The sequence below is a fragment of the Oryctolagus cuniculus genome, chromosome 12 (assembly GCF_051225735.1).
Source record: "Oryctolagus cuniculus isolate XC-2025 breed Fujian yellow rabbit chromosome 12, ASM5122573v1, whole genome shotgun sequence".
Lineage (NCBI taxonomy): Eukaryota > Metazoa > Chordata > Mammalia > Lagomorpha > Leporidae > Oryctolagus > Oryctolagus cuniculus.
In genome coordinates this window covers 116478357-116550445 of record NC_142878.1, presented here as the reverse complement: position 1 = coordinate 116550445, position 72089 = coordinate 116478357, and the positions used below count along the sequence as shown (strand labels likewise).

Sequence of the window (72089 nt, the reverse complement as noted above, 5' to 3'; positions counted from 1 at the left end):
ACTCCACCTGCCTGAGACTGCCGACAGCTGGGAACACAAGTCTGAGACCCTCTGCTTTGGCCATTTCCTGTCAGGGTGACAAACATGCCAGAGCGATCACAACCACAACCCAAAATAACTCATTTTTGAAAAGATGCTGGTATTGATGCATTTGAAATGTAAAATCACTTAAGGAATTACTCATTTCATTGTGTTCTACAGTGTTCAAGCCAAACAGTTACTAACTTATCATAAATCAACAATTTCTTCCCTATTAAGTGCCTTTTCATCCAAGCTTCCTTAGATTTGGCTCAAAAACTGAATTTGTTTACTTTAAGACTTCTTATTAAATCACAACAGGTCAACAATTTCCCTCATCTGAGCATAATTTTGCCAAATAGAAATACTATTTCAAACATTTCATCTTATTACATGTGTTGCTGTGAAGATTTGAAAGCAGGTAGTTTACATGAAGCCCATGTGGGACAAGCCCTGCTTTGACCTCAGTTTCAATTTAGTGACAGGTGATAAGCAGTGGTTCTTTTTCTTTGAACAGCTGTAAGGGGCTGTCTACATCATGCACTATTTACAGAACATTATGCATTCTAATTTGTGTATTACTACTTTTAACCATCCTTTAAAAAATCTCTACTGTTGTAACTACTCTACTTGTATCACAACAACAAAACAAAGGTCTCAAAAACAACAAATGTAGCAAAACACACTGGCATAGGACTTTTTGAAATGAAATATTTTACCTTACCTGTGTTTTTCAATCACTGAATGTTGTCTCCCTTTATCAAACACATTTTCGTTGGCAACATAATACTCAATAACCTCTGTAAAGTAATGAGGAAAAAAATTTTAGTTAAGCTTAATTGAAGGTTAAAAAAATCACCAATTGGTAATATCCAATGTAAATGTTTCCAGATGAAGAAAATGTCAGCTGCTATAAAAATCAGTAATATGTAATTTTAGAGGTAAACTGTTGCACTCATTTCTTTTTTTTCCCCAGAAACCTTTAAGAAACACAAACTTCATGTGTTTCATAAGTACAACTTGAGGAACATAGTGATTCTTCCCACCAGATCCACCCTCCCAAATAATATGTATTTTTAAAGTCAGACACAGATTCATAAATTCTAAGGGTTTGGTGGTCACAAAATTATGCTGCCCCAGCATTGGATGCTAGGCTTCTGAATCTTACACCAAATGTCGAGTGTTCCACTTCTAGCAACGGGGCACACTAGATAGTTAAAGACCTATCTCAAACATCTCAGAAATCCTAGGTAGATAGCTGGCGGTATGGTGCAGGTTAAAGCCACCGCTTGCAACACAGGAATCTTGTATTGGGTCCCCTATTTGAGTCCTGGCTACTGAACTTACGTTCAGCTCCCTGACAATGTGTCTGAGAAGGCAGCAGTAGATATTTCAAGTACCCGGGCTCCTGTCACACATGTGGGAAACTTGGATGGAGATCTAGGCTCCTGGATTCTATCTAACCCAGCCCAGCTCATTGCAGCCATTTGAGTAGCAAATCAGTGGATGAAATCGCTCTCTCCTTTCCCTCCCCCATCACTCTGCTTTTCAAAGAAATAATTTTTTAAAAACAGTAAGTTGGGCAAGTGATTGGAATAGTGGTTAAGACACCACTGGGGATGCCCACATCCCACATGGGAGTGCCAGGGATCAAATCTCAACTCTACTTCTGATTTCAGGTTCCTACTAATGTGGACTCTAGAAGGTAGCAGGTGATTGCTCAAATAGTTGTCCTTGCTACCCATGTTGGAGTCCCAGATTGGTTTCCAGGGTCCTGGCATCAGCCTGGCCCAGACCCAGCTGTGGCAGGCACTTGGGGAGTGAACCAATAGATAGAGATCTGTCTCTATTTCAGAAAAATTCTGCAATTTTCCTTGAAAGGCTATTAACATCTATGAATGAAACAGCAAACCTGCTTAATTTTCTGTGCCAGTGCTGACCTGCCCTTTGTGTAGGGTTGCAGAGACCAACCCACAGTCCAGTGTCCTGATTTCTCTTCTTCCTCTCATTATTCATGTCCACACAAGCCAGTCACAGGGATTGCACTGTATAAAATGGCTACCACTTAGGCTACTCCCTTCTCCTGTTTCAGAATTCTTGTGTGATGTAGCTTCCTTTGTCACAATTTATTCTTGGGTATCATCTGCTCTGCTTTCCAAATCTAATTTCTGAGTTGTTCTCAAATCCTTTTATCTTGTATGTGTCCCTCTCCTGTTTTCCTGCTTTAAATTTTTTCTGTTTCTTAAATTTTTGTTAATTCAATGGGATTTTATTTGACAGAGGGGAGGAAAATGTTGAATTCATGCCACCATCTTAAACTAAATTGTTGCATTACCTTTTTCACATCCAAAGTTTGGAGTCTTAAAACTCAAAATCCAATACATAGTAATGAGGGCATAAAACATTCACTAATATCTTCATAATTGGCTGCATAGGAGGTACCTGTTTAGAAAGAGTTTTCTCACATTTAAGTAGTGTTTTTTTTTTTAAGAAACTACCTGGCAGGGATGTGGAGAAAGGGGAACCCTTATATACTTTTGGTAGGAATGTAAGTTAGCACAGCCATTATGGAGAACATATGGTGGTTCCTCACAAAACTGAAGACAGGTCTGCTATATGACTCAACTATCCCATTTCTGGGCATAAATCCCAAGGAAATGGAATCAGTGTATCACAGAGATGCCTGCACTCCCATGTTCATTGCATGTCCATGGCAGGACTACTCAGAAACAGCCACAGTGTGGAAGCAACCCAAGTGCTCATCAATGGATGAACAGATAAAGATATTGGTGTATAAATACAGTATGGAATATGATGCAGTCATAAAGAATGAAACCCTGCTAGTTGTGGAAAGAATGGATGGATCTGGAGCTCACTCTGTTCAGTAAAATAAGCCAGACACAAAGACAAATATTGTAGGTTCTCGTGTGCACATTTCAAAAGACTGCCTGGGATTAGATTAAGATGTTGGAGTAGGGAGGGAGCTTACAGCCCTAGTCTAGGAGAAGACAGTTTAAAAAAAAAGTGGAGAGAGTGCAGTCTCAGGGAAGAGTTAGGGAGAAAATGGCAGGGGAAACTCCCAACACATTGGAAGGAACAGCAGACCTACATGGAGGGCGTGGGCACTCACAATCAGGAACCCAGAAGCCAAGAGCCTCCACAGCAGCTTGGGAGAGAGGTGACACCAGACCGTAGCAGCCCAAGCCACTGGCGATGAAGCTGCAGGAAAACAGGGAGGGAATATGGATTGGAGCCTGTGGGGGACAGTGTGCCTGCTGAACTGCAGGAGGGAGAAAACGTGGGGAGGCATTTCTCTCTCCCGATGACCCTGCATGGGCATCCTGCTACAAGCTGATACAGAGCAGGCACCATTTTGGACATATGGAACAGCTGATCCAGCTCTTGTCCATGCCTAGCACCCATCTGAGTGGAGATTCCTGAGTGGTGGGGAGAACTGACAGGGTGCTGTGTGCTTGTGACTCTGGGAGGCTTGTGTACTGGGACTGTGAAAGCGTGGAAACTGTGGGGCTTTGGAAACCTGAGACTGAGTGGGAAGACTCAGGATGTGGCTGGGACTTTGGGTAGTCACCGTGGGAAGCTCCATACACTCAGGGCACCCTCATTCAATGGTGAGGGGCATTGATGGGAAATCTGAGCTTAACTGAGGACTGCACAGGTCCTTTGTGGAAGTGTGGATGGATATTATATTCACTGGGGCTAGCACCTAGACACTGGTCTCCTTTGAGGAGAGGAATTGAGCTGAGTCCATGCCAACAGAAGGAAAACCTCTCTGATTGAAAAAAAAAATTACCATGCCCAACCTGGGTGTCACCTGAACACTCCCTTCACATGGGAGCACTAAACAGAGCTCCCTGGCCACACCCACCACACACCTCTAGGTATTCCCTGAAAGCAGACACCCTACTAATCCACACAGACATTGTCCAAGATAAAAGCTCCACAAAAAAAGAAACCAAGGAGTATCTCCACAAATGTCAGATACTAAATGCACCAGTTCAAGGTTCCTGCACTCTAAACTCAAGCATGGCTCCAAAGGCCACCTGCTTATCTCTAGATATGGAATAAAAGTTTCCTTGTAGAGGGAGGCAGGGATGCTGTAACACTCTTCAGAGAGAGGTATATCTTCCTTTGATGGCCCTTCTTTCCACTGGGGTCTCACTCAGAGATCCTTCATGTGTATCATTTTTTGCCACAGTGTCTTGGCTTTCCATGCCTGAAATGCTCTCATGGGCTTTGCAGCCAGATCCAAATGCCTTAAGGGCTAATTCTGAGGTCAGAGGGCTATTTAGGGTGTTTGTCATTCTATGAGTCTACTGTATGGACTGCTTCCTGTGTTGGAACATTCTCTCCTTTTTAATCCTATCTATTGTTATTACCAGATACTTGATCTTATTTATGTGAGCCCTTTGACAGTTAATCTTATTTATATGATCAATTACACATAATATGATCACTTTAACACAAAAGGTGGCATTGGTACCTGCCAATTTAATGGAATTTGGAGTCCCATGGCAAGCTTCTAGTTTTACCCTTAGGGGTAAGTCCGTGGGAATGTGTGCTGAATTGTGCAGCTCCTCCCTCTTATTCCAACTCTTATTTTTTACTGGGATCTATTTTCAACTGGATTTATACACCTATGAATAATTCCATGTTAAGTAAAGAGTTCAACCAATGGTATTAAGTAGAAAAAGAAAATAATAATAATAAAAAACATTCCTCTACAGTCAAGACAAGGGCTGTGCTAGTCATCGCTTCTCATAGTGTCCATTTCACTTCTTCAGGTTGCTTTCAGGTTCTCTGCTAGCTGTCACAGTTCAGGTGAACATATGGTAACTGTCCCTTTGGGACTTGCTTATTTCACTAAGTATGATGTTTTCCTGATTCATCCATTTTGTTGCAAATGAAATCAGCAAATAAAAATTATCTACACCTCCATGTTTATTTCAACTCAATTCAAAAGAGCTAAGACATGGAGTCAACCTAAATGCCCATCATCAGAAGACTGGATAAAGAAATTTCTCAGGTATTGGAAGAGAGGTTGCCATCAGATATAAAAAGCTCAAAGGACCTGAGGCAGACTGAACTTGAAAAGATGTTCTCCAAGGAATATTGAATTTAAACTGTCAAAAGCTAAGGGCAAAAAAGAATCCTGAAGGAAAAAGTAAGAGAAAAGTGGCAAGTTAAACTCAGAAGTATTCTGAGCAGAAACTCTGCAGGCCGGAAGAGAGTGGGATGCTGTCCCCAAGTTCTTTAAACAAAGCAACATCTTCAAATCAGGAACATTATGCACAGTGTCAGACTGCTTTAGCTACTCGAGGTCTCCTGTTCCTTATAGTTCTGCAAACAGTCCTACAGACTTACTTCTAAGGAAACAGCCTAAAAAAACTTGTCATGGGACTCCAATCCCACTAAAATCGGTGGTATAAATGCCATCTTAATTGTTCAAGTGATCCCATTAAATGTGAAAGTCAACAGATAGGTTTAAATGTAAACATGACCATATAAATAACATCAAGTGCCTGGTAATAACAGAATTAAAAAGGAGGGAATGTCCAATATGGGAAGCAGCCACACAGCAGACCCTAGAATGACATTTGCTGCAAGTAACACTCTGAATCAACCCTTAATCAACCCTCGCTGAAAGGCCTGTGAGAGCATTTCAGGAATGAAAACCCAAGACTCTGTGGCAAAAAATACCCTACATGAGGGATCTCTGTGAGACCTCATTGGAAAGAAGGGGCCATCACAGAAGGATGTACTTTTCCCTGAAGGGAGGAGAGAACTTCCACTTTGTTCATGGCTATGTCCAAACACTGATGGAGTCTATGGTCACAAAGGCTTCCATAGCCTTGGCGGCCCATGGCAAGAGCCTTGGGTGATCACTGATATTGTATAGTAAGAGCTTTAATGGTTAAAAGTAAATTGAAATTTATATTAAATAAAAGTTGAAAAAATTAGCTAAGAACAAATTAAATTGAGATAAAATGAAATCATAACTTATCAACATCTATGGGATACAGCCAAAGCAGTTTTAAAGGGAAGTTGATAGCATTAACTTACATTAAAATACAGAATGGTCTCAAAGATCCAGTGATGCATCTCAAAGACACAGAAACACAGGAGGAAACCAAATGCAAAACCAGAAAGAGGTGAGAAATTGTGATGTCCAAAGCAGAAACAAATGAAATTGAAACTTAAAGCAAATGATCAATAAAACAAAAAGATATTTGAGCTGATTAATGTAATAGATTTTCCTTTAGCCAGACTTGCAAAGAAAAAAAAAGAAACATTCAAATAAAATTAGAGATGAAAAAGCAGACATTTGAACTGAAACAAAGGATGCTAAGAAACTACTATGAACAAGCATGTGCACATAAACTGGCAAACCTCGAGAAAGTGGATAAATGAAGATTCTTAGAGCCTATCAAGATTAAATCAAGATGATATAAATCTAAATACAAGAATAAAAAGAAACAAGATTGCAGCAGTAATTAAACATCTTCCTTCCAGTAAAAATCCAAAACATGATGGATTTGCTACTGAATTGTATTAAACATTTGAAGAGGAACTTATTCCAGTAATATTCAAACCATTTCAAAATATTAAATGGGATGGAACCCTGCTAAACTGACTTTAAAAGGCCAGTGTCACTCTTATCAAAAACAAAAAAGACAAAACACAATAAGAAAACAGACCTATATCCTTTTTGAACAAAGATGCAGAGATTCTCAAAAAACTCAATTAAAAACCACATAAAAAATCAGACATCATGATCAACTTCAATTTATCCCAAGAATCAAGAGTGTTTCAACAATACCAAGTCAATAAACAACATAAATCACAAGAACAAACTAAAAAATAAAAAAGCATATGGCCACCTCAATAGAGGCAAAGACAATATTGGATAAGATTCAACACCCCTTCATGTTTAAGAAAATACACAAATTAGATATAGAAGAAAAATAGGGGCTGCGCAAGTCCTTGGGCCCCTGACCAGGTGGGAGATCTGAAAGAAGCTCTTGGCTCCCGACTTTGGATCGGCACAGCTCCGGCCGTTGCAGCCATCTGGGGAGTGAGCCAGCGGATGGAAGACCTCTCTCTCTGTCTCTACCTCTCTGTAACTCTGTTTTTCAAATAAATAAAATAAATCTTTTTTAAAAAAAGAGGAAACATAACTCATCATTATGAAGGCTGTATATGACATCCTGAATGAGAAAAAGTTGAAAACACTTCTCATCAGATCTGGACCAAGATAATAATGTCCACTTACACCACACTTCTTCAATAGGGTACAGGAAGTATTAGCAAGACCATTTAGGGAGGAAAAAGAAATTAGCTTTTTTATACACTAAGGATGAACTCCTTGAAAGAGAATTCAAGAAAAAAGATCATTCACAATATCTACAAAAATCAAATGGATAAGAATAAATTTAACCAAAGAAGTGAAAGATTTCTACAATGCAAACTGCAGATCACTCATGAAGGCAATCAACAAGGAAACAAAAACCTGGGAAGTTACCTCTGCTTATGGATCAGAAGAGTCAATATCATTAAAATACTTACACTACATAAAGCAGTCTACAAATTCAACACAGTAACTATCAAAATATCAAGAACATTATTTACAGAATTAGAAAAGTGATCCTGAAATTCATGAGTTAAAAAAAAGACCCAGATTAGCCAAAGGTGTATATGGGGATTTGGTGGGCAGGGTCAGTCAACCTGCAGGCATCACAAGACCTGCCTACAAAACATATTACAAAGCCATATATATTAAAATTACACAGTATTGGTAAAGAAAATATATATAGCTCAATGGAGTGGAATACAGATCCCAGAAATTAATTGATGAATATATAGCATTTGCTTTTAGACTAAGATGACCAGCATCCCAAGTCACTGACGATAAAGCTACATGAAGAGCCTAGAGGGAACCCTTCTTGGAGTTCCATGGGGAATAGTATACCTGCAAAACTAGAGGAGAGGAAGAAAAAGGGAGGGAACGTTTTTCTCTCCCCACCACACTGCAACTGTGTCCTGTACAAGATGATAGAGCAGGCACCATTTCAGACATACCCAACAGCTGTACCAGCTTTTCAGTGCCAGAACCAACCAAGTAGAGACTCCTGAGTCTGGTGGGGAGAGCTAACAGGGAGCTGGGTGTTTGTGACTGTGGGAGGCTTGTGTGCTGAGATGTGTGCATGAGAGGGCTCAGGGTGTGGCTGGGACTTTGGGATGTCACTGTGGGAGAACCCACAGGCTTAGGACTCCCTGGTTACCTGGTGAGGGACATGCTGCAGAATCTGAGCTTACTCTGAGGACTGCACAGATCCTTTGTGTGGTCACTGTGGCAGAGTGGATGAATGTAATACTCCCAGGGGCTAGTGCTCACACACCAGTCTCCTTTGAGGAGAGGAGTTCAGCTGAGTAGAATAAACCTCTCTTCTGATAAAGAGCAAATTTACCATGCCAAATCTAGGTGTGTCACCATAGACATGCCTTTCACCATGGAGAACTGACAGAGTTCCCTGGCCACACCTACCACATACCTCTAGCTATTCATTGAAAGCAGATACTCCACTAATCTACAGAGGCATAATACAAAGACAAAAGCCACCACAGTGAAAAAGAAAAAAAGAAACCACTGGGTATCTCCACAAATGCCATTTAACAAATGCACCAAAGGAAACAGTAAGGAAGAAAACAACACCTAAATGAAACAACACTTGAATACTAGATTGTGAAGATGATAATACTGAAGAAATGCCAGAAATGGAATTCAAAAATTGATGATTACTCTGAAATAATCAGAAGCAAATGCATAAACTACTGAAATTCATACATGACATGACAGAAAATTTCTCCCATGAAATTGATACCTTAAAAGAGAAATCAAAATGAAATTAAGAATTCAATAGAGCCAGTGCCATGGCTCACTAGGCTAATCCTCTGCCTGCAGTGCCGGCACTCTGGGTTCTAGTCTTGGTTGCTCCTCTTCCAGTCCAGCTCTCTGCTGTGGCCTGGGAAGGCAGTGGAGGATGGCCCAAGTGCTTGGGCACTGCACCTGCATGGGAGACCAGGAGGAAGCACCTGGCTCCTGGCTTTGGATCAGTGCAGTGCACCGGCCATAGTGACCATTTAGGGGGTGAACCAACAGAAGGAAGACCTTTCTCTCTCTCACTGTCTAGCTCTGCAGTGGAGAGCTTTAACAGAATTGGAAAAGCAGAAGTAACAATAGCCAACTTAGAAGACAAATCACAAGAAATTATACAGTCAGACAAAAAAAAAAAAAACAAGAGGAAGTTAGAAAACTAAAAGACACTGTTGGAAATCTACAGGATACTATCAAGTGACCCAAAATATGAGTTCTGGGAGTTCCAGAAGGCATAGAAAGAAAAAGGATTGGAAGACCTGTTTAGTGAAATAGTAACAGAAAACGTCCCTAATTTGGAGAAAGAAAGGGACTTCCAAGTACAGGAAGCACACAGAACTAATGTACATGACCAGAAAAGATCTTCACCATGGCATTGTAATCAAACTCTCCACAGTAAAATAAAGAAAATGTACTAAAATGTGCAAGAGAAATGCCAATATTACTTTCAGAGGATCTCTAGTTAGACTCACAGTGGACTTCTCATCAGAAACCCCAAAGGATAAGAGAGAATGACAAGATATATTCCAAGTAATAAGAAAACTGTCAACCCAGAACACTATACCCAGCAAAACTCTCTCATTTATGAATGAAGGTGCAATAAAGACCTTCCATAACTAGCAGAAACTTCAAGAAGTTGTCACCAACCATCCAGCCCTGCAAAAGATAGTTAACAATGCGCTGCACACAGAAACATGGTCATCACTACAAGAGAAAATATCCCAGTAAATGTACAAAAAAATCCAAAGTAAAAAGCAGGAATATTTTTGGAAAAATGGCAGGGCAAAATTGTTACCTATCCATAATCACCTTGAATGTTAATGGCCTCAACTCTCCAGTTAAAAGACACACACTGGCTGAATGGATTAAAAAAACAAAACTCATCTATTTGCAGCCTACAAGAAATACATCTCACCAAAGAGGCATGCAGACTGAAAATGAAAGGATAGAAAAAGATATACCATGCTAACAGAAACCAAAAAAGAGCTTGTATAGGCATCCTAATATCAGACAAAATAGACCTTAACAAAAAAACTAAAGAGACAAAGAAGGGCACTGTGTAATGATCAAGGGATCAATTCAATAGGAAGATGTGACTATTATAAACGTATATGCACCTAATTTCAGGGTACCTGGCTATTTAAAGAAATGTTAAGGAATTTAAATGGAGACATAGATTCAAATGCAATATTAATGGGGCACTTCACACCACACTTAAGCAATGGATAGATGAACCAGACAGAAAATCCGCAAGGAAACAGCAGAGGTTATTGATACTATAGACCAATGGACCTAACAGATCTCTCTCTCCAGTGTATGGAATTTTCTCTAGTATCAGCCACATGCTAGGCAATAAAGCAAGTCTCACCAGTTCTAAAAAGTCATCATCATACCATGCATCTTCTCGGACCATCATGGAATGAAACTAGAATTCAGCAACTCGGTAATCTCTAGAACATATGCAATCACGTTGAGACTGAACACCATGCTCCTGAATGAGCAGTGGATCACAGAAGAAATCAAAAGAGATTTTGACTGAGCACCAAAAAGGAAACCTGTTGAAGTGAAATGGACACTGTCCTGACTGTAGGGGAACAACTTAATACTTTATCCCTTTTAGTATTTTTTTTGTTCTACTTAATACTATTGGTTGAACTCTGTAATTAACACACAATTATTCTGAAGTTTTGAAACTTAACTGAAAAGTCATCCCTGTAAAATATAAGAGTGGGAATAAGAGAGGGAGGAGATGTACAGTTTGTCACATGCTCAATTGGACTTGCCCCAAATGGAAGAGTTATAAACGTGCCAAGGGATTCCAATTCAATCCCATCAAGGTGGCATGTACCAATGCCATCTCACTAGTCAAAGTGATCAGTTTCAGTTCACAATCGATCATAATGATAGGATTAAGAGTCAAAATGATCACATAAACAAGACTAGTGTCTGCTAATACTAACTGATAGAATAAAAAAGGGAGAGAATGATCCAACATGGGAAGCGGGATACACAGCAGACTCATAGAATGGCAGATGTTCTAAACAGCACTCTGGCCTCATAATCAGCCCTAAAGCGTTTGGATCTGGCTAAAAAGCCCATGAGAGTATTTCAGGCATGTCAAAAAAAAAAAAACACACTAAATGAAAGATCTCTGTGAGTGAGATCCCAGTGGAAAGAACAGGTCATCAAAGAAGGAGGTACCTTTCTCTGAAGGGGGGAGAGAACTTCCACTTTGACTATGACCTTGTCTAAATAAGATCGGAGTCGGTGAACTCAAAAGGCTTCCATAGCCTTGGCAGCTCATGACAAGAGCCTCGGGTGATTACTGATGCCATAAACAAGAGTGTCAATTTGTTAAGTCAACAACAGAAGTCACTGTGCACTTACTCCCCATGTAGGATCTCTGTCCTTCATGTGTTGTACAATGTGAATTAATGCTATAACTAGTACTCAAACAGTACTTTACACTTTGTGTTTCTGTGTGGGTACAAACTGTTTAAATCTTTACTTAGTATATACTAAATTGATCTTCTGTATATAAAGAGAATCGAAAATGAATCTTGATGTGAATGGAATGGGAGAGGGAGCAGGAGATGGGAGGGTTGCGGGTGGGAGGGAAGTTATGGGGGGGAAAAGCCACTGTAATCCAAAAGCTGTACTTTGTAAATTTATATCTGTTACATGAAAGTTAAAAAAATAAGTAAAAAAAATTCTGAAAGCAAATAATGATGACAATACAATATACCAAAACTTATGGGATATAGCAAAAGAAGTGTTAAGAGGAAAGTTTATAGCAATTGGTGTATACACCAAATAAATGAGCTATCAATGCATCTCAAGTACCTAGAAAAACAGCAGGAAACCAAACTCAAAACTAGTAGGAAAAAAATAATTAAAGTGAGAGGAAATCAATAAAATTCAAACAAAAAATACAAAAGATAAGCAAAACGAAGAGCTGTTTTTTCATGCAATAAACAAAATTGGCAAAACATTTTTCCCACTAGCCATCAAGAGAGAGAGAAGACCCAAATCAATAAAATTAGAAGTGAAAAAGTGCAACAACAGACACCACAGGAAAAAAAATCAAATTACTCCAGAGAGCTCTATGCCAACAAACTGGGAAACCTATAAGAAATGGACAGATTCCAGGACGTATACAACCACCTGAATTGAGCCATGAAGACATAGGAAACCTAAACAAACCAATTACCCAGTCAGAAATTGAATCAATAATAAAGAGCCTCGCGAAAAAATAACAGCCTGGGACCAGATGGCCTCACTGCTGAATTCTACCAGACATTTAAAGGACTAACTGCAATTCTTCTCATGTTATTCAAAACAATTGAAAGGGAGGGAATCCTCCCAAATTCTATGAAGCCAGCTATCACCTTAATCTCTAAACCTGAAAAAGATGCAACTGAAACAACGAATTACAGATCAATTCCCTTGATGAACATAGATGCAACAATACTGAACAAAATTCTGTGGGGAGCAACCCGGACTAGACTAAGTTACTGGAATTAAGATTTATTCTATGCATCTGCTCTCCCACAATATGGCGCTGGGAGAGAAGAAAACAGCTTCTACACAGCTGCCTCCAGTTCAGCCAATAAGCTGTAGGACTTGCTCCTGATTGGAGGAGAGCAGCGTACTCGGCGTGTGGGCAGCCGAGTTAGGATTGGCGGAGGAGGACTATAAAGGAGGAGAGAGACGGCATGCACCAGGAACATCTAAGGGGAACATCTAAGGGGAACACCTGTGCAGCCCCTGAGAGAGCCGGCCGGCGGTGTGCCGCTCCCCTGCGGAAGTGGGGAATGTGGCCAGGGGGAACTGCCCTTCCACGGAGGTGGAAGGGTCAGTAGCCAACCCGGGAAGAACCAGCAGCAAACCCGGGGAAGGCCGAGCAGACGAAAGAACAGCGCAGGGTCCTGTGTCGTTCCTCCACGAAGAGGGGGAGCGACAAATTCTAGCCAATCAAATTCAACAATATATTAGAAAGATCATCCACCCAGATGGACCAAGTGGAATTTATCCCTGGTAAGCAGGGATGGTTCAACATTTGCAAATCAGTCAATATGATATGCCACATTAACAAACTGCAGAACAAAAACCATGTGATTGTCTCAATAGATGCAGAGAAAAATTTGATAAAATACAACACCCTTTCATGATGAAAACCCTAAGCAAACTGGGTATAGAAGGAACACTCCTCAACATAATCAAGGCAATTTATGACACAACCACGGCCAGCATCCTATTGAATGGGGAAGACTTGGAAGCATTCCCACTGAGATCCAGAACCAGACTAGGATGCCCACTTTCACCATTGCTGTTTAATATATTCCTGGATGTTTTAGCCAGAGCCATTAGGCAAGAAAAAGAAATCAAATGGATACAAACTGGGAAGAAGGAATTCAAACTATCCTTATTAGCAGAAAATATTTCTATATAGGGGATCCAAAAGTCTCTGCCAAGAGACTATTAGAACTCATAGAAGAGCGTGGGAAAGTAGCAGGAAATAAAATTAATACAAAAAATAGCCTTTGTATACACAGAGAATGCCAATACTGAGAAACAACCTCAAAATTGAATCTGATTCACAATAACTACAAAAAAATCAAATACCTTGGAATAAATGTAACCAAGGTAGTCAAAGATCTGCACAATGAGAATTAACAAATATTAAAGAAATAAAAGCAGATACCAAAAAAATGGAAAAATCTTCCATGTTCATGGATTGGAATTATCAATATCATCAAATGTCCATTCTCCCGAAAGCAATTTTCAGATTCATTGCAATACCAATCAAAATACCAAGGACTTTTTTTCAGATATAGAAAATATGATGCTGAAATTCATATGGAATCACAGGGGACTTTGAATAGCTAAAGCAATCTTTATAATAGAGTCAGAGGCATCACAATAAAAGATTAAGACATACTACAAGGCAGTTATAAACAAAATAGCCTGGTACTGATACAAAAACAGATGAATAGACCAATACAAAAGAAAAAAAATCCAGAAATCAACCCAAGCATCTACATCCACCTTGTATTTGAGAAAGGAGTTAAAACAAATCTTTGGAGCAAGGACAGTCTCTACAACAAATGGTGCTTGGAAAACTGGATTTCCACATGCAGAATTATGAAGACCCATACGTTTCACATTACGCAAAGATCGACTCAACATGAATTAAAGATCTAAATCTATGACCCAGCACCAAATTATTAGAGAACATTTTGTAAAACACTGCAAGACATTGGCACAGGCAAAATGTTTTTGGAAAAGACCCCAGAGGCACATGCAATCAAAGCCAAAATTAACAAATGGGGTTAGATCAAATCAAGAAGTTTCTATACCACAAAAGAAACACTCAGGAGTGAAGAGGCAACTGACAGAGTGGGAGAAATTATTTGCAAACTATGCGACCAATTAAGGATTAATAACCAGAATATAGAAATACATCAAGGGACTCAACAGCAGGAAAACAAACACCCACATTAAGAAATGGGCAAAGGACTTAGACATTTTTCAAAAGAGGAAACCCAAATGGCCAATAGACACATGAAAAAATATTTAGGCTCACTAGCCACCATGGAAATGCAGATCAAAACCACAATGAGGTTTTACCTCACCCCAGTTAGAATGGCTTTCATACAGAAATCAACAAACCACAAATGCTGGTGAGGGTGTGGGGAAAAAGGTATCCTAATTCATTGTTGGTGGGAGTGTAAATTGGTAAAACCACTATGGAATACCTTATGGAAATACCTCAAAAATCTGAATTGAGACCTGCCATATGGCCCGGCCACCCCACTCCTGGGAATGTAGCCAAGGTAAATGAAATCAGTAAATTAAAGAATTATCTGCACCCCCATGTTTATTGCAGCTCAATTCTCAATAGCTACAACATGGAGTCAACCTCAATGCCTGTCAACCAAAGACTGGATAAAGAAATCATGGGATATGTACACTATGGAATACTTTTTTTCTTTTTTATTTAATGAACATAAATTTCCAAAGTATAGCTTATGGATTACAATAGCTTCCCACTCCCCATAATTTCCCTCCCACCCACAACACTCCCCTCTCCCACTCCCTCTCCGCTTCCATTCACATCAAGATTAATTTTCAATTATCTTTATATACAGAAGATCAATTTAGCATATATTAAGTAAAGATTTCAACAGTTTGCACCCACACAGAAACACAAAGTGTAAAATACTATTTGAGTACTAGTTATAGCATTAATTAAACACCTAAGAGTAATTGTGTATTAATTACAGAGTTCAACCAATAGTTTTAAGTAGAACATAAAAAATACTAAAAGGGTAAAGTATTAAGCTTTTTTGTTATATAGTTATTTTTTTATTTAATAAATGTGAATTTACAAAGTGCAACTTTTGTATTGTTGTGGCTTCCCCCGCCCCACCTCCCTCCCTCCCTTGGCCCTCCCCTCTCCCACTCCCTCTCCCATCCCGCCCTTCATCTAGTTTCTTTTTCAATTACCTTCATATACTGAAGATCAACTTAGTATATACTAAGCAAGGATTTCAACAGGCTGTACTCACACAACCGCACAAGGTATAGGGTATTGTTCGACTAGTAGTGTTGTTTTTAAGTTTCATAGTAAAACACATTAAGGACAGAGATCCTATGTGGGGAGCATGTACCCAGTGACTCCCGTTGTTGATTTAACAATTGGCACTCTTATTTATGACGTCAGCAATCACCCGAGACTCTTGCTATGAGCTGTCTATTCTATGGAAGCCCCTTGAGTTCACCGACTCTGAACTTGTTTAGTCAAGGCCATATCACAGTGGAGGTTCCTTCCTCCCTTCAGAGAAAGGCGCCTCTCTCCTTGATGAGGTCTCCTTCTGCTGGGGTCTTGTTCACCAGGATCTTTCATTTAGATTGTTTTTTGCCACGGTGTCATGGCTTTCCATGCCTGTGAGACTCTCATGGACCTTTTAGCCAGATCTGAATGTCCCAAGGGTTGATTCTGAGGCAGGAGTGCTGCCATTCTATGAGTCTGCTTACACTATGGCATACTACACACCAGTAAAAAATGAAATCCGGTCATTTTCAACACAATGGATGAATCTAGAAAACATCACACTTAGTGAAACAAACCAGTACCAAATGGGCCAATACCATATGTTCTCCCTGATTTGCGAGAATAGAGCACCTAAAACCAAATCTGTAGAAGTGATATTGACACTTCAAGAAGTCGCAAATTGAGCTGCCTTTGTCTTGACTGTTGAGGAATAGTTTTGTTTGTTTTTTTATTTGGTTTTCTTCATAGTATTTGTTGAAACTTTTTATTTAACATAGCACTAGTCATGTGTGTATAAAGTCACTGGAGGGTGGATCTCAGTAAAAAGCAAGAGTGGTAATAAAGAAAGGGAGGAGGAAGTTTGTAGTTTTAAAGCTGTAGTTATGCATACATTCCTATAGACTTACTTACAAGGGTACAGTTTAAAAACTTGCCATGGGACCCCAAATCCCATTAGACTGGGTGGTAAAAATGCCACCTTAAGTGTTAAAATGAACATATATATAGGATTAAGTGTTAAAGTGATCCTAAAAATAGGGCTGTGTCTCTGGTAACAGTGATAGTTATCTCCGTGGATGTCTTCATGAAGTTTTCCCAGTAGATCACATTCAAATGCCCTACATCTTATTTCCTCAGGGCTCAAAATAATCTGACAGCTACTAAAATGATATTTGACCTAAGAGCTGATTTTTGAGTGGTACTTGCAGCAATTTAACCATGAGCCTTGAATATTATCTCTTTGCAGCCAAGTCTTCTGGCAACTATGTAGGGATTTTCAAATAAGTTCTGAGCAGACAATGTTATCCAGTAGAAGAAGTTAACAAAGGTAATGCTGCAGTCTATAGCTAAGATTGGCCCTTCTGAGGCCATTGATACATTCCATTTTATGAATATCAAAAATCTTATCAAAATGAAAAATACTTTAAAATTTAATTCTAAATGCTTTTTAAAATACATTGATACATTGAGTGTCTACCAGATGCCAGCTGCTACAAGAAGAACTACAGATAAGGTATACAAAAAGGAGGGGCATAATCTCTGTCCCTAAATTCTGCTACCATAGTCTGCAATCTGGACATGATCCAGAAGCAACAGAAATTGTTTTTCTTTTTTTATTTAATAAATATAAATTTACAAAGTACAACTTTTGCATTGTTGTGGCTTTCTCCCCCATAACCTCCCTCCCACTTGCAACCATCCCATCTCCCACTCCCTCTCCCATCCCATTCTTCGAGATTAATTTTCAATTATCTTTATATGAAGATGATCAACTTAGTATATACTAAGTAAAGATTTCAACAGACTGCACCCACACAGCCACACAAAATAGAGTATTGTTCGACTAGTAGTTTTACCGTTAATTCTCATAGTACAACATATTAAGGACAGAGATCCTACATGGGGAGCAGGTGCACAGTGACTCCCATTATTGATTTAACAATTGACACTCTTATTTATGATGTCAATAATCACGAACTGTCGAGGCTATGGAAGCCTCTTGAGTTCACCAACTCTGATCTTATGTAGTCAAGGCCGTATCACAGTGGAGGTTCCTTCCTCCCTTCAGAGAAGGTGCCTCCTTCTTTGAGGGCCCGTTCTTTCTGCTGGGATCTCACTCACCGAGATCTTTCATTCAGGTCATTTTTGCCACAGTGTCTTTGCTTTCCATGCCTGCGAGACTCTCATGGGCCTTTTAGCCAGATCCAAATGCCCCAAGGGTGGATTCTGAGGCTGGAGTGCTGTTTAGAGCATTTGCCATTCCATGAATCTGCTGTGCATCCTGCTTGCCCCGTAGGATCATTCTCTCCCTTTTAATTCTATCCTTCATTATTCCAGAAGCAACAGAAATTGCATTTATCTTTTGCAAAGATGGGGCTTGGGCTGTAAGGGTTTTGCTCTGACTCCATTGTAACTGTTTAATCAATTTACTTTATGTAAATTACTTTACTTCATTGTTTAATAGAGTAAACTTGATTATATTGTCTATTATTTGACATTACTGTGATTCTCTTGAGAGAGTTATAATATACATATAATATACATTATATTTCTTATAATATTTATTTAAATATTTAATATTTATTTATATATTTAATATTTAAATATTTGATGTTTATTTAAATATTAAATATTCAAAGTGTGTACTGTTCCAATATTCACTTTGTGGAAGTATTTAAAATAGATGTTTAAAAATTAAATATTGGCTGGTACACCTGAGCATTCAACCACTCACCCTATTCCCAACTCCCACTACAAATGCTCCTCAAACTATTCCAAACAATTGAAAGGAAGGGCTACTCCCAAACTCCTTCTTTGAGGACAGTATCACCTTAATTCCAAAACCAGAAAAAGATACAGGAGAAAGAACTACAGACCAATATCCTGATTAACACAGATGCAAAAATCTTCAAAAAAAATTTCTAGCTAATCCAATTGAACAACACATCAGAAAGCTTATTCACATAAACCACTTGTGATTTTTCCCTGGTATGCAGGTTTGTTTCAGCACATGCAAATGAATAAATGTGATGTGTCACATGGACAGACTGAAGAATAAATACCATATAATTATATCAGCAGGTGTGATAAAGCACTTGATGAAGTATAACATCTTTTCATGACAAAAATCTTAAGCAATTTGGTTGTAGAAGGAACATACCTCAACTCAATCAAGGCAATATATGACAAACACACAACCATCATCATATTGAGTGGGAAATGTTGCAAGTATCTCCACTAAGATTTGGAAGCAGACAAAGATGCCCACTCTTACATCTGCTATTCTGTATACTTCTGGAGGTGTTAGCCACAGCCATAGGCAAGAAAATCAATTCAAATAGATAGAGATTAGAATTGGAGGAAATCAAATCATCCCTGTTTGCAGACATCATGATTCTGTATACAGGATCAATGGACTCCAACTTGGTATAGTTCCAGCATATAAAGTCAACACATGACAATCAATAGCCTTAATAAACAAATGCAATGTCATGGCTGAGAAAGACGTTCTAAGATCAATTCAATTAGCAGTAGCTCCAGAAATATTTTAAATATCTTATAAAATTAACCAAGAATGTGAAACATCTCTACAGTGGAAACAAAAAGGCAACCAACAGATTGGCAGAAAATGTTTGCAAATTATGCAACTGATAAGTGATTAAAAACCAAGATATGTAAAGAGTTCAAGAAACTCCAAAACAATAAAAACAATACAGTGAAGAAATCTGACATGACATGAACAGTCAGTTTTCAATGCATGAAATACAAATGATCAATAGACACATGAACAATTCCTCAGGATCACCAGCCAACAGGAAAATACAAATAATCACAATGAGGTTTCACATCACCCCAGTTAAAATGTGTACAATCCAAAAATAAAAAATAATAATGCTGGCAAAGATGTGGGGGGAACAGGTACCCTAATACACTATTGGTGGGAATGTAAACCCATACAATAATTATTGAACACAGTATGAAAATTCCTTGGAAATATGAAAATATATCAAATGTATGACCCAGCCATTCCACTCCTGGTAAGTGACCAAATGAGATGAAATTGGTACGTGAGACATATTTCCACCACCACGTTCATTACAGCTCAATTCACAATAGCTAAGCTATGGAATCAGTTCAGATGTCCATCAGATGATGACTGCATAGAGCGAATGTGGCATATATACACGACAGAACACTACAAATAGAAAAAAGGGGTGACATCTTGTCTTTTCTAAAAAAGTTAATGCAACTGGAAACCATTATGTGTATTGAAATAATCCAGTTCTTGAAACACAAACATCATAGATTTTCTTTTATATGTAGTAAGTTAGAGTACAAAAGTCTATTGAAATGACATGGTCCTCTGTCGCTCCCCCTCTTCGTGGAGGAACGACACTAAACCCTGCGCTGTTCTTTTGTCTACTCGGCCCTCCCCGGGTTTGCTGCTGGTTCTTCCCGGCTACTGTCCCTCCACCTCCGTGGAAGGGTGGTTCCCCCTGGCCACTTTCCCCACTTCCGCAGGGGAGCGGCACACCGCCGGCCGGCTCTCTCGGGGGCTGCACAGGTGCTCCTTCAGATGTTCCCCTTAGATGTTCCTGGTGCATGCCATCTCTCTCCTCTTTTATAGTCCTCCTCCGCCAATCCTAACTCGGCTGCCCACACGCCGAGTACGCTGCTCTCCAATCAGGAGCAAGTCCTACAGTTTATTGGCTGAACTGGAGGCAGCTGCGTAGAAGCTGTTTTCTCCTCTCCCAGCGCCACACTGTGGGAGAGCAGATGCATAGAATAAGTCCTAATTCCAGTAACTTAGTCTAGTCCGAGTTGCTCCCCACAGTCCTCTTGTGATTGCACTGTTGTTTTTAGCCCTTGTTTGTACTGCTGTGGGCCTGTGGTCTTTCTGCTTTTTACTTGTTGACTATTATGGTTCATGGTGCACTAAGCCCGTGATTACATACTGAAATTGTTTTTATAAAAATTAAAGGAAAAAAAGATGAAAGAGGAGGGTTGTGGGAGGAGAGATGGGGGATGAACTACAGTTATCAGAACTGCACCTACAAACACATGAAATCTGATATTTTGTTAATAAAAACTAAAAAAAAAAGAATACTACTGAATCTCTTGAAAGAAAATACGTGAAGGGGCTGATCAGATTACATGAATGATCAATTTTCATGTTGCCTGACAAAAGACAAAGTTAGAAAACCTTATATAGACTCATTGTGAAGGGATGGAAAAAAAAGCTACCTTCATATGTCCTAAGTTCAGACACAGGTGGTTTTATCTTTAACAAAATAGAAAATCATGACTGTACTTTAAATAAAAAATAGTAGAAAGTTATTTAGAATGTTACTGAGCCATGATAAATATGTAATTCATCAACAGGATATGAAAATTCTAAGTACATATTCCTGAGTATGAGGCAAATATCAAGAGGACAGAGGTGAAAGACAGTAATATACTGGTAATAGCGGGTTCTCATATGTCACATTGAACACAGGACCCATGTTCAAGACAATAAAGCAATAAGATAGTGGACTTGGACTACTGTTTAGACAAAATGGACCTAATAGAGAGCTGAGCACATTTCACTCAGCAGCACAGAATACACATCTTTCTCAGACACACAGTGTGCAGTACTCAGGACATCCTATGTTATGCCCAACTGGAACAATTCATCTTTTTCCAGACACACATCCAGGTTGCACATGGCATCCTTCAGCTCTCCAACAGAGATGTGTCCGAGATCCTCTCAGTACCAGACAAGGTCTGAGCTTGACCGTGACTCGTTACACTTCACCCTTCTCATCCTGTGGGTAACAGTCGTTCTCCTGAGTGCCTCCTATTTTTTTTTTTTTTGACAGGCAGAGTTAGTGAGAGAGAGAGAGACAGAGAGAAAGGTCTTCCTTTACCGTTGGTTCACCCCCTAAATGGCTGCTATGGCCAGCACGCTGTGCCAGGAAGCCAGGAGCCAGATGCTTCCTCCTGGTCTCTCAATCGGGTGCAGGGCCCAAGCACTTGGGCCATCCTCCACTGCCTTCCCTGGGCCACAGCAGAGTGCTAGACTGGAAGAGGAGCAACTGGGACAGAACCGGTGCCCCAACCGAGACTAGAACCCAGAGTACTGGTGCCACAGGCAAAGGATATGCCTAGAGAGCTATGGCACCAGCCAATCTCCTATTCTTTCACTCCCTTTAAGTACATGCCCTTCCACACTGGCACTTAAACAGTAGTTTGTCTCCAAAACTGACAATATTTACCAAAGGATGACTTGGGAATTCAGAGCAGAGCTGGACTGGAAGAGGAGCAACTGGGACTAGAAACCGGTGCCCATATGGGATGCTGGCGTTGTAGGTGGAGGATTAACCAAGTGAGCCACAGTGCCAACCCCTAGCAGAGATAGTTTTTAAAAAGTGGAGGGAGTGCAGTCTCAGGGAAGAGTTAGGGAGAAAATGGCAGAGAAATCTCTACACAAATTAGAGGGACACAGTGGACCTATGTGGAGGGCGGAGAAGCCCACAACTCAGGACCCCAACAGCCGGGAGTTCTGCACCAGCATTGGAGAGTGAGGCGAGACCAGACTACAGCCGACCAAGCCACTGGCGATAAAGCTGCAGGGAAAGCCTAGAGAGAACCAGGCTTGGAGACTTGTGGGGGATGGTGCACCTGCGAAACTAGAGGAATAACCAGGACATATAAAGAGATCTAGAAACTCCACAACAAAACAACCCAGTTAAGAAATTGGCAAAGGACTGAAATATTTTTTCAAAAGACAAAATCCAAATGGCCGACAGACTCATGGAAAAATGCTAAGGATCGCCGGCGCCATGGCTCACTAGGCTAATCCTCCGCCTTGCGGCGCCGGCACACCGGGTTCTAGTCCCGGTCAGGTCGCTGGATTCTGTCCCGGTTGCCCCTCTTCCAGGCCAGCTCTCTGCTGTGGCCCGGGAGTGCAGTGGAGGATGGCCCAAGTGCTTGGGCCCTGCACCCCATGGGAGACTAGGATAGGTACCTGGCTCTTGCCATCAGATCAGCGCGGTGTGCTGGCTGCAGCGCGTGGCCGCGGTGGCCATTGGAGGGTGAACCAACAGCAAAGGAAGACCTTACTCTGTCTCTCTCTCACTGTCCACTCTGCCTGTCAAAAAAAAAAAAAAATGCTCAGGATCACTAGCCATGAGGGAAATGAAAATCAAAACCACAATGAAGTTTCACCTCACCCCAGCTAGAATCTTGATTTCTGAATAAAATCCACGTGGGAGGCCTGAATGAAGCCCCTGTCTCTGGGCTTCAGTCCCTCAGTCCGAGCCAGCCTGGGCTATTGGAGCCACCTGGGGAGTGAGCTGGCTACCGGAAAATCTCTGTGCGATTCTGCCTTTCAATCAAAATCAAAGTTTAAGAACCAAAATCATCACAGTGAGATGAGGGGCACATTGTGAATGTTTTAGACCAAATGGGAAACATGTTGATAGAGGAAATGCCCTTATGAATTTTCTAGGGAACTCACAGAATTCCACAGATAATGAAGTAAAAGAAGAGGTTATTCCTTACAGTTCTGGAGGAAGGGTTACAGAGAGCACACTAAGGGCTACTATCATGTCTTCTGGCCTCTCTCCTGGTTTGCAGATGGCTGCCTCCTCACACTGTCCTCACCTGGCTTGCCGTCAGTGCACAAAGCTCCCTGCTGATTCTGTGTATGTCCTAATATTCCCTTCTTCAATGAACACTCCAGCTGGATTATGGCCCACCTGAATGATCTCATTTTAATTCAACAGCTCTACTAATGCCTAATATCTTTACATTTGAAATCCTGGGAAGTTGAGCTTCAACATGAATTTGTGTCTGAGGAGAAATGCAATTCAGTTTAACATGCTTTGGAAATTCCGAGAAGACTTTGGAAATAGAGTGATAGAATTTTTGGAATGGAAGGCCTGAATTCATCTGACAGGCTGATCTTCTCAAAATAGTTTGTTTTCTAAACAAAAATGTTTTGCCCAATAGCCACAGAGCCTCTGGGTCACCTGGCCAGGCATTCTCATTGCGGAACGCCCATCTTTTACTAATGATGCATTTCTAGGGGTTAAGGAGAAAGCAGACATCAGATTGCACTCATCTGAATGACCTCAGCCACACGTGTTAGACCCAGTTTCGTAATCAAAAGTACATTCATGGTAACATCACTAAAAATTCCCAAGCAGGGAGATCTAGTGCTCCATTGTGCCCCAGCAGCAACAAAACCTAGAAAATCCACAGGAATCAAGTTTCCGGAACCTGGGATGGATTTACCACCTTACAGCAGTCAGGGGAAGGGTTCACACAGAAAGCTGCAGCTTTAAGAAAGTGCTGCTGCAGTTTAAATCCCTGCCCCATGTTCCATTCTCAGGTGAGCAGCAGTGCTAATGGCAGCAATACAAACTCCTGATGCAAGCTTCCGAGACCAGAAGGGGCAATGCTGACATCAGTCTCAAAGACCACGCTTCTCCACTGGACTGTGAGAAGGTCTCTGAGGTGTGGCACGGAGGCTGCTTGCCTCTGGTGTGCCCAGCTTGAAGCCTTTCCAAGGATGTGATAGCTTCTCAGGCAACATTTGCAGAAAGTCCATAAAGGCACAAGCATTGGCCCCAGAAGGCCGAGGGACCAGAGATCAGATGGGATGAGCCACAGATACTCTGAAGAGGGGTAAGTGAGGGGACGGGTCAGGAGCTACTTGGGATAACAGGACATTTAAACTTCTTGTGTATGCCTTGTAATCATGGACATCATCACATCCGCGAGGTGGGCTGTGTGCACAGGAGATGAGAGAAGTGTCCCAAGATTTTAGCTCTGGCTGATGTGCAGGATGCACACAGGAGGTGTTGAGTGTGGCACAGAGGACAAGTTGCTGAAAAGCACTTGGAGTGGAGTGGAGTGGAGTGGAGTGGAGCAACATGGAGTCAATCTGCAGGACTGGAAAAGGATTTTCTTTTCCTCAGTTTCCTTTGACTTAAAGAATTTTAGGAACAGAAACTGAACACTTCAGTAGACACAGAAAACATAAGACAGACATTCCAAAAGAGATGATAGAAGAAAATGAACACATAGGCCACACAAAAAACGGGAACAATGAACCTGAGGTGGGGTTGGGGCAGAGATGACAAGAGCTGTATGTCTTGGATAAGAAATTGTGTGCCATACAAAGAAACATGAAAGCAAGTCTCTCTTGCAAGAAGAAAATGAAAACATAGAAATATTCTACAAGGACAAAAACAAGTCAATTTTATTTTGTGCAAAAAAATCAAATCATAAAGATCTAGAGCAAATGAGCAAATTGGGAAAACCACACATGAACAAAATGAGAATGTCTTCAAAGAAGCAAATTTTAAACAGGAAGCAAACAATTTATAGAGCTGCAAACATGGCTGGAATGAAAAAAAATCACAATAAATGCTTAAAAGTTGATTTGAATGTGATGAAGAATAGTGAGCCTGAATGCCAGATAATTGAGATGTCCCAGTGCAAGGAACAGAGGAAAAATAATGAAGAACAGAGTTTAAAAACAGTGAAACTGTATCAAATATACCATGACTTGTACAAGATAAGCTGCATAAGAAAAGGAGACTTTAAGAAGCAGAAACAGGCCGGTGCCACAGCTCACTAAGCTAATCCTCCACCTGCGGTGCCAGCACCCCGGTTCTAGTCCCAGTTGGGGCACTAGATTCTGTCCCGGTTGCTCCTCTTCCAGTCCAGCTCTCTGCTGTGGCCTGGGATGGCAGTGGAGGATGGCCCAAGTGCTTGGGCCCTGCACCTGCATGGGAGACCAGGAGGAAGCACCTGGCTCCTGGCTTCGAATCGGCGCAGTGCACTGGCCATAGCAGCCATTTGAGGGGTGAACCAATGGAAGGAAGACCTTTCTCTCTGTCTCTAACTCTGCCTGTCAAAAAAAAAAAAAAAAAAGCAGAAACAATAATGACATGACATAAACACTATCTGAGGAAAAGCTTGAGCCTATACCTCCAAGATGCACAAGAAATCCATGGCAGAATAAACCTCAAAGACATCCAAATTGAGATAAAAAAAAAAAAGATTTGGGAAACAAATCTGCCCATCTCCATAAGATGCCAATGAGCACACCCCCATCCCACATCAGAGTATGTCTTCAGCTCTAACACTTCGTCTTTTTTTTTTTTTTTAACAGGCAGAGTGGATAGTGAGAGAGAGAGAGACAGAGAGAAAGGTCTTCTTTTGCCATTGGTTCACCCTCCAATGGCCGCCGCAGCCAGCGCACTGTGGCCGGCGCACCGTGCTGATCCGATGGCAGGAGCCAGGTACTTATCCTGGTCTCCCATGGGGTGCAGGGCCCAAGCACTTGGGCCATCCTCCACTGCACTCCCTGGCCACAGCAGAGAGCTGGCCTGGAAGAGGGGCAACCGGGACAGAATCCGGCGCCCAGACCGGGACTAGAACCCGGTGTGCCGGCGCCGCTAGGTGGAGGATTAGCCTAGTGAGCCGCGGCGCCAGCCCTCTAACACTTAGTCTTTGACCTTGTTGCTTCTAGGTAGATTCCTGGAATTCACAAATGTTGACATTCTCAATTGGGAGCAATTCAGAACGTCAACATGAAGTAGGGGAGAGATAGTAATTCCCTTACATGCTTTGTTTTACCCAGGACTAAACAACCAGAATCAAACAGTAGGAAGTGCTCCAGATGACACCCCTGAGGCAATCTGCTTTCTAGTGGGGACCTTAGATCAACACTCAGAAGGATGCCCTTCTGTCCCTTAAGGATGTCCCATTTTAGCATGAAGCCATCAGTATGGTAGCAGTCCCCATATCCCTAACACTGCTGTTAGGGTCCATTCTTCTGGAGGGGGGTGGTAATGTGAGGAGGTATTTGAAAGAACAGGCAGTTAGGTCAGTTCCCCACTGAAATGGGGAAAGAGGATGTCCCTTTAAGCATGGACAAGATGCATTATTCTGCTGAGAAGCTGCCGTTAGCAAGACAAAAGTGCCAATTCCATGCTTCTGGGTCTCTAGCTTTATCATGAGAATATAAATAAGTTTACTATCATACACTTCTGACGGCTTTTGTATTTTATCATGAGCAGTCTATAGGGGACTGCATTTCCAGGATTTTGTTGAGTTGGGCCCTTACCATCTGTTACCTGAAATCCTGTACCTCAACTCAATTGTATTTAAAGGACCCCGTCTGTCATTTCCAGAATTTTTTCCTCTCTTGAAGGCCCCTTCTGATCTCTGTGGAAAGAGCATCCTGACTTAAATACATCTTGCTTGCCATAGGTATGGAAGCGCACACACACACACATACACACAGTAGGTTAACAAAGATGTCAAAAAGAGGTTGCAAAACACTTAGAATTTTAATTGCAATGAGAACAAAATACAATCACCTGTGAAATCAGGGCCTAGAAGAAAATTTATACCTATAAGCAACTACAATAAAAACAAATATCTGAACTCAATTCAATGTACATAGTTAAGAACAAGCAAAAAAGAACCTAAATCCAACAAAAACTAGCAGAAAAAAACAAAAGTAGAGACACATAAAGTGCCACACAGTAAAACAACATTAAGAAATCATTACCAAGACAGAAACTGAATCAGTAATAAAGACCCTTCCAACAAAGAATAGCCCATGACTGGATGGCTTTACTGCTGAATTCTAACAGGAATTTGATGAAGGTCCAATCCTTCTCAAGCTATTCAAAAACTATTTAAAGGGAGAGAATCCTCCCAAATTCATTTTGTGAAGCGAGCATCACCTTAATTCATAAACCTGAAAAAGATGCAACAGAAAAAGAACTACAGACCAATTTCTCTGATGAACATAGACACAAAAATCCTCAAAAAACTTCTAGCCAATTGAATCCAACAACACATCAGAAAGATCACTCAGCTGGACCAAGTGGGATTTATCCCTGGTATGCAGGAATAGGTCAACATTCACAAAGCAAACAATGTCAAACATCACATTATCAACCTGAATAACAAAAACCATGTGATTATCTCAATAGCTGCAGAGAAGCCATTGGTTAAAATACAACACCCTTTCATGATGAATACTCTAAGAAAATTGGGTAAAGAATCAACATTCCTCAATACAATCAAGGCAATTTATGCAAACCCACAGCCAGCATCCTATTGAATGAGAAAAGTTGGAACCATTCCCACTGAGATATGGAACCAGACAAGGATGCCCACTCTCAACATTTCTATTTAAAACATTCATGGAAGTTTTAGCCAGAGCCATTATGCAAGAAAAATAAGTCAAAGGGATACAAAATGGGAAGAAGGAAGTCAAATTAATCCTATTTGCACAACACATTATTCTATATAGAGAATCCAAAAGACTCCACTAAAAGACTATTGGACCTCATAGAAAAATTTGGTAAAGTAGCAGGATATAAAGTCAATTCAGAAAAATCAACAGCCTTTGAATACACAAAGCCATGGCTGAGAAAGAACTTTTAAGATCAATTCCATTCATAATAGCTGCAAAAAAATCATACCTTGGAATAAATTTAACCAAGGATGTCAAGGATCTCTATGAGAATTACAAATTATTAAAGAAATAGAAGATACCAAAAATGGAAAAATCTGCAATGTTCATGGATTAGAAGAATCATCAAAATGTCCATTCTTCCAAAGACAATTTACAGATTCAATGCAATTCCTATCAAATACCAAGGATAAAAAATGATGCTGAACTTCATATGGAAACACTGGAGACCTCAAATAGCTAAAGCAATATTATACAAAGAAAGCTGACGGCATCACAATACCAGATCAAGACATACTACAAGGCAGTTGTAAGCAAAATAGCCTGGTTCTAGTACAAAAACAGATGGATAGACCAATGGAACAGAGAATTGCCAGAATTCATTTCAAGCATCTACAACCAACTTATATTTGACCCAGGATCTAAAACCAATCCCTGGAGCAAGGACAATCTCTCCAACAAATGGTGTTAGGAAAATTGGATTTCCATATTCAGAAGTATGAAGCAGGACCCCTACTTTACATCTTAACCATGCACTCATCATAGATTAAGGACTTAAATCTGTGACCCGATACCATCAAATTATTAGAGAACATTGGGGAAATCCTATAACACTTTGGAACAGGCAAACAATTCTTGGAAAAGACCCCAGAGGCACAAACAATCATAGCTAAATTAACAAATTAGATTATATTAAATTGAGAAGTTGTGCAGTGCAAAAGAAACATTCAGCTATTTGTAGAGGCAAATGACTGCATGGGAGAAATTATTTGCAAACTATACAATCTATAAAGGTTTAATAACCAGAATATATAGAAAGATCAAGAAGCTCCACAACAGAGCAAACAACCTAATGAAGAAATGGGCAAAGGACCTAGGCATTTTTCAAAAGAGGAAATCCAAATGGCCAACAGACACAGAAAAAAAGGCTCAGGATCACTAGCCACCAGAGAAATGCAAATCAAAACCACAATGAGGTTTCACCTCACCCCAGTAAGAATGGCTTCCATACAGAAATCAACAAATGCTGGGAAGGATGTGAGGATAAAGGTACCCTAACCTACTGTTGGTGAGAATGTAAACTGATAAAACCACTGTGGAGGACAGTATGGAGATAGCTCAGAAATCTGAATATAGATGTACCATATGTCCCAGCCATCCGTTCCTGGGGATTTACCCATGGGAAATGAAATCAGCACATGAAAGAGTTATCTGCACCCTCCTGCCCCCATATTTATTGCAGCTCAGTTTACACTAGCTAAGTCATGGAAGCAACTCAAATGCCCATCAACTGAAGACTGGATAAAGAATTTATGGGATATGTACACCATGGAATACTACACAGTGGTTATAAAAATGAAATCTGATCATTTGCAATAAAATGAATGAATGTGGAAAACATCATACTTACTGCAATAAGCCAGTTCCAAAGGGATAACTCCATATGTTCTCCCTGATCTGTGATAACTAATAGAACACCTAAAAAGAAATCTGTGGAAGAGACGCAATGACTAACAGTCTTTGTCTTGATTGTTGAGGAACAGAGTTTTTTTTTTTTTTTTTTAAATACTATTTGTCAAACTCTTAACAGAGTTAACATATGTGTATATAGTCAATTGAAAATAGATCTCAGTAAAAAGAGTAGGAATAAGAGGAGGAGGAAGAGGGGTGGGAGTATGGGCATGAGGGCGGGCACAGTGGGAAGAATCACCATGTTTCTAAAGTTGTAATTATGAAGCATGTGGAGTTTCTAACTCTAAACCTGTATAGTTCTGCATACTTTCCTATGGACTTAGTTACAGTTTAAATACTTGCCATGGGACCTCAAATACCATTAAACTGTTGGTAAATATATCATCTTCAGTGTTAAGTTGATCATATGGATAGGATTAAGGGTCTGGTAATAGAATTAAAAAGGAATGGATGTTCCAACATGATTAGCAGTTCACACAGCAGACTCAGAATCTGAGTAGATTATGATAGACAATCCCTTTAAGTAGCACTCTGACCTCAGAATCAGCCCTTTAAGTCTTCCTGGTCTGTCTGAAAAGTCCATGAGAGCATTTCAGGCATGGAAAGCCAGACACTGTGCAAAAAATATCTGACAAGAAGGACCTTTGTGGGCGAGACCTCAGTGGAAAGAAGTAGTCGTCAAAGAAGGAGGTACTTTTCTCTGAAGGCAAGAGAGGACTTCCATTTTACTTATGGCCTTGTCTAAATACTGATGGAGTTTGTGGATTCAAAAAGCTTCCATAGCCTAGGAAGCTCATGTCAAGAGCCTCGGGTGGTCATTGACATTACACATAAGAGTTACAACTGTTAAATTAACAAAGGAGTCGCTGTGCACTAACTTCTCATGCAGTACCTCTAAGATTTGTATTATAATTATGTCTAGGTGCTCACAAAAAGATGTATCATTCTTCAGTGCTTCTTTAAAGTTAATCAAGTTTCTAAAAAAATGAAGTGAAATTAACTTCAAGATGAAAGGACTTTGAACAGTCCTTGTCTCAACTGTTGAGGAACAGTTTTTTGGTGCAAATTGTGGAACTCTTAACTTAGTAAAGAGCTGGTCTTCTGTGTATAAAGTTAATTGAAAATGGACCTTAGTGGAAAATGGGACTGGGAATGGGTCAGGGAGCAGGAGGTGGGATGAGAGAGTGGGTGGGAGGGTGGGTATGGTGGGAACAATCACTATATTCTTAAAGCTGTACTTATGAAATGCATGAAGTTTGTATTCCCTAAATGAAAGTCTTTGGGAAAAAAAGAAATCATTGATGGGATTGGTGCTGTAGCATAATGTTGCCACTTGGCATTTCAAGTTCCAGCTGCTCCACTTCCAATCCAGCTCCACAATGCACCTGGGCAAGCCAGAGAATGCTCAAGTATTTAGGTCCTTGCACCCTTGTGGGAGACACACAAGAATCTCCTGTCAGGATGGCCCAAGTGCTTGGGCCCTGCACCCACATGGGAGACCAAGAGAAGCACCTGGCTCCTGGCTTCAAATCAGCACGATGTGCCAGCCGCAGCGCACTGGCCACGGCGGCCATTGGAGGGTGAACCAATGGCAAAAAGGAAGGCCTTTCTCTCTGTCTCTCACTGTCCACTCTGCCTGTCAAAAAATAATAAAAATTAAAATTAAAAAAAGAATCTCCTGTCATCAGATAGGCCTAGCCCCAATCACTGCAGTCATTTGGGGAAGGCACCAACAGATGGAAGATCTTCTCTTTGTCTCTGAATCAATCAATCAATCTCTTTCAAATAAAGCTTTACAAAGAAAAATCAGAGTGGGTGTTGTGGCATAGCAAGTTAGGCTTCTGCTGCTCACCTGACATCAGAATGGCAGACCAAGTCCCAGATGCTCTTTCCAAGCCAACTCCATGTTAACATCCCTGGGAGGCAGCAGACCATGGTTCAAGGACTTGAGTCCCTGGCTCCCACCTGGGAGATCCCCATGGAATTCCTGATTTCTGGATTCTACCTGTCCAGCGCTGGTTGAACCTGTGGGTTGAAGACTTCCCTCATTTCCTCCCTTACTCTCTCTCCCCCTCCCCGCCTCCCTGTCCCTCCCTTTATACCCACCCCCCGTGTGTGTGTGTGTGTTCCTTTGTCTCTGTCATGGTCCCTTTTAAATTAATAAATCTTTAAAAAATAATCAGTGGAAGCAGACAATGTGAGATGTTGTTCTTGGTATCATGATGTGATACTATGGATCCTTTTGTGTCAAAATATTTTAATCCATTTTCTTCATCCCCCTCTCCTTTTGCAGTACATAGCTAGTTCATGAAGAGGGTAATCTGCTAAGAGCAAAGTGAGTTGTTTTTCTCCTGTCCATCCCAGAGCCATGAGGAGACTGAAGCAAGAGAGAGATGAGGTGCCTGTGGGCCCGGAATCTTGGAGGATGGCTCTCCACAATTCAGAATGGCTTAAACATGTCATGCAATATTCTACACCTTCTGCTTCTATCCCCAACCTTTACTTCCCTCTGCTCAAGTCAACCAGAGACAGCATGAGGCCCCTGCTAAAATGTCTCCATCCACAGATCTCCTTGGTACTATCCCAAACCATGCAAACAGAAGCTTCTCAGGCCCATCCACCATAAGTAGACTCTCTGGGAGACAGATCTGTGTTGCTGCCTTGGCATGCCCTCCACAGCTCATTCTGAGATTTTACAAGGAGGTGACTTCAAGCTGGACAGACCTCCAGGGAATAAGAAAGACAAGTTTCCCAATTTCCCTGCACATGAGAAGTGGGGTGCAATATTGGGTCAGTGATAATGGCTTGCTGGACACAACTGCTCTCATGATCCCCACCGTTGGCCTCTTCCTCAGGTGAGGAGAGACTGGAGGGAAATATGAGAATGTGGGCTACCTGCTACACCATTTAAATGAACACATATACATGAATCAACATGCAAAAGTAACAAGTGTAGTTTATATACATTTTGTGAGGATGCCTGTAGCAGATGCCTTGTTTTCCTTTTCAGTTTGAGAAGGTTTCACATTGCTCACTTGATTAGGCCATGCTCAAGTTCAAATCTGCCTCCTATTCAGAGTCAGGAAGCAGTTCTCTGTCCCCTGCATTGAGCTTCTCCAGAGACTGAAGAGGGAAGATAGTAAAAAACAAAATATAGGCCTCAGAGTACGAAGGTGTAAGAACAAGCTATAATTTTATTTCCTTGTGCATATTCCAGTTCATACCACCCCTTCCAGAAAGAGGCTCAGAAATAGTAGGCACAATCTAGACTCTGTAAACTCAATACACGGACTTGAGAATCTGACGGGATTATCAGATGGTGCATACTAAGGACAGCATAACAAGGCAGACCACAAATGCAGGCTGGGAGGCTGAATGCATCCTATCAGGTATGTGTATGACACAGTCCTTATTGCTACATTTTCTGCAGTCTGGGACAGACAATGACCCAAGTTTACAAACAATGTGTCTTGGGGCCAGTGCTGTGGCATAGTAAGTAAAGGCAAACCCTGCAGTGCCAGTATCCCATAGGGGCACTGGTTTGAGCCCTAGCTGCTCCTCTTCTGATCCAGCTCTCTGCTATGGCCTGAAAGCAGTAGAAGATGGCCCAAGTCCTTGGGCCCCTGCACCCACATGGGAGACCTGGAAGAAGCTCCTGACTCCTGGCTCCAGATTGGCCCAGCTCCAGCCATTGCAGCCAACTAGAGAGTGGACCAGCAGATGTAAGAGCTCGCTCTCTCTCTCTACCTCTCTTCTCTCTGTGTAACTTTTTCAAGTAAATAAATATTTAAAGAAGTCTCTCATTTGTACATGTTTTTGAAAGGACAGAGATGTCCCTGGAACTACAGATGCTGTGGTTAATAAAACAGGGCTCCTCTTTTGCATGAGCTTAGACTAGTGGTGAGTAACTTTAGAGATGTACATTTTTTTGTTAGCATTGAAAAGCAAAGTAACAGGGAAAGAAGACAGGGAGAGAGCTTGAAAGACAGACAGATATCTTCTATCCCCTGGTTCATTGTCCAAATGGCCACCGCAGCAGTGGTTGGGCCGAGCCGCAGCCAGGACATGGAGCTCCATCTGGGTCTCCTACATGGGAGGCATGCACCCAAGGAATGGGAGAATTTTCTGCTTTCTTGCCAGGCATTATCCAAGGGAGCTAGATAGGAAGTGGGGTTACAGGTACTAACATTCATGACCTTATGGGTGCTGACTTTGCAAGCAGCTGCTCAGACTGCTGCTCCACAACACAGCACCCTAGTTATGATTGTGTTAAATGCTTGATAAGCAAGTGAATTCTAATCCATTAAGTCTGGAGTGCTGAGACATGTCTACATAGTCAGAGGTGGAATGAGGTAAAGGGGACCAGGACATTGTTTTAGGAGAACAAAAATGAGAACTCAAGGGCAGGAAGGTAATGGATCAAAGCCAGAAGAAGGCAAGCAGGGAGAAGGAAATACTCATGTTTGGAAGCACCGGATGACAGGATGTTTGTCTAATGACAAGTGTGCTCACAGGAGGTTAGGCGCATGCATCTCACTGAGGCCCACTGCTCCTTTCTCAGGCCTGGGAAAGCACTGGAAGATGGCCCAAGTCCTTGGGCCCCTGCACCCATGTGGGAGACCTGGAGGAAGCTCCTGGCTCCTGGCTTCAGATTGGCGCAGCTCTGGCCATTGCAGCCATTTGGGGAGTGAACCAATGGAGGGAAGACCTTTCTTTCCTGATTCTCCTTCTCACTGTCTGTAACTCTGCCTCTCAAATACAATAAATAAAATGTTTTTAAAAAGAACATACAATATGGAATAGGCATTTGGCCTATTGGTTAAGATACCAACCAGTTAGGATGCCTAAGTGCCATATGCATATACTTGGTTTCTAGTCACAGTTATGGCTACTGGTACCTGTTCTGCTAATGTGATCACAGAGAGAAGCATGTGATGGCACAGGAACCTGGGTCCTGGCCACCAATGTGGGATATAGCTATAGAGTTTCAAGCTTCTGGCTTTAGGCAAACCTGGACCTCACTGTATTGAGTATGTGGGAAGTAAACAATCACATTGCTTTGCTCCCCATCCAGCTCACTGCTGTGCAAATAGGAAGCAGAAGATATTCGTTCAAATACCTGGGGTTTTGCCACCATTTTGAAGACCCTGATTGAGTTCTGTACTCTTGGCTTTGGCCTGATTATTCCCAGGCTACTGTGCTGATTTGATGATTAAATCAGAAAGTCAAAGATATCTCTCTCTTTCCCTCCCTACCCCCCATCCATCTTTGCCTTTAAATAAGTACATCTTTTTAAAAATCACCAGAATCAAACTTGATTCTTTGACAAATGAACACATATTACAAACACTTAGATTACAAAGGAGAGACTCAGAATCTTAACTCAGAAATGAAACATAGACTGTTACCAACGAATTCACAGAAACAGAATTATAAAAGAAGTCTATGGAGAAGGAACTCCAAAAAACCAGATAATGAATATAGGGAGAAATTCCCTGCAAACATGAACGCCATCGAAATTCTTTACAGAATAATTATTAATCATCATAGACATAGTACAAAAATGATGGTTAAGAACAATGCCATGGCATTCATGTTTTATGTGTAGTATACCAGAGTTAAAACACAAATTTAACTGGTTGTGATCTCTGAGTTTTGTGTTGTAGAAGCAAACAAACCTTCCTACCATGGAGGATAGAACAGAAAAAGAGGTGTTGGTAGGAGAGGGGCTACATCTTGGCCTCCCAGTGCAACCTGTAGTTCTCAGCACAGAGAAGCTATTGTAGAATTGGTCAGCTGCACCCACCACACTCAGTCAGCAACTGAAAAAAGAATCTTAGGAATGGGAAAGATATGCCCATTTCTCATTTACTATTATGAAGTTAAATACTTCTCTAATTCCAGTTTCAATAACTGAAGATAAACATCAGTTGCCAAAAGTGGGCAATTCTGTAGTCAGATGTTCCTATGTGTTTCTTTGTGCTTATTGTTGCTGGTGCTGCAGTTGGATATCTATGGCCTTCTCATCTCACATCAGTCAGCAGATCAACTATAGCATTGTAAGGGTAGCAGGGGGGTGCTCCTTGAGTAACTATCTTGTGAGAATGCAGTAAGTGAAATACCAGCAGAAAGATAGGAAAATTACGGGTTCTGGGATATAGAAGTGTCCTTTTTTCTTAAATAACTACAAGATACCAGGTTCTGGTGTCGGAGCAGACCACCACATTTTCTTTTTTCTTTTCTTTCTTTTTCTTTTTTTTTTTTTTGACAGAGTGGACAGTGAGAGAGAGAGAGACAGAGAGAAAGGTCTTCCTTTTGCTGTTGGTTCACCCTCCAATGGCCACTGCGGCCGGCACGCTGTGCTGATCCGAAGGCAGGAGCCAGGTGCTTATCTTGGTCTCCCATGGGGTGCAGGGCCCAAGGACTTGGGCCATCCTCCACTGCACTCCCGGGCCACAGCGGAGAGCTGGCCTGGAAGAGGGGCAACTGGGACAGAATTCGGCGCCCCAACTGGGACTAGAACCCGGTGTGCCGGTGCCGCAAGGTGAAGGATTAGCCTAGTGAGCCACGGCACCGGCCAGACCACCACATTTTCAACCTGTCAGCAACAGTTTCCAACTATGGCATTTCTATAGTGATCAGTGAGGTAACGTCTTTCAACTCTTTCTACTCAGAAAGATGGCATTCTCAGCTCATCAGAGACCAGGACCACTTTCTTGATGTATAGAATGTTCTAGGTATTGGAAGCCAGATCAGACCTCAATAGAGAGATAACCTGGTCAGAGACAATGACCACTTCCTGAAATGTATGTAAGGAAGCCATTTCTCAATTCACCAGAAACCAGACCCCTGAAGAAAACATATGCAAACATGAAACAAAACAACAAAGCAGGCCCCAACATAGGCGACTGATCAATCAACAGGCAATTGCTAAATAAGCTGTGTTGTCCACAACCTTACTGGAACACTCCCTTGGATCCCCTCCTCAGTGAAACTTTACTTCTCCTTTTTCTCACACTCATTATCCAACCTGAAATAAAAAACTGACTCAAACTCCTGCAACAATTTGATTCTGTAATTCTTAATTGTGATTTCAAATAGATTATTTTCCTAAGACATGCTGACAAATATGGAAACAATTATGGTTGAAATAATTTGTCAAAATTGCTGAGGGCTGTTCAGAGAAGAAACAGCCAAGTAATGTTTAAGACATAGGGTTCTAGGCTGGCACTGTGGCTCGTTTGGCTAATCCTCCGCCTGCAGTGCTGGCACCCCGGGGTTCTAGTACCAGAGGGGGCATTGGATTCTGTCCCAGTTGCTCCTCTTCCAGGCCAGCTCTCTGCTGTGGCCCGGGAAGGCAGTGGAAGATGGCCCAAGTGCTTGGGCCCTGCACCCGCATGGGAGACCAGGACGAAGCACCTGGCTCCTGGCTTCAGATAGGTGTAGTGGCCATTTGGGGAGTGAACCAATGGAAGGAAGACCTTTTTCTCTGTCTCTCTGTCTCTCTGTCTCTCTCTCTCACTGTCTAACTCTGCCTGTCAAAAAAAAAATCATCAAAAAACAAAAAAAAAAACACATAGGGTTCTGTTGTAAGAGTGACCATATCACTTACCAAGAACCCCAGTATTGAAGACTATCACAACAGGCTAAATATACCAACAGATATATTTGAGGAAGCCATGAACATTCACTCTATAGTGCAGTCATGGAGCAGCATTTGATAGCAGACTAATACATTTGTGAATCTGTAATTTCTAGAGGAATAAGGACCCTCATGTGATATCTTTTTTTTTTTTTTGACAGGAAGAGTGGACAGTAAGAGAGGGAGACAGAGAGAAAGGTCTTCCTTTTGCCGTTGGCTCACCCTCCAATGGCCGCCGTGGCCGCTGCGGCCAGCGCGCTGTGGCCGGCGCACCTGGCTAATCTGATGGCAGGAGCCAGGTACTTATCCTGGTCTCCCATGGGGTGCAGGGCCCAAGCACTTGGGCCATCCTCCACTGCACTCCCTGGCCACAGCAGAGAGCTGGCCTGGAAGAAGGGCAACTGGGACAGAATCCGGTGTGCCAGCGCCACAAGGCAGAGGATTAGCCTAGTGAGCCGCAGCGCCAGCTTATCTTTTTCATATTCAGTAAGATACTCCAAGATATTTTGCTTCTCCTTATCATACAGAAGCAAGATGTCAAATAGAATACATAAACTTATGTTCAGTAATTACTGTTTCAGTACTTTATCTGGCTTAGAAAGGATCTAGACTCTACTCTAGAGAGAAATAATATTAAAGAAAGCTAGCCATTGTTTTCAGTAATTTCCTAGTAACTTTTTATAACATGTATGTATGAGGAGACAGAGCTACTATTATTAAGCGTATGATACTACTATTTTACTTACCAAACATTTAAATAATCACAAGCATTTGAAAGCAATTTGTTTCCTTTATTTATTTCTTGGAGGTTTAGAAATATATATCTATATATTTTTTCATACATTAAACACAACCATTCACATGCTAACCAAGACTAGGAATACAGGGTTACCACATGCTCACAGCACCTTCAATAATGGTCAGCTTGTAGCCTACAAAAACATTCTACAAGCTCTAGTTTTTCAGAACTAAAGGAAGAAGAACCAAGTGGCTTTTACCAGGTATCATGGGATAACCATTTATGCATGCCTTGCCAGTGAGGTAACCTGCTGTCCGTGACTCAGAAATGAACAAATCATGTTTCTGATCTTTGAAACAGGATTTCATTCACTTATGGAATAAAGCAGGAAGGCCACACAGCCGTCTCAACACAGCAAGTGCCAGAAAAACACCATCTCTGTGCTGGGCCATGACATTATGACAGAAGAGTTTCCAGAAACTGAGGCCAAAGAACTAATACTTAAAACCACTGGGGAAGTGACATTTCTAGGCTCATGCTCTATAAATGAAAATGCCACCCAAAGGTCTCTGACACACGACAGAGCAGAGCCACCATGCAGCAGAAGGCAGTGATGTTAGACACAGAAGCTGTACGGGTGGGCCAGGATCATTCAAGCACCAAAGAAATCTACTCAAGCTGCTCCACACTGTTGACTCCTCCACGGTTTCCACCATCGAAACCTGTAGCTTTGCTGTCACAGGAGCCATGGTCACTAAGAAAGAAGGGCTGACCATATGAAGGAGGCAGCCCCAGCAGATGGCCCTGCTGGCGAGGCTAAGCACTGCCAATGCAGAAGCCAATGCAGCATGGCCTAGCTCCCCGCAACAGTAAATTTCCATGGCATTGTTTGCTGTGCCACTGTCCTGCTACCTTGTTGCCTGCATGCAGGGGTCGAGGCTGCTTCCAGGAACATGAAGGGAAGTTCACACTGTCAAGTAAACCCATCGGCTCTACTCCAGGCTGCTTAGTGAAACAACAGTAACACATACATTCATCTCCACTGCTGCCGTTCCTAACCAAAAATAGGCCTGAATTATAACAGGCATTCAAAGGAACCTGCAAAGCAATAACCTGGAGGAACAAATAGCTAGAATAGTTGGACTCCTAGAAAGCAAAGCAGACCAGAGAGAAGCATGAATTTATCACTGACCCAGGTCCAAATCACCAAGAAGCCAGACAGAGATGGAACATCACCCAGAAACTCTCCCTCCACACCCTATTTTTTACAACACATGGTTTAACTTCTATCCACAGCAATGGACTGAGATATGTTAATTCAAATTGTGATGTTTATAAAAAGCAAAGGAAACCCGGCCGGAAGCTGAGCGCGGGCTGGCTCGGGCCTCCACCGGCGGGAGGGCGGCCGTTGGGGCCGTTGAGGTGGCGGCGACTCTGCGCCCAGGGCTCCAGATGGAGGCGGCCCGGGATCCCGGGCCCAGGCTCTGCTGCAAGCCTGGCGGGCGGCTGGACATGAGCCACGGCTTCGTGCACACATCCGACGGAACCAGATCGCCCTGAAGAGTTAAAATTGTATATGTGCGGGTGTAAAAAGTTAAGCTTAAGCTTACAGGTTTAAACCTTGCTGGTACAGCTGTAAAAAAATAAGACAGAGTAGCACCTTGGCAGTAGGGACTCCATTTTGGAGCACTTGAGACTGCATTCTGGGAAAGCACCCCCCCACCGTGAGACTCTGGTCTGAAACTATGATCTCAAATAGTCGGACAATAGCAGTGCACTACATCACCCTTGGCAACACACAAAAACCCCCTAGCATGATTGCTCAAGCTTAAAAGTAGAAAGGTTGCACCTGGGTTACCTGGGCTAATAATGAAGATGTGATTTGTCTGTGTCTTACATTAATGTCAAGTCCTAATTGCTGATTGTAATATTGTAACTGGTATTGTCAAGATTATGATAAATATTAATTTCACTTAGGTTTTAGGTTATGTTGACCCCAGTAACCATATACTCTCTTTTGATTTTAGCAACTGTGTATAGCAACCGTGCATAGCAATCATGTATTCCCCCCTTCCCGGTTTTGCGGTTTTTGCCTTTATAAACCCTAACCTTTGGTTATTCGGGGCTGCTCTGTTCATGTATGGTCAGACAGCCCCAGCATGCTGGATAATCAATAAAGCTTCCCCTTGCTGTTTGCATAAGAGATGTCTCTTGGTGACGTTTTTTGGGCAGTCGATTCTAACATTTGGAGGCCCCAGCGAGATCTGACTGCTGCCTGCAGACGTCTCCAACGGATATCTCTCGGGGTAAGTGCAGGCGCCTATTTGTGTTGTCGGCCGGCTTATTTGTGGTTTGTGTCTCTTCATTCTGGATTTTGGTAGTTTGTGAGCGCTCTAGGGTTTTGGGAACTGTGCTGGTGTAGTAGCTGCTGGGACAGGGCGTGAGCCCTTCCTGGCTGTGGCCGGCAGACGTGCCCGGGGGCCACAGGCTACGGCCCTGAGGGACGCCTCAGGAGGACAAAGGAAGGCTGGGGACGCCCAGATACTTCCGAAGGGGCAGGCGTGGAGTCTGCATTCCCAGCACAGACGGGGTGGCCAGTAAGGCCTTCTTATTATTAGTCTTTTGTAGTTGTAAGGTGCTTTGTTGGTTGTCTTGTTGTTTGTTGATTGTATTCTCTTGTCATTTAGCATTGTATGGGGCGCTGTGATGGCTCCCGTATTGGTAGATTTGGAATCTGCATTTGTATTGCCAGCATTGTCGGGTGACTCTGAAGTGGTTCTGGAGTCTGCATTTGTAGGTTCTGAAGTGGTTCCGGAGCTTGCATTTGTATTACCGGCATCCTCACAGGGCTCTGAGGCGGTTCCAGAGTCTGTGTTTGTATTGCTAGCATCGTCGCGACCAGTAGTTTATCTCAGTTCCTCTACGGACACTTTGTGTGGTTGTTGTGTGCTGATTCTCTACACTGTTTGTCTGTTCGTGTACATTGTGATGTCTGCTAACATGGGCCAGACTGTGTCTACACCTTTGTCTCTAACTTTGAATCATTGGTCGGAGGTAAGCGACCGGGCACATAACCTTTCTTTGTCAGTCAAGAAGGTAAAGTGGCAGTCTTTCTGTGCCTCTGAATGGCCCCCCGGAGGGCTCTCCATTTACCACTCATTCGCCAAGTGAAAGAGGCCGTTCTCCTGCCTGGCCGTCAAGGGCACCCAGACCGGGATTTTGAGAAAACATGGGAGGTCAGTATTCCTTCCCTCAAGCGGGACCGGATCTGTGGAAGTGACCGTTGAGTGTCCGGCACCCCACAGCTCTCCGAGAACGCGGAGTCCCCCCGGCCACAGCTTAGCTACGGCCGAAACTCCAGAGGGATTGTAAGGAATGGGAGGGAAATTAGGAAGGGCAGTTGGCTGAGAGCCTGGAGACCCCCTGAGCTCGCTTTGGCTTCCCGGCGGCCGGACTGCGACCCGAGGACCAGGTCTCTCTCTCGGAGGGACGCCTGGTCACGCTGCCTACTGCTACGCGAGCAGGGCTTAGCTTCGGTCGAGGCTAATATTGGCCCTCCAGGTAAACTCAGACAACTAGGTAGTGGGTAACCTTGAGTGATAGGAGATTTCAAACCCCACTCAGCCCCCAGACATGAGGAGCTTCATTGCTTTCTGCCTTCCTCCTCCTCCCGGGGCTCCCTCCCCCACTCTTTTGCTCTCCTCATCTCCATTCCTATACCACTGGCCAGGAGAAAGGGAGAGGGAAATTCCACAGGTCTCTCCACCCAGGGAAAAGCTGTTACCTGTTACCTGTTAACCCTTTCCAACCGGGTAAAAAGTTTTCCGTCTTTGCAGCTTAATGGTAGCTCTGGTGCGTCTTAAAAAATTTTTGTGAACTATTACTGTTGCTAAGCTTTAATTGCCTGAGGACTAAATCTGGAAAAGAGCTCAAGTTAACTATCTGTTATAATTGACTGAGTGTCTGCAGTAGTCCTAATTGATCTGGCTTTGGTTAAATTATAGGAGGTTCCCAACACTCTTAGTAAAACGGCGCACCTACCCAACCCCACGATTAGTCCTGCCAGGCCCCGGTGTGTGCAGTCTTCCCTGTAAATGGGGGAACACAGCCTTTCTCTGCACTCCAAATATCTCTAGGCAGAGCCCCCACCCCAGGGCTGCTTCTTTTTCCTCTCCTGGAGGAATTTCCAATTCAATACCACTGCTGACCTTACCTAAGGGAGCCAGAACCTTAAGCCATTAACCCTTTCCAAACTGATGGGTTTTTCTCTTTGCAGCTAATAAAAACCTAAACAATGGGTTCATATGCTGATAATCAGCTCTTTTCTGTGTTGCTGTCCCTGACTCATCTGAGAGCGTTCACCTGTCTTGAAGGTTTCACGTTTTTCTATTGCCATTATGAGTCTTGATTGGAAAAACTACAGCGCAAAGTTTGTTTACATTGTTTATCTGTTTTTAATGTCTAAGTAATTACCCAACTGATCAGAAATGTACTAATTTTGGCTAAATGGTTTGACTCTCTGACAGCTTAAATTCTAAACCGAGTCTTCCAACTTTGGGCTTCCAGTCGGATCCCTGGAACTCTCAAAGAATGAGACTCTAAATTTGTTAAAGTAACAGCTGCTTGGGTCAATTTTAATTATATAAAATATATTAAAATGTTATAAATGGTGTCAGACCTATACTGTATTTATGTTTTTGCTTTCCAGCTAAAGTGGTCTTATAAAAATAAGAGTAAATTCTGTGTATACAAGCCTTTATGTTATTAACTAAAGTAAGCCAATGCAGATTGGTTCAGAAAATTGAGGTAATGCAAACACCCTTCGGTTTGCTCAGTGGCTTGCTTGCTCAGTTTTACATGTCTTTGATATGCTTTAAACTTGTTTCTCTTAATGAGGAAGATCTTTTCAAAGTTGTAAACATGTACTAGTGTTTGCTGTCCAGGAGGTGTTATCCTCATGTTACTTAAAAACATAAAAATGTAATTTTAACTTTTATTTCAGATAATTGTGTGGTATTCATTAATAACTCAGTGTCTTAAGTCATCTAGGCATCAGTGCTAAGTAAAACTTGGGAAAATATATATACTTTTAACATCTCAAATTCAATAAAAAAAAAAACTGTTTGAGTTTGTTAACATGTATTCTCATAGGTTGTCCATACATGACAATTCAAGGCTATGTAAAAGTAACTATGGGTATAAAGTTTCAAAAGGTGTAAACAAGTCATAAAAAGTTTTAAAATGTTTACGATTTTAAAATATTGTTTACAGAGTTGAGTGCTAATGCCAAAATTACACTGACCTAAAGTTGAAGTCTGATCTTCTGTTATAACAATGGGGTTTTAAAAAAAAATTGTGTATTAATGTTAGTAAATATCTAAAAATGGTCTAAATCATAAATCTTGGAATCTGTTTCTGCAAAAACTGTAACATCTATGTTAACAGTGTCTGCTTAATCGATTACTCTGCCATTTCTAGAGTTAGGTCCTATAAGCTCTTTTTGACTCTGTTAAATAATTCTAAATTATATAAACTCTTATATACAAGGTTTTTTTTTTATTTATTTCTGGTTTATTCGACAACAAGAGACATAAAATTCATGTTAATCCATTGTGTACTCTACTGTCTCTGTTAAGTTATGGTTATGCGGCAGATGCTAAAAAACTGGGTTCCAGAAACCCAAGAAAGCGCTAGTGTCCACAGGCTACACGGTAAATACCCGGAAGCCAAAGGATGGCAGAGACCTCTGCCACAATTTCTCCTCTAAGTCAGGCTACACAGTAAACACTGGTTAAACTGCCAGTTAAATCTAAAAGCCCAAAAAGTCAGGCTAGAGACCCAACTTGCTGCCTCACTTCTCCTCTTTTCTCTTCCAGAAGGGAAGTTACTGCTGTTCTGCAGGACTCTCCACTGTGATGTACGGTTTGATCCCCAGACCTTATATAAGGGATGACTGACCTTTTCTGTAATAATGCCTGGCCACAGTATAGGGCCCCAAACAACATAACAAAAAAAAAAAAAAAAAAAAAAAGGGGTTAAACTGTAAAATAATGTGACAACTAGATCAATTTTTCGGTGTGAAAAGTTACACTGACGACCTCAAAGTATACAAACAGGTCACCACAGTTGATCTTACCTAAAGGGTCATAGTTCTCCTCATGGGCACGGTCTTAACTCGCAGGAAAATACTAAGTGTCAGAATTTGCCCATGACCATAATTTTTCTAGCTCACCCTGATATTAAAAAAATCTCCAAAAATCAGGGTTGGGTTGGGCACCCCCTTGACTTGCATCATAGAGGCTGCCTCCAGGGTCCACTTTATTAGAGACCAGGGGAATGAGGAGCAAGCTAGCAGCAGGAGCAATGTAGGGATGGGCAACAGGCCAATCAATGGCTGCTTTACACGGTGATCTGCCGTCAAGGAGACCCAGCAAAGCCAGTGCACCCCAAACCTGTGCACCTGTTGCTGATATAAGGAGCCAGGGCGTTGGGCAAGCAGCTGTCGTGACAGCAAATGCCTTCTGTCAGCCCTGCCAAGAGCACAGCCACTGGACACGGAACTGCCCTGGGTGTCGAAGGACTCCTGGTTCAGAACTACAGACCCTGTGGCCCCGAGCTAAAAAGCCTTTGGCTCTGCCCAGCCTCTGCCCAGCTTCCAATTCCAGCCACTGCTACTGGGGATGGCTTAGGGTCAGTAAAACGTAAGTTGCCTATTTCTATCAGCCTCCTATTTAACTCTCCTAGTCCAGCCATGTAATGCGAGTCAACAGGGTGCCTCCCTTAAAGGAGATTTGCATCTCTTACAATTTTCTTAACAGCACCCCATGGATAGGTCTGGGCCTCACACACCCTGCCAGGCCTTAAAAGTCTATCCAATAGTCCAGGGGGAAGTGGTCCCCTCCACTCCTGTACTGAAACTATAGATGCTTCTCCTTACACCGTGTGTTTTTAATGCCCTTATTTGTTTTGTCTCTAACAGACTAAAAGCTGTTAACTCCAAATGGTCGTCAGACAAGGCTTCCAGCCCATTCCACTGGACTACCTGAACAGCCCTCTGGACCAAGCAGTACAGTCTTTCCAAGGCCACTGTTGCACACCATAAGACAGGTAGCAAGAGGAAATACCCAAATCCCCCTCGACGCCCACATGCCAGCTTCGAAGAAGTTACAGAAGACGGAACTCCATCCATAATCCCAAAGAAGAATTTTGGGTATTACCTCTTAAGGAAAAAATATTAGGCAGAAAGTCAGTTATGAGCTTATGTGTGTGTGACATAAAGGCCTAATGTGTGCAGCATATGCATCTGCATCTCAGTCATCCTGACAATGTTTCATGGACAGCCCGGCCTTTGCATCCTGCCCCGCCCCCTTCTACCTGATAACCTGCCAGGTGGAGATCCCCGCCCCTTCTGCCTGACAAATCTTCCACAATCTCCCAGATGCAGCCCAGTATCTGCATTTCAGTATTACAGAACAGGCGGGGGTTGGATCTCATTTTCATGAGGGGGGGTGTGTGTTATGTGCGGCCCTAAAAGAAAAATGTTATTTTTATGCTGACTAAACCCAGGTGGTTAGAAACTTCATGGCCAAACTCAGAAAACGACTGAAAAAAAAAATGGCAACAGGAGAGGGAAACTCAACAGGGATGGTTTGAGTCATGGTTCGGCCAGTCCCCATGGCTTACTACTCTACTGTCAGCCCTAGCAGGACCCTTAATTGTTCTACTCCTAATTGTAACCATAGGACCTTGTGTGTTAAATAGACTCATCACCTTCGTGCAGAAACAAATTAAAAATGTTAAACTCATGATCATAAGACAACAATATGTCACATTAAAAAACACAAATAATCTCTAAGATTAGAGATCCTCACAACAAGGAGTGGGGAATGAAGAGTTAAAATTGTATATGTGCGGGTGTAAAAAGTTAAGCTTAAGCTTACAGGTTTAAACCTTGCTGGTACAGCTGTAAAAAAATAAGACAGAGTAGCACCTTGGCAGTAGGGACTCCATTTTGGAGCACTTGAGACTGCATTCTGGGAAAGCACCCCCCCACCGTGAGACTCTGGTCTGAAACTATGATCTCAAATAGTCGGACAATAGCAGTGCACTACATCACCCTTGGCAACACACAAAAACCCCCTAGCATGATTGCTCAAGCTTAAAAGTAGAAAGGTTGCACCTGGGTTACCTGGGCTAATAATGAAGATGTGATTTGTCTGTGTCTTACATTAATGTCAAGTCCTAATTGCTGATTGTAATATTGTAACTGGTATTGTCAAGATTATGATAAATATTAATTTCACTTAGGTTTTAGGTTATGTTGACCCCAGTAACCATATACTCTCTTTTGATTTTAGCAACTGTGTATAGCAACCGTGCATAGCAATCATGTATTCCCCCCTTCCCGGTTTTGCGGTTTTTGCCTTTATAAACCCTAACCTTTGGTTATTCGGGGCTGCTCTGTTCATGTATGGTCAGACAGCCCCAGCATGCTGGATAATCAATAAAGCTTCCCCTTGCTGTTTGCATAAGAGATGTCTCTTGGTGACGTTTTTTGGGCAGTCGATTCTAACAGCCCGGTACCTCCCCACCCCGCGCCACCACCACCCTTGGCCTGGCCCTGCCGGCTGTCCCTGACTCCCGCTCGGCTCCCCGCAGGGACGACTACGACAAGAAGGTGAAGCAGGCGGCCAAGGAGAAGATGGCTCTACCCGCCCAGGCAACCCAGACTTGGAGGAGTCCAGTGAAAGCAGCAGTAGTGGTGGCTCTGAACTAGAGCCTTCTGGCCATAAGCTCTTCTGCTTAGAATACGAGGCAGACAGTGGCGAGGTCACATCAGTTATCGTGTATCAGGGCGATGACCCAGGAAGGGTGAGCGAGGAGGTGTCTGCCCACACGCCTCTGGATCCGCCCATGCGAGAGGCTCTCAAGTTGCGTATCCAAGAGGAGATTGCAAAGCACCAGAACCGTCACTGACCAACTTGAAAGCATTCTTTGCAGGCTGGATTCACTGCCCGTGGAAGAATTCTGCCCAGGGAGCTCAGCCGTAGCCTGAGGGCACCTGCACCACTGTTTGATCTTGACACTGCCAGAGCTGCTGCATCCCCAGGGTCATTCCAAGACTCCACCTGGCCCATGTCCCCCACAACCGTTTACTGGTTGGCCTGTTGACCAGCCTCATATTCTGGAATTCTCTGAGAATTCGGTGTGGCTGACTTGGTGTTCTGGGAGCACAGGCTTGAGGGCGAACCAGGGTCCATGAAGCCTTTCGCCATCATGCTGCATTCTTAGAGGTCACATGCCTGGCTGCTTCGTGTCCCACCCAGCTCCGTGAGCGCTGTTATGTCATAGTTCCTTTCCTTCGTGTTGTGCTCACTTCACTTCCACCCGTGTTTCCCTGGACTTTTTTTTCTTTTTTTTTTTTTTTAGCTTTATTCTTTGTTTTTCCTTTTCTTCATCTCTCTGCCTCAGGTCGAATCTCTCAGTTCTCTCCCCACCCCCTCAACAGGACTGTGCACCTGCAGCTGCTCAGGACCTTGGAGGGGGGGACTGTGAGGCTCTGCCTTTCCAACAAGTTCTCCAAGTAATTCTGACGCCAGAATAAAGTGGGAGACCTTTATTTCTGAGGCCCACTCACAAGCACGTCTCCCTCCCCTCCCATGCTTTTGTGAGCTGCTTGCATGCGCCACACCACTGTCAGACAGCAGACCTAGGAAGAAGATCCTGGTGCTAAACTGCAAGGATTTCTTGCAGCAAAACCTGCCTGGAGCTGCAGAATTCCAGCTGCAAATAGCTGCGAATAGACTCCTCTGCTCAGGACAACCAATGGAGAATTATCAAAGCAAGCTTGAAACTAACTCTCCAACCGTGACTTAAAAGTCTAGACCATAAGTACAAAGGGAAACTCAACATTAACAATAATTGCCTGTTTGGAGCCCTAGTTGCAAAAAAAAGGTGGGGGGGGGTACTACACAACTCTCCTTATCTGTTCCCTCTCCCTGTCCAATGTCCTGTCCCATGCTTCCTCCCTCGCTATCTCAAGGATATGCATAAGGCAGCTTCAAAAAGTTCATGGAAAGTGGAATCGAAAGACAGTCTGAATTGTCTGTGAACTTCTTGAAGCCCTCTGGTGTACGTATAACTGAGGTCCTGAAAGAGTCCCAGGGTAGCGTTGCTCTTCCCGAGGGAACATTTTTTTCTACCACAGGGTTAGGCTAAGGTCTGAAGTCCACAAGACATCGTGTGCACCAAAGTTTCCAAGGCACGTCTATCTGCGAGCAAATCGGCGTGACCTCAGTGACTTGAAGTTTACAGCTTAAGTGAGCCAGTGAGCCCTGGAACTTCCTGAAACCAAAGCCCCCTGGCCCCCTGGTTTCTCCACATCAGGGTCTCAGGATCAGGCTGGCAGTTCTATTGCAGCAGTTCTTCTCCTAAAAGACACCCAAGAGAACTGTTGGTTTGTGCCCCGCACTCCTGAAAATCATCTCCCTCCAAATGGGGCAAGGCGGCTCCTTCAGCTACGCCATTAGAACGTGGAATGCTGAGTTGCAGCCTGCAGCGCCAGGGAACGCTGAGACAGTGAGTGAGGCAGATAAGGTCGAGGGGCCTGGTTGTGAAAGCCAGTGAGCAGAGTGCTGCAAACCCGCAAAGCTGCACCAGGTTAAGTGCCTTGAACTTACCAGTCCTGGGCTCAGGTCTACTTTCAAAGGAGAAAAGTCTTTGCCCTCTACTTAGGCAGCTGGCTAAAAGTGCCTTCTGTTCACTACCCTCCACAGCCTGGGTCATGGAGGCTGTGCCGAGCCCTACCCCCGTTCTTCACACAGCCTAGAGGACCAGTCACTCTAGTCCTCCAGCTCCTCAATGGATCCTATGGTTGGGACATAGGACTTCACTGGAATTCCATGATGGCTTAGAAGGAAATACTTTCTGGATTCATCTCACAACTGGATCACCTGTGTCCTATTTTTATAGAACTCAGAACACCAGAGGGTTGAAGTCTGGGGGCGTGACCCCTGACATTTGAGCTTCTGTTCCTGTTTTGTGTGGAGGGAAGTTGTCAGTGTTTACACATCGTGTCCTTTCGTGTGTTTGTCATGGGATCCTCCGAGATCCCCTCAGGTAGATGGATTGAAACTCCTTGCCTCTAAACTTGCTTTTCTTGCAGCACTTTGCTTATCAAGTGTATGTAAAACATTTTCTACCCAACAGAGCACTCTAATCCGTGTAGCATGACCTGTAAAGCACTAAGCCTTGTACCTGGAAGAGAGCCTGTCCATCAGAACTGGGCTCTTGGAGGCAAGGCTGCCTCTCTGCAGACGGACAGCTTCAGCCTTACCGCTGACTGCCACCCCCTACTGGAAGCCCAAAAATGGTACTATCTCATCACCGGACCTGCCTCCAGACACCTTCCACCAGTTACAAAAATTGGTGCTTTGCCATCCAGGACTGTGTTCTCCCACTGACTCCAGGATGTCTCAGGACTGCCCTGTGTTGTGTGGGACAGTGGCAACACTTTTGGACTAAATAGAACTTTCCAACTGGCTGCTTCATAATCAGTGTTCGTTTGATTAGATAAATTCTTGGCTGTCTTAAAAAAAGTCTGATAGGCATATCTCTCAGCATTCAATATGTAGTATTAATTCTTAACTGAAGGTAAGCCTGGATTTTAACGCTTTGTGTTTCCTGAGCCAGCAGGTGATGTCATAGGTACAAGGAACTTAGGCTTGCAGGGACTTTGGGCTGTGCAAGAGTAAACACTAAACCTTGAATCATAGCCAGTTGGCAGAGATAGTGCTTAAAGAATGTAACACAAGAAAGGAAGGGAATTATACAACTTTTTGGTTTGTTTTTGTTTTGTTTTGTTTTTTAATTTGAAAGAGCTCCCATCCATTGGTTCACCCCCCAAATGTCCACAATGACCATGGCCTGAGCTGGGCTAGGCCAGAGCCAAGCTTCAGTCAAGGTCTCCCATGTGGATGGTAAGAATCCAGTTACTTGAGCCATCACCGCTGCCTTCCAGAGTCTGTATTAGGGAGCTGGAGCCAGGAATTGAAACCAGGTATTCCTGGTGGGACATGGGCATCCTAACCACTGGGCCAAACCACCTTTCTCTAGAAAACCTTGTACCCATTGAGAGAGCCTCTGGAGGCCAACCAGCCAGTGGGCCCTTGTAGGCAATTACAAGCGCATCTCTCTGTGGAAAGGATGCTCATGTGGTCGGTCCACTCTGAGGGGCACTGCCTGCTAGAGATGAGCCCATGTGGAAGCGTTTGGAGGTAGTATGTATCCAGTCTGCCATTCATTTGGCAGGACCAGTGAATGGTTGGTAGATCCACAGCCAGCACACAAATTTAGGGGAACCTTTCTAAGAAGAAAGAACAGTAAGGACATCACTTTCCTACCTCTGAACTGACTTTTGGGAGAATTGCCATGGCATGTTGACAGTTAACTACTTGAAACGTCTTAAATCCCCTCATTGAATTCCTGCCCTGTTGAGGAATCAGCTGGGAGGAGCCATAGGCACCCACCCCAAACGTCCCCAGGAGTTGGAGCAATGTTCAAAACGAAAACCTGAGTGACAACTCCACTGCCTGCAACAGATGAGACTGCACTGCTTGTGTTAAATGTATAAAAAGCCATATGTTCTGTTTCCTCATTTCCAGTGTTTCTGCTGTGTGGATTAATAAAATTAAGTGCAAATTATGTGACTGGCCCAAGAAAAAAAGGTTCTTTTAAAATACAGTATTTTTTTAAACAATAAACTTACTCTTTTTACAGCAAAAAAAAAAAAAAAAAAGCAAAGGAAAAAGCAGTCTGAAAATCAGAAACCAACACAGTGCTCTGATGTGCTTATGCTTTATACTGCAGAACTATTACTAGGCATCAGCTGACTACGTCTGAGCGGCTTCTCATGGCCACTCTGGAAACACAACTAATGGGAACTTGTGCTATTAAAACCATGCTTACACCAGAGAGGTGGGAAAGTAAATAAAATCGAGCAAATGAAGGGAAAAAGGAAACTACCTCAAGATTATCTGTCTTTAATGTTAAAATGATCTCCTTAGGTTCACATTAAAATGAGTTTATGCTTTCATCCCTTCATGAATGACAAGAGGGAACCTCATATAATGTTTGCAGTCAATAATGCAGAAGGGTTGGTATCCCAAAGAGCAAATGCAAATTCACAGAGAATAAGGAAATGACTGGAAAAATCAAGGATGAATAGATTTATTAATTCATTAACCAAGGCAATGTTTAAAAATAAAACTACTTTGGGCTGACATTGTGGTATAGCAGGTTAAGCTGCTGTCTGTGATGCTGGCATCCAGTATGGGCACAAGTCCAGGACCTGACAGTTTCATCTCCTGTCCAGTTCTGGGCTAATTTGCCTGGAAAAACAGTGGCAGACGACTCAAGTGCTTGGTCCCCTGTACACATGCAGGAGACTTGGGAAAGATCTCTGGGCTCCTGACTTTGGCCTGGACCAGTCTGGGCCATTGTAGCCTTTTGGGGACTGGGCCAGTAGATCTAAGACCTCTCTGTCTTTCTCTGTTACTCTCATATAAATTTTAAAATCTTTAAGAAAACTAAAAAAAGAAAAAGGTCACCTCTAAATCTTGAAATTTACAGTTCATATGCAGTGGGATTTGATCCTTCAACTCTCACAATAAGCAAGCTTCCTGGGTTTTTCAGTGCCTCATGTCTGGAGGGTTTTATGGCAAGCTCTTTGGTCATCATGAATTTTTCTACATAAAGTAGAGAATCATTCAATGTTGCAAAGCTGTGTGCTTGTCTAACATATGTATACATCTCTGTTAGAGATGAAGGTACACATGAAGATATACAATAACAACACTAACAGAGATGTATGCATATGTTAGACAAGCACACACATCACAATGCATGCATGTGAACACTAACATATACTCATGCACATGTGCACACAGATACAGACACAGATGCACAATCAGAAGGTTCCAGAGAAAGTAAATTTATCTCTATTAAGATGTTTGAGAATTTTAAAATGAAGAAAAGGAGACATTAACACAAGAAAGGTGGAATAAATATTCCCAAGCCTCTGAGAAACAGGGGTACAGATACTAAAGCCTACGTCTTACTGCTCTCTTGTGGTGGTTCTAAAGAACACCTTTCTGATCACTGAACAGTCTCTCCTTCCTTCCCAAATGTCTAAAAAATAATAAGCCTCTCCAAATGTTTTGGAATCCACTATGAGAAACTGATGATATTTGACAATTATTACAAAACCAATAATGTAGTATCATTTGGTCAGAACTAATTACCTCCTGATTGCCATGTTCTGAATTCAAGGACAATCATATACCAAATGCTTGGGTTGGTTTACATTATTATCCTCTAAGAATTCCCTCACTATATTTGTTAGCCATTTGCATTTCTTCTTTAGAGAACTGTCTTCTGACGTCCTTTCCCCATTTCTTAACTCGATTGGTTGTTTGTTGTTGAGTTTTTTATGTTGCTGATATATTCTGGATGTTAACCCCTTATCAGATAAGTAGCTCACAAGTATTTTTGCACTTTCTGTTGGACGTCTCTTCACTCTATCTTTTCCTTTGACATGCAGAAGCTTCTGAGTTTTGATATAATACCATTTGTCTAGTTTTGCTTTTGTTGTCTATGCCTTGGAGACCTTAACCAAGAAGTCACCATCTACACCAATGTCTTGAAGTGTTTCCCCTGTATTTTCTCCTAGCAAATTTAGTCATAGGCCTTAAATTCAGGTCTTTAATGCATCCCCAGTAAGCTTAGGAGCCCCAAAATTATTCAGCTATCTGATGGTAATAAGGTATATAACATGCAATATCTTTTAAGATGATTTATTTACTTTATTTGCAAGATAGAGTTAGAGGAAGAGAGAGAGAGAGAGAGAAAGAGGAGAGAGAGAGAGAGAGAAAGGGGGGCATCTTCTATCTACTTCACTCCCCAGATGGCTGCAATGGCCAAGGCTGGGCCAGACCAAAGCCAGGAGCTGGGAGCTTCTTCCAGGTCTCCCGCGTGGGTGCAGGGGCCCAAGCACTTCTGCTACTACCCCAGGTATGTTAGCAGGGAGCTGAATTGGAAGTGGAGCGGCCAGGACTCAAACTGGCACCTGTATGTGATGCTAGCACCTCAAGCAGTGGTTTAACCCACTGCACCACAGTACCAGCCCCCAAATGCAATCTTATTGTAAATACATCCTTAAGATGAACATTTTCAGAGAAAGAAAACAATTAGGAAAAATATTTTAATTCGGTGCGATTGCAGCATACCACACAATGAAAAATGGCTCTCAGATGAAAGGCAATCTTCCCTCATCAAAGCACAGACAAACCAAAGAGAAATTGTTTATTGATATTTCTCATTTCTAAAGTAAGTGCACTCCGAAGTCCCTTGTATGTTGATTTTCTACCAGTGTCTTGCATCAATCTCTTTGCATGGTCTGAGCATCGTATGCAATGTTCATCTGTGAGACAAAACCTCTGCATCACATGTCTTTGTGAACACTTGACTCTCTTTTCAGCAGGAAGCATGGACTCGTGTGTATACTCTTGTCCATGCTTCTGCCATTCTTTCTTGGGCTCATCCTAATTGGGCATTTACCACCGTTCTAGGGACACTTCCTGTATGGTCACTAACAACCATGAGTCCTGTAGCGCCGCCTCAGCTCCTGACTTGTCCAACCTGCTGCAGCCCTGGAGCTGATGCTAAACTCTTGGTTGCCTAATAGTAACTATTGTAAAGGACTCAGCCTAGGTATTATCCATTGTGATCCAATATTGTTGTTTCAAAGTATTTGGCATAGCATTCCTTATGTTTTCCTTTAAGAACTCCCCCTCCCTCAGACCCTTTGAGTGCACCATAGTCTATTACGACACATGTTCAACCATTGTGTTGCTCTACCACTCCCAAATGAATATCATTCTTTACAAAACCTGATTATTTTTGCTTTTGAGATTGCCATTGTCCTGGGGATATCACAGAAAACCTGGCCAGGTGGCCCAAGGCATCATGTTCTCTCCCAAGAGGCCCCTTCTTTTCCTACATGCCCCAGACAGGTTCCAAGAGGCCTGACTGCTGGCCTTGGAGTTGTCACTGAGATCATATGTGAAGTGGGGGCCAGGATGAGCTCATTCTGGTGTTGAAGGTGCTGACCTTTTGAAAGGATGAAAGAGAGGTTGTTCTCTAGTCACTGAGCTGCAAGGGGCATCTCTACTCCTAGATTCAATTAATCCATAGCCTGGGGGAGAAAAAAACAATTTCCTGCAGCCTCAGGCCCCCATAGGCAAAAGTCCCTTCTGGCTCAGTCATCCTGCCCTCCCTGTGTATTCTCAGAGCCTCCAGAGGTTTTGTGGGGAGTCTCAGAATATCCTGATGCTGGTCAGTGGTGGTGAGGCAGGCCTGAGAATGGATCTTAGGCACCCAGGGTGTGGGGCTGTGTGAGTGGGCAGAAATGAGTGCAGGCATCCTCAACTCTAGCCAAGTACAAAGCACTAGAGAGAATCCTCTTCCTGGATCCAGGCCTTGGGGAGCTCTGTTCTGGTCTATGTATCGGTGTGTGCAAAGCTCATGAGTATTCACGTGGGGCCCAAATCACCTCATCATTAGAGAAGTAACACCAGTAACTGGAACATCTCTTCTATGTGGTGTGGATACCTGTTCATTTGTCAGGCACCCCCAAGTGGCACCTGGAGACCTGGCTTGGACTGGAAGCTGAGTATGAATCCTTGGATAACAACATCCAGGTGCAGAATGCAGTTTCTCTCTGAATAAAGGAGAGAAGATAAAAATTTGGATGGGGGAATGAAGTAGCAGGGTAAGACCCTTCAAGCTAATCAAGGGTGGGTTATCAGGTAACTAACTAACAGGAGCTACCCTGCAGATTCGCTCTGGCAGGTGTGTTCCTGCAGGGCTGCTGGAGCTACATCCAGGCCTGGCTGTCCTCAAAGAGGCACCCCTGGTCCAGAGTGCAAATCTTGAGTTTTAATCCACATTCTGAGGCAGCCCCTGCTTCCCCCCTGAACTTAATTGTTACTGTGGATTCATTCTGAGAGGAGGAGCGTGGTGGGGGCAAGAGGCACGGAGTCACCACACAGATCCCAGGAGTTGGGTGAAAGTGGGTGAAAGGCGAGCAGCCTGCAGACTTATCTATTTCAGTTGGTACAACAGCTTATATAGTCGAAGCAGCCAATCCAGTCAAGGGGCGGTTTATGCCCTAACCAATCATAGCCCGTTGCCAGGCAGGCTCCATTGCCATGTGGTTTCCAAAGCCATCCAATCACAGGCTATTGCCAGGCAGGCTCTGTTGCCAGCAGCCATCTTGGCATGGCCTTGTTGTTCCACCACATTGCCCCCTTTTTGTTTATTTTCTTTTTTTTTTTTTAGAAAAACCAAGATGGAAGAATGTTTAATTAAAAATCGCATCACTTCAGATAATACTCAGGCAATTTTTAAAATGTTCTGTTTCTGCCAGCACAGGAGTGTCTCCTTGGCACTAGGTAAGAGAAGGGGCCACATTCTCACCTTATAGTCTCCTCTGTTTGGTCCACTTCACCGACTTAACCAGGGAAGGAGGGGATGGTGACGTTGTCTACTATCAAATTCTCCTCCCCACAGCAACATAAATAATTGCTGTGGGCAAGAGTGAGCACACACCAAGTTCATCACCTGTCTCTATCTTGGTAAGTAAGGCTTAGTCTCATCCCAGGGGCATTGGAATTAAAACAAAATAACAAACAAAAGGAGCAGACCAACTGCCCGCTTCTCTTCAGTGAATATTCTGGCCAGCAAGCCAGGGAAGTGTCCTTGAAGCAGGTGTGCCGGCCCTCTGCCCAAAGGCCCAGCAAAGCAACTCTGACAGACTGTTGAGGCCACACATACGTCCACATTTCTTAGCTATTTTAGAGAAAAAGGAACTTTGGCCTGAATGTTAACTATACCTCTCGTACACATTTCATTTTAACATAAATAGAAATATATTATAATCCATTTAGAAATTCAGAAAAGGTTTAAAAAAGAAAAAAAGAGAAAACTGTCCCAAGCATCCTACTCCAATATAGTTTACACTCATCTCTTGGTATATTTCTTCCAGGTCTTCATACAAGGTATGTAAATATCACAGGGTATTGGCAAGTTTATAATTTTCAATGGAATTTCTATCAGTATTACCTCATAATTATAAATACAGTTATTGACAGGCTACCTAAAGGGTCCAAGTTACATTTTATAATTAATGTAAACATTTCTCAGTTTGGGGGTAAACTGTTTCTAAAATTTTGCTTTAATGGAACTGCAACTTCAGCAGTGTGGCTCTGGGTAACTTTTTAGCTTTTCTAAGCTTCTGCTTTTTTTTTCTCTTTCAAAACATATAAATAATATTAGTGAGCATTAGACTTTCATGATAGTTAAAATAGATAATGCATTCAAAGCAAGTCATATGTCATAAAACATAGGCTTCTGCTGAGTAAATAGTGGGTACTAGAGGTTAATTTCTCATTGGATTTTCTTGGAAGAAATATCTGCATACAAGGCAGAAACACATGAGAAAGGTAAGGATGCTCCAGTCTTTCATTTAGGAAGGAGATTCCACTGGGAATGTTAGTGGCGAGACAGTCAATACTGCCACAGCGAGAAGCCCAGGCGTGACCAACCTGGTCTTTGCGAGGTCAGGGCCATTTCAATTTTAGAGGTAGTGGAGTTAGAAGTACACTCACAAAAAGTATGGTCTTAGAAACTGTACATTTTAAACATGCACATTTAACAAAGTAACAAATTAAGACAAACAACAGAAGTCAGAATAAGGGTGGCAGCCATGGCACAGCGGGTTAAGCCAACACTGGTGATGCCCACACCCTACATAGGAGTACTGATTGGGATCCCTGCTCCTCTGCTTCTAATAAAGCTTCCTGTGAGGTAGCAAATGGTGGCTCAAGAGCTTGGGCTCCTGCCACACTTAGACCAACCCTGGCTGTTGGGGACATTTTTGGGGGATGAACCAGAAGATGGAAGGTCTCACCCTATGTGTTTGTGTTTTGCTCTATAGCTCTGCCTTAACAAGTAGATGAAAATAAAAAAATAAGAGTAAAGGCAACATAATAGCTTCTGTGCAAAGCACTGGTTCTTAACTAGCACAATTCTGCCCCTTGCCAGGGAATATCTGGCAACGCCAAGAGGCATTTTGGGTTGTTACACCTGGAAAGGAGTGGTTAGGAGGCCAGGCTTGCAATGCACTGGGCAATCTGCAGCACAAAGACTTACTAGGCCCTGCTATGGTTTCTTTTTTTTTTAATCTTTTATTTAATGAATATAAATTTCCAAAGTACGACTCATGGATTACAATGGCTTCCCCCCCCATACTGTCCCTCCCACCCACAACCCTTCCCCTTCCCACTCCCTCTCCCCTCCTCTTACATTCACATCAAGATTCATTTTCGATTATCTTAATATACAGAAGATCAGCTTAGTATACATTAAGTAAGGATTTTAACAGTTTGCTCCCACACAGAAACATAAAGTGAAAAATAATAGATGATTTTTTTAAATGATGATGAAATCAGATCAGACCTATTGTCATGTTTAATCCCAGTGAGAGTCAAGTTGGGAATTGATAATTTTTTTTTTTTACAGAAGATCAGTTTAGTGTACATTAAGTAAAGATTTCAACCGTTTGCACCCCCATAGAAACACAAAGTGAAATATACTGTTTGAGTACTCGTTATAGCATTAAGCCTCAATGTGCAGCACATTAAGGACAGAGATCCTACATGAGGAGTAAGTGCACAGTGACTCCTGTTGTTGACTTTACAAATTGACACTCCTGTTTATGGCATCAGTAATCTCCCTATGCTCCAGTCATGAGTTTCCAAGGCTATGGAAGCCCCTTGAGTTCTCCGACTCTTATCTTGTTTAGACACGGTCATAGTCAAAGTGGAGGTTCTCTCCTCCCTTCAGAGAAAGGCACCTCCCTCTTAGAAGACCTGTTCTTTCCACTGGGATCTCACTCACAGAGATCTTTTTGCCAGAGTGTCTTGGCTTTCCATGCCTGAAATACTCTCATGGGCTTTTCAGCAGATCCGAGTGCCTTTAGGGCTGATTCTGAGGCCAGAGTGCTATTTAGGACATCCGCCATTCTATGAGTCTGCTGAGTATCTCACTTCCCATGTTGGATCACTCTCCCCTTTATTTATTCTATCGGTTGGTGTTAGCAGATACTAGACTTGTTTATGTGCTCCCTTTGACTCTTAGTCCTTTCATTATGATCAATTGTGAACTGAAATTGATCACTTGGACTAGTGAGATGGCATTGGCACATGCCACCTTGATGGGATTGGACTGGAATCCCCTGGTATGTTTCCAACTCTACCAATTGGGGCAAGTCAGCCCGAGCATGCCCCAAGTTACACATCTCTTCCCTCTCTTATTCCCACTCTTCTGTTTAACAGGGATCATATTTCAGCTAATTTTCAACACTTAAGAATAACTGTGTGATAATTGCAGAATTAAACCAGTCATATTAAGTAGAACAGACAAAAAAAATACTAGGAGGGATAATGTATTAAGTTGTCCATTAACAGTCAGGGCTATGCTGATCAAGTCACCATTTCTCATAGTGTCCATTTCACTTCAGGAGGTTTCCTTTTTGGTGTTCAGTTAGTTGTCACCGATCAGGAAGAATATATGGTATTTGTCCCTTTGGGACTGGCTTACTTCACTCAGCATGATGTGTTCCAGATTCCTCCATTTTGTTGCAAATGACTGGATTTCGTTGTTTCTTACTGCGGTATAGTATTCTAAAGAATACATATCCCATAATTTCTTTATCCAGTCTACCGTTGATGGGCATTTAGGTTGGTTCCAGGTCTTGGCTATTGTGAATTGAGCTGCAATAAACATTAGGGTGCAGACCGCTTTTTTGTTTGCCAATTTAATTTCCTTTGGGTAAATTCCAAGGAGTGGGATGGCTGGGTCGTACGGTAGGGTTATATTCAGGTTTCTGAGGAATCTCCAGACTGATTTCCATAGTGGCTTGACCAGTTTGCATTCCCACCAACAGTGGGTTAGTGTCCCTTTTTCCCCACATCCTCACCAGCATCTGTTGTTGGTAGATTTCTGTATGTGAGCCATTCTAACTGGGGTGAGGTGAAACCTCATTGTGGTTTTGATTTGCATTTCCCTGATTGCTAGTGACCTTGAACATTTTTTCATGTGCCTGTTGGCCATTTGGATTTCCTCTTTTGAAAAATGTCTATTGAAGTCCTTGGCCCATCTCTTAAGTGGGTTGTTGGTTTTGTTTTTGTGGAGTTTTTGATCTCTTTGTAGATTCTGGTTATTAACCCTTTATCTGTTGCATAGTTTGCAAATATTTTTTCCCATTCTGTCGGTTGTCTCTTCACTCTCCTGACTGTTTCTTTTGCAGTACAGAAACTTCTCAATTTGATGCAATCCCAATAGTTGATTTTGGCTTTGACTGCCTGTGCCTCCCGGGTCTTTTCCAGAAATTCTTTGCCTGTGCCAATATCTTGAAGGGTTTCTCCAATGTTCTCTAATAACTTAATGGTGTCAGGACGTAGATTTAGGTCTTTAATCCACGTTGAGTGGATTTTTGTGTAAGGTGTAAGGTAGGGGTCTTGCTTCATGCTTCTGCACGTGGAAATCCAGTTTTCCCAGCACCATTTATTGAATAGACTGTCCTAGCTCCAGGAATTAGTTTTAGATCCTTGATCAAATATAAGTTGGCTGTAGATGTTTGGATTGATTTCTGGTGTTTCAATTCTGTTCCATTGGTCTATCCATCTGTTTCTGTACCAGTACCATGCTGTTTTGATTACAACTGCCCTGTAGTATGTCCTGAAATCTGGTATTGTGATGCCTCCGGCTTTGTTTTTGTTGTACAAGATTGCTTTAGCTATTCGAGGTCTCTTGTGCCTCCATATGAATTTCAGCATCATTTTTTCTAGATCTGCGAAGAATGTCTTTGGTATCTTGATTGGGATTGCATTGAATCTATAAATTGCTTTTGGGAGAATGGACATTTTGATGATGTTGATTCTTCCAATCCATGAGCATGGAAGATTTTTCCATTTCTTGGTATCCTCTTCTATTTCTTTCTTTAAGGTTTTGTAATTCTCATCGTAGAGATCTTTAACCTCCTTGGTTAAGTTTATTCCAAGGTATTTGTTTTTGTAGCTATTGTGAATGGGATTGATCTTAGCAGTTCTTTCTCAGTCATGGCATTGCTTGTGTATACAAAGGCTGTTGATTTTTGTGCATTGATTTTATATCCTGCCACTTTGCCAAACTCCTCTATGAGTTCCAATAGTCTCTTAGTGGAGTTCTTTGGATCCTCTAAGTACAGAATCATATTGTCTGCAAAGAGGGATAGTTTGACTTCTTCCTTCTTGATTTGATTCCTTTGATTTCTTTTTCTTGTCTGATGGCTCTGGCTAAAACTTCCAGAACTATGTTAAATAGCAGTGGTGAGAGTGGGCATCCCTGCCTGGTGCCAGATTTCAGTGGAAATGCTTCCAACTTTTCCCCATTCAATAGGATGCTGGCCGTGGGTTTTTTATAAATTGCTTTGATTATATTAAGGAATGCTCCTTCTATACCCAATTTGCTTAGAATTTTCATTATGAAAGGGTGTTAAATTTTATCAAATGCTTTCTCTGCATCAATTGAGATAATCATATGGTTTTTCTTTTGCAGTCTGTTAATGTGGTGAATCACATTGATTGATTTGCGAATGTTGAACCATCCCTGCATACCAGGAATGAATCCCACTTGGTCTGGGTGGATGATTTTCCTGATGTGTTGTTGTATTCTATTGGCCAGAATTTTATTGAGGATTTTTGCGTCTATGTTCATCAGGGATATTGGTCTGTAATTTTCTTTCAGTGCTGCATCTTTCTCTGGCTTAGGAATTAAGGTGATGCTGGCTTCATAGAAAGAATTTGGGAGGATTCCCTCTTGTTCGATTGTTCTGAATAGTTTGAGCAGAAATGGGATTAGTTCTTCTTTAAATGTCTGGTAGAATTCAGCAGTGAATCCATCTGATCCTGGGCTTTTCTTTCTTGGGAGGGCCTTTATTACTGTTTCAATTTCTGTTTCAGTTATGGGTCTATTTATGTTTTCTCTGTCTTCATGGTTCAATTTTGGTAGATTGCATGTGTCCAGGAATCTATCCATTTCTGATAGGTTTTCCTGTTTGCTGGCATACAGGTCCTTGTAGTAATTTCTGATGATTCTTTTTATTTCTGTGGTGTCTGTTGTTATGTTTCCTTTTTCATCTCTGATTTTATTGATTTGGGTCTTTTCTCTTCTTTTTTTAGTTAGTTGGGCCAATGGGGTGTCAATTTTGTTTATTTTTTCAAAAAACCAGCTTCTCGCTTGGCTGATTTTTTGTAGTGTTTTTTTGGATTCAATCCTGTTAATTTCTTCTCTGGTTTTAATTATTTCTCTTCTTCTACTAGATTTGGGTTTGGTTTGCTGCAGTTTTTCTAGGTCCTTGAGGTGCGCTGAAAGCTCATTTATTTGGTACCTTTCCAATTTCTTGATATAGGCACCTATTGCTATAAATTTGCCTCTCAATACTGCTTTTGCTGTATCCCATAAGTTTTGATATGTTGTGTTGTTGTCTTCATTTACTTCCAGAAAGTTTTTGATTTCTCTTTTGATTTCTTGAATGACCCAGTGTTCATTCAGGAGCATGTTGTTCAGTCTCCATGTGTTTGCATACTTTCTGGGGTTTCCTGAGTTGCTAATTTCCAGCTTCATTCCGCTGTGGTCTGAGAAGCTGCATGGTATGATTCTAATTCTTTTGAATTTGCTGAGACTTGCTTTATGGCCTAGTATGTGATCAATCCTAGAGAAGGTTCCATGCACTGCTGAGAAGAATGTGAAGTCTGTAGATGTAGGGTTGAAAGTTCTGTAGATATCTGTTAGATCCATTTGGGCAATAGTGTCAATTAAATCTGCTGTTTCCTTGTTGATCTTCTGTCCGGATGATCTGTCTATTTCTGAGAGTGGAGTATTGAAGTCCCCCAGTACTATTGTATTGGAATCTAAGTCTCCCTTTAAGTCCCTTAACATATCTTTTAAATAGACCGGTGCCCTGTAATTAGGTGCATATGCATTTATAATAGTTACATCTTCCTGTTGAATTGAACCCTTAATCATTATATAGTGCCCCTCTTTGTCTCTCTTAACAGTTTTTGTATTAAAGTTTATTTTGTCTGATATTAATATGGCTACACCTGCTTTTTTTGGTTTCTGTTGGCATGGAATATCTTTTTCCAACCTTTCACTTTCAGTCTGCATGCATCTTTGTTAGAGAGATGTGTTGCTTGTAGGCAACAAATAGTTGGGTTGTGTTCTTTGAGCCAGTCAGCCAAACGGTGTCTTTTAACTGGAGAATTCAGACCATTAATGTTCAATGTGACTATTGATACGTAGTGACTTTGCCCTGCCATTTTCCCGGAAATATTTTCTAGTATATGCTTTGAGCTTCCCATGCTCTTTTACTGGTAGGTGTTCTTCCTTTCCCTTCTTTCATATTGATGGCCGTGTTTCTGTGTTTCTGAGTGTAGCACATCTTTAAGTATCTTTTGCAGGGCCGGACGAGTGGCCACAAAGTCTTTCAATTTCTGTTTGCTATGAAAGGTCTTTATTTCACCTTCATTCACAAATGAGAGCTTGGCAGGATATAATATTCTGGGCTGGCAATTTTTCTCTCTTAGCACCTGTGCTATGTCTCGCCATTCCCTCCTAGCCTGTAGTGTTTCTGATGAGAAGTCTGCTGTGAGTCTGATTGGAGATCCTCTGAGAGTAATCTGACGTTTCTCTCTTGCACATTTTAGGATCTTTTCTTTATGTTTCACTGTGGTAAGTTTAATTACCACGTGTCGTGGTGAGGATCTCTTTTGGTCATGTTTATTGGGGGTTCTATGAGCTTCCTGTACTAGGATATCTCTGTCCTTCTCCAAACCTGGAAAGTTCTTTGCTAGATTCTCACTAAAAAGGCCTTCTAATCCTTTCTCTCTCTCCATGCCTTCAGGAACTCCTAGAACTCGAATGTTGGTTTTTTTAATAGTATCCTGTAGATTCCCAACAATATTTTTTAGATTTCTAATTTCCTCTTCTTTTCTTTGGTTTGACTGTATGTTTTCCTGTGCTCTATTTCTAAGTCCGATATTCTCTCTTCTGCTTCACCCATTCTATTTTTAAGGCTTTCTAATGTGTTTGTCATTTGATCTATTGAGCTCTTCATTTCATTTTGATTTCTCTTCACTATCACACTTTCCTGTTCTACTAGTTTCTGAGTTTCATTTTGACTCTTCCTTAAAATTTCATTTTCACGAGAGAGATTTTCAATCTTGTCCATTAAGGATTTCTGTAGTTCAAGGATTTGCTTTTGAAAACTTCTAAATGTTCTTATCATAAATTTTTTGAAATCCGTATCTTGCATTTCTTCTATCTCATCATCTTCATAATCTTGGCTTGGGGTGTTTTGCTTATTTGGAGGCATCATAGTGTCATCGTTGATCTTGTTCCCTCGATTTCTGTGTTTGTTACTCGGCATAGTTAATTCTTCTTGTGTCACTGTGAGTTTTTTTTTTTATTTTTTTATTTTTATTTTTTTTATACTGTGTCCGTGTTAAGTGGACTGCCTGCTGTTGGAGGAGCCTTGGAGGCTTGAGATGGGTGCGGCCTGAGAGCTCTGCCTGGTTCTTCCTGGTTAAGGGTGTGCAAAGGTGACACCCTGAAGTTATGCGTGGTAAATCTCTCTCTTTTTATTTATTTATGTATTTTATTTATTCAGGGGGTAAGTAACACCGCACGGCACGGCTGTGCAGAATTGATGGTATTTCGCTTTCAGTCTTTGGCTTCTACCCGCAGAGTCCCAGAGTCCCTTTAGGCTCCTCTGGACTCCCACTGGGTTGCCTAGGCTACTGAATTGTAGTGACTCAGTTCCTTAGCTCTCCCCCATTGATATGTAAATCCAGAGAGGGGGCCTGCTCTTTGTCTCTTGGGAATTCTTCAAGCCTTGCAGCCTTGTAACCTTTGCAAGGTTAGGGGGAAGAGAAACCCCGAAGCTTTTTTTTCCTTCTTTCCGGTAGTGAGTTTGCTGCACTTTCCGGCCCCCCTCTAGATTCTGACCCCCGTTTCCCCACCAATGTCTCGGGTTATTGAGCTCACCTCCCCTTCCAGCGCCGATGTGTGGACTCGGAGCCCTGAGCGTCCCAAGTCTCCCCGCTGTTGTCTGTGTGGCATGCACTCCCCTTTGAGCACTGGCGTGCAGACCCTGGGGCTTCCGTGGCTGGGTCCCGCGGCTTGGCTTCCGCGCGGTGGACGACCTTGTTCTCCCAGTAGGTCCTCCGATTCACGGCCACTGGATCCAGAAGAGTTTTCCCTGCAGTATTTTCCTGGTTCTTTTTTCTGCGGCTACCGTAACTCCCCTTTTATTAAACTAAATTTTCCCGGACTATCGGTGCGCGCCCTCACTATTCCGCCATCTTCCCCTTTTTGTTTATTTTCGAGCAACAGGAGGCATGATTCTTGGCCATACCATTGTTGACCCCGTTTCCATGTGGTCTCCGTTCATGGCTGTGCCTGTCTTAGGTTGTCCGCCAGGGGATCTTACCCGTCATTGAGTAACCATCACTCAAAACGGGAAACCATAGGAGTGCTTGCTCAGATGGGGGTAGGAATGAGGAACAATGGTAACCGCATGCAGGCTGTGGGCCATTTGAGTGGCTGACCAGAGCTAGTGGGGGTATAAAACAGTAACAAATATGGCTATGGGCAGTTCCTCAGGGTAGGATGATAGGGCAGTAGCTTGACAATCGGTAGCAGGTGCATCCACTAACAAGGTGGACTCTGTCTTGTTCAGCCAGTTCTGGTTGACTATCAGTTGCAGGCTTGATGTTTCTGGCTGGTACCCAAATGGGCTATCCCACATTCTCTGGATAGACACAAGCATATCCTTGGCCCTTGGTCAGCAAAAGCCTTTCTATGGGTGTTGGAATCCAGGGCCTGAATTCCACATCTGCTGCTACATTTAGGGCAAACATGCAGGTGGGATGGGGTCTAGCAGCTGCTCTGAGAGCCTGGGGTACCTGGGAACTGCCACAAACATGGGGATCCTCACTGGGTGCAGATGGGATGACCTCACATGGGTTATTGCCTCAAGGTCGTCTAAGTTCATCCCATGGGTATCTGGGGGGTGTCTAACTAGGCATTGCTGCGTTGTCTGCTGACACGTCATTTTCACTGTCAGAGCGCTCTCTCCCTAAGTCATCAACTGATGTCTGTGAGACAGGGACCTGGAGTGACAGGCTCTCATCACTCACAGATTCATTATGTTTGGTCATCTGTGTGGGTTTCTGAGAGGGGGTATCTTTCCCATGTTTGAGTGCTTAAGAGCAGAACGGCACGCCAACTCTAGCCAAAGGAAAGACACGCACAGCACTGCTGCCATAACAAAACAAATTCCTAGCACCTCAGTGGTTGATGGCATTATGCAGGGGTTCCCTACGTTAGACAGACAGACAGTGGTGTATCAGGTCGTACGTTTGTCCTGTGCTTAGTGGGAGACTTCCTTGATTCGTTAGGTCAAGGCCATATGCTCACACGGTGTCTCCGGAGCGTCAACTCTCTCAAGGGAGGGTAGATGACTTGGTTCCAAATTCTGGGATGATCAGTCCCTTATGTGAATTCACCAGGTGAACTGAAAGTAAGAGGAGCTGAGAAGCGGCGTACGCTTCTGGGCGGTGTGTGCTTAACCTGAGGTCACTTAGACCGAGGACAAGGACAAGGAAAGGGGCGTAGGAGGGGGTTCTGTGCTCACCCTCACAGAACCGAACAGCACACAAAACACCGAGGGGCCTACTTGCCAAAATCAAGGGAGGACCTCACCGAGTCCGACACACTGTCTCTCTCTCAGTCACGTTGGTGCCAGATGTTGCTGTGGATTCATTCTGAGAGGAGGAGCGTGGTGGGGGCAAGAGGCACGGAGTCACCACACAGATCCCAGGAGTTGGGTGAAAGTGGGTGAGAGGCGAGCAGCCTGCAGACTTGTCTATTTCAGTTGGTACAACAGCTTATATAGTCGAAGCAGCCAATCCAGTCAAGGGGCGGTTTATGCCCTGACCAATCACAGCCTGTTGCCAGGCAGGCTCCATTGCCAGGTGGTTTCCCAGGGAGTTTCTGAAGCAATTCCTGAGTAACTGATGCTTTCTTGCCAGCAGCCATCTTGGCATGGCCTTCTCATTATACCACACGATCCCTTAAGGGTGCAGGGGCCCCGACATGTGGTGCCAGTGCCCCCCGAGCCATGAGGGTGCCAGCATCCCCAGCCCCATGAGTGTGCCTGAACTACCAACCCCATGAGGGTGGCTGCTGCCCCTGACCCTGTGAGGATGGCTGCCACCTGACCTGGTCAGGGTGGCTGTGGCCACCGACCCTGTGATGGTGCCCATGCCCCCTGACCTGTGAGGGTGCCTCTGTCCCCCGCCCCATGAGGTTGCCAGTGCCCGCCAACCCCTGTGGTGCCAATGTCCTCCATCCCCCATGAGGATTTCTGAGCCCACCCAATGGGGAGAGGTTGTCTACATGCCCCCCCCCACAGTGGCATCATGGCTACCCCCAGCCCTCCCCTACCCCAACCGCAGCCCACAGTTGGGCCTTCCTCAGTCTTCCTGGGCAGACAGAACTCCAGGAGGCTCCCGAGCTGTCTTTCAGAATCCCTCTCAGTGGCCCCTGAGGAGCGTCAGCCAAGGTAGGCACCTGCCACTCTACCTGCCTCAGGACCGCATCTGCCCCACTGCACCAGCCCCACACTGGGGGGGCGCCCCTGGGATCTCAGGGCCAGGCCCCTCCCTCTCCCTACTGCAGCTCCAGACTCCCTCTTTCCTGTTTCTGTCCTTGGGCCAGCTGGCTCTCTCCTCTCCCTTCCCAGCCAGCCTCGGGACTCAGTGTCGCTGCCCAGGGCCTCCGTGGCTGAGCCTGGGGGTTCTCGGGACAGGATCCACACCACTGGCAGAGAGGCCAGGGAGCTTGTGGTTGATGGTGTAGGGGCTGGGAACTTGGGGGGTGTTGTTGTGGAACAGCCAGAGGTCTTTGAACTTCCTCCTGGGCGTGCCACACCTGCCCCAATCTGAGTTGTGCTGCTGGGGGCAGGGGACAGGGAGTACTAAGCCCCCCAGCCTGGGAGCCCCAGCACAGGCCAGGGTGACAGGCTGGGGGTCACCTCGTCCCTTGGGTGTGCAGTTGAGAGTGGCTGGGGGTGAAGCCTTCGGTTGCTTGATGACCTCAAAGCCTGAGAATCCTCTGCACCCATCAGCCCAGGTGAGGCGGGGACACACAGCCTCCTGCCTCCCATCTGGGCATTGTCACACCTGCTACTGGCTGAAGGCAGGGTCCTCAGCCCCAGATGAAGCCCCGTAGCCAGGGCAGGTCAGCTATTCTGAGTTCCGCCCGGCCGGGCCGCAGAGTTGGCCTAGGGCCCCACCTACCACTCTTTGCTGGCCTCTGACTCTCCCTCTTCTGCTTTTCCCCAGCAGGGAGGGCCCAAACTCGCCTCCACGACCTGCAGCCCCCAGACCAGCCGAGGCTCCCTCTTAGATTTATGAGTCTGTGGCCCCCTGCCCGCCCTGCCTCCTCAGGGTCCCCTCAGAGGACTCCTGGGGTTTTTGAGTACCCGAGGGGCCTCCAGCACCCCCTCCAGCCATCTGTTTTAGCTGCACGCTCCTGGTTCAAGCAGGGTTCTTCCTCCTGTCTTTCTCCATCAGGCCTGCTGGCTGCCACGTGAGCCTCCCAGGCTAGTGCTGGCCCTGGCCAGTGGGTCCAAAGGCAGGGCCATCAGTGAGGAGGGAAGCCCGAGAGGGCCAGGCAGTGTCAGGACTGTGGCACTGCTGCCTGGGAGGTGAGTGAGAGGTGGCATGAGTGGCAGGGGAGGCCCTCTCCAGCCTCCACCTCGACTCCCCAGAAACTCTGGTCATCTACTCCAGCTCCTCCTCCCATCTTCCTTCCCCTTCCTGTCCATGGCCTTTTCCAGAAAGCTCACCCACATGCCCACCTGCTGCTGCTTCCCACCTCCGCCCTGCCCACCAGTGCCATGGCCTGGCTGCTCTTGCCTTACCACCTGTCTCCCTCCTCTCTCTCTGCTGTTCTCTCTGCTTTCTCTCCCACTGCCAGCCGATTGGGTCAGGCAAGGCCGTCCCATCCTGAGAGCCCCAGGCCCCCCTTTGACATCTAACCAGATCCTTTCTCTTCCTCGGAGACCTCCCTTTGCCAGTCTGTCCAGAGAGCTGTTCTGTGACTTGACAGTGGCCCCTCAGCCCCTAAGCCTCCCCTTCATCTGTGACTTTCTGTTGTCTGGTGAGCTCACACCTCCAGGCATGACCTTGGTGAAAATTTGTGCCCCTCTGCGGTCCTACTCCTGCCCTGTTCTATAAATATCTATAAATACTCATAAATACACACACACACACACACACACACGTGGCAGTGCCCCTGGGGTTGCAGTGTAAGGAGACCAGCCTGGAAGAGGCCTCTTCACCCCACTGAACGCTCAGCACAGCACAGAGGCTGCCCACTGCTGGCAGGCCCTGCTGCCCTGTGCAATGCCCACCCGCAGCAAAGTAAACCCTGGGCCCTGTGACAAAGCTGCTACACATGGGCCAAGCAGTATGGCTCTATCTCTTTATTTCAAGATAATAACAGGAGCCACATCACCATGGTGCCACAACCCTATCTCCGCCTCTTTCCTGGGCCATAGACTGTCAATAAATAAGTTTCCCAGCCCCAAATAATTATTATGACCTCCTCCTCATTTGCGAGCTCCAGCCTCAGCTATGATACAGGGGAGGCCCTACCCCCAGCATATACAAAATATACACAAGTACAATATGTACGTGGGGGTGGGGGTGGGGAGGCCCACTGGAGGCAGCCTCTTCCCCTCATCAGGCCTAGAGTTAGCCCCAATTGTCCTAGGGCCTGACAGAATGCTGCCTACTGCCCTGCCCCAAAGTGCCTCCAAAGAAAAGGGAGTCCCCTGAATGCCTGCCTAGCCTGCCTCGGCCCTGCCTGGCTGGTGTGCCTCTCTTAGTCAGGGGACAGGCGCCCCTGCATCGCCTGCCCCAGCCGACCCTTTGAGGGCTGTTGACCGTGCCTCCCAGCTGGCCTGCCTGGGGGCACAGGCATGGAGTGAAGAGCTGGACCACGCCTGGCCTACCATGAGCGCCACCTGTGGTAAGCACCCGGCCTCCCATTAGCCTCAGCTTGCCCAGGCCACCCTGCAATTCGGGACCGGGAGCCCAGAGAGGACCCTCATCCTATTGTGCCCTCCTTGCCCATATACCCTTACCCATGATGCCCTGGCCCAGAAGTGACCCTTACCCATGATGCCCCTGGCCTGGAAGTGACCCTTGCCCATGATGATGCCCCTGCCCCGGAAGTGACCCCTGCCCAGCGATGCCCTTGCCCGGGTGCCCCCGCCCAGCAATGACCCTCAATCAGATGCCCTCCTCGCCTGATGCCCTCATGTCCATGCCCTTCTGATGCCCCCATGTGATGTTCCTGGCCAGATTATGCCGGCCAGGCTGACACTTAGCCCCAAGAGGGGCGATGAAAACTGCCTGGCTGACTTGCCCAAGTGGTTGAGCATCCCCTGTTCTTGGCTGTTCTGGGGGCCACACGAATGCTGCCTGTGTTGGTCACGGCCTCTAAAGATGGAGCTGGAAATGAGGAGGCCCCAGGAGCCCCCGGGGTCCTCCAGAGAGGCAGCCTAAAGAGGCCTTTCTCTCCCCATCAGGGGTTCTGGCTAAGGAGGGAAGGGAACTGGGAAGGAACGGCAGGGGATAGAGTGGCTAGCAGGGGTGGAGTGGCAAGGATGGGGTTGGGGCTCTCCGGGCTGACGGCATCTGGTGTTTAGACGATAATTTCGTCATGCTCGTCAGCCCAGTAGAAGAAGGGGATGCAGTGGTTGGTGCCCAAGCCTGGGCAGTCCCGGGGGTTCTGCATCTCCTGTGGCTGCTTCCTGAGCTGCTGCACAGTAGGGTGCTGCTTGTGTAGTGCCTTCTTCTCAGAGTGCAGCTGTTTGTAGGCGGCCACGTGCTGCTGCAGGTGGAACAGGCACTGGTCGCGCTGTTGGTGCAGACCCTGAGCCTTCTGGCTCTTCAGCTCCATCTGCGGAAGACCAAGGTGGGTGGGGGGAGCATGAGGGCAGGTGGTGGCTTGCTAACTGATTCCACTGGTTGCAGGGGAGTGGCACAGAGCCCTGCGTCTCCTGCACCCAGCCTCACACCTCATCCCCTTCTTTCCCATCACTTTAACTTGAGGCCACACACGAGAGGGAAGGCATCATCTTTAGGGGAACACTTGTGCCTAATACTTTACATGCACAATCTCAGCTCATCCTCAACACCTGTGTAAGGAAAAAATGCTAAGTTCCTTTGTCAGGAATCTGAGGCTTAGCAAAGGGTAGCTAAGGTGGGTGAAACGCCTCTCGTGGGACAATGATGTCCAGGCCTGGGAGGATCCCGGGGCTACCAGCCCTAAGAGAGGCAGGACAGTCGATATGGAGGTCACCTGTCACTCCAGACTGGAGCGGCCTCCCTCCTGGGCCTAGCACTGCCCTCCCCAGAGACTTGTCCCCATGGCCCAGTCCTTCACAGTCAGGCTGAGCATTACCGTTTCCTTCAGCTCCCCCAGCTTCTCCTGCAGCTGGCCGAGTTCCCTGGCCAGCTCGTTCTTGATGTGCTGCTCTGACTGCAGCGAGAGGGTGAGCCGCATGTTGTCATTGCTCTGCACAGAGAGAAGCAATCCGTTGCCACCCAAAGCGGCTGCATCCGGATCCCAGCACCAGGTGTCCACCTCCCACAGTGCCGGGAGGGCTGGAAACTCAGCCCCTCTCCTCCGACAGACATTTGAGCAGGGTCCTGGCTCACAGGGCACCTGCCTAGGTCATCACCGTCCCCTTTGGTGGGGGGGAGTGAAGGCCCAGAGGGAAGTGTTTTGTGCCAGAGGCCTTGCCCAGGGAGGCCGAACGCACCAGTCTCACGAAGCCATCCTGCAGCTCGGCCAGCTGCTCCTTGAGCTCCCGGTTCTGCAGGAGCACGCGGCTGATGGTCACGCGGTCGCTCTGCTTGCGCTCCTCGGCCTGGCTGCCCCACAGCTCCACCTCCCGCTCCAGCTGCAGCAGCCGCTGTTCCTGCTGCTGGTTCAGGCGACTCAGGCCTGCGTTGTCCTGCACCTGGGCCTGCAGCTGTCCCGCCAGGCTCTCCAGCTCCTTCTGCAGCTGCTCAGCCTGTACCTGCAGCTGCTGTTCCGCCTCCGACGGCCCCGTGGGGGAAGCTGGGGACTCTGGGGTGGGAGGCTCAGCTGAGAAAGGAAGCAGCCATCAGGGGCCCTGGCCTCTGGGTTTTCAAAAAGCTCCTGTCTTGGTCCTTAGCTCCTCAGGCCAACTCTTGCCCCCACCCCGGTGCTGGCTTCTTGGCTAACAACTTTCCATATTCAGATGGTCATTACCCTTCCAAGCCAGGACACAGAGTGCTTGACAGTGCATGGTGGACAGTGGGTACGCCACCCCTATTTACAGATGAGGTCACCTATGCTGAAAGAGATAACAAGACTTGCCATCCACCGGCACAGACCTGCTTCCCTCTGCCACAACACCCCTCGCCGGGGCACCCGACACCCATCCGGCTCCCAGGCCACCTCTGCCCCTGCTTACCCATCTGGCTCTTGAGCTCGACCACGGTGGTCTCCAGCTCCCGCACCTGACTCAGGCTGCACTCCTTCTCCTCCCTCAGTGTGCAGAGCTGCCCAGAGCACAGGGAAAAGAGCCATGAGCAGGGGCCACTGCCTCCCTCTGCACCGACGCTGCCCCCAAAACCCAAACACGCAGCCACCTCTGGCTGCAGGCCACAGCAGGTGCACTTGCTGTACTGTGCAACTTAGGAAGCAGCAGGGGACAGCCTCCTGGGATCC

General features: G+C 44.0%; 1 protein-coding gene, 1 long non-coding RNA gene and 1 pseudogene across 2 annotated transcripts in view; 2 read left to right on the top strand and 1 right to left on the bottom strand.

Annotated features, from left to right (window-relative positions):
* Window positions 1-39447: 39447 nt before the first annotated feature.
* On the top strand, window positions 39448-48104 carry LOC138844787 (UPF0561 protein C2orf68-like; annotated as a pseudogene).
* On the top strand, window positions 39654-46621 carry LOC149123260 (uncharacterized). Its single transcript, XR_016217709.1, has 2 exons — window positions 39654-40396; window positions 45070-46621. It is a non-coding gene; the product is annotated as an uncharacterized LOC149123260 (long non-coding RNA).
* Window positions 48105-70028: 21924 nt separating the features above from the next.
* LOC127485345 (golgin subfamily A member 2-like) overlaps window positions 70029-72089 on the bottom strand; it is an 11214-nt gene continuing 9153 nt past the window's right edge. Inside the window, exons 13-16 of the mRNA XM_089311037.1 lie at window positions 71833-71920; window positions 71152-71480; window positions 70791-70904; window positions 70029-70286 (exon numbers count right to left, since the gene is read on the bottom strand). Coding sequence (XP_089167163.1) covers window positions 70029-70286; window positions 70791-70904; window positions 71152-71480; window positions 71833-71920 — 789 coding nt within the window. The remainder of the gene's footprint in view (window positions 70287-70790; window positions 70905-71151; window positions 71481-71832; window positions 71921-72089) is intronic.